The 72,089-nt window shown below is 40.3% G+C and overlaps 1 protein-coding gene across 1 annotated transcript; it reads right to left on the bottom strand.

Annotated features, from left to right (window-relative positions):
- Positions 1 to 19,412: 19,412 nt before the first annotated feature.
- Positions 19,413 to 64,694, bottom strand: map2k3 (MAP kinase activator XMEK3; the record flags this gene model as incomplete). Its single annotated transcript, NM_001090374.1, is given in 12 exon segments — positions 19,413 to 21,066; positions 22,081 to 22,126; positions 28,213 to 28,352; positions 30,506 to 30,583; positions 30,733 to 30,860; positions 35,172 to 35,223; positions 36,283 to 36,399; positions 37,636 to 37,755; positions 39,302 to 39,415; positions 47,012 to 47,060; positions 57,756 to 57,825; positions 64,468 to 64,694. Coding segments are annotated over 12 exon segments (1,008 nt in total). The 3' UTR covers positions 19,413 to 20,988.
- Between the last annotated feature and the right edge of the window lie 7,395 nt (positions 64,695 to 72,089).

Genomic DNA, 72,089 nt, shown 5'->3' with positions numbered 1-72,089 from the left:
GGGAAAGAGAAGCAACAACAATGTGATTGTTGACATCAGTGAAAGACAGTGACTGGCTGTAGCACTGGTGTAGTCCATGTATGTGGTCAACATGAAAGTTCTGTTGAAAGCTTATGACTTTAGGAAGGACCTGTCAGCTGTCTTAACCCATAACCATAAATAGTTGTGCAAGTTTCGCCCATGGTAGGAGATTGTGTACAAGTGATTCATATCTTCTATCGTTAACTCTGTTATTTCACTATAATCTTCTATTTGTGATATGTGCTGTTATTTCTAAAATGTGTTAATTGCTTCACACTGAAATCTGAATCTCCATCACACACGGATTAATATTGTGCAAACTATCCTTCAACAGCAGCGCACCTTCAAAAGATGGAAATATTAATGGAATAGACACATTTCCCAAAACAGGCACAAAGCCAATATACTATCATGACTGATGGAGCTAACTGGATTCCAATGCCTTTAGCAAACCCTAAACAAGGGATCCCCAACCTTTTGAACCCGTGAGCAACATTTAGAAGTAAAAGGAATTGGGGAGCAACACTAGCATGAAAAATGTTCTTGGGGTGCTAAATAAGGGCTGTGATTGGCCATTTGGTAGCCCCTATGTGGATTGTCAACCTACATTGAGGCTCTGTTTGGCAGTGCACCTGTTTTTTATACAACCAAAACTTGCCTGGAATTCAAAAATAAGCACCTGCTTTGAGGCCACTGGGAGCAACATCCAAGGAGTTGGGGAGCAACAAGTTGCTCATGGGCTACTGGTTGGGGATCACTGCCCTAAGCTATCAAGTCACAACCTTTCAGAGAGAGCTCAGCCACATTGCTAACAGAATATACACAATACAAATTAACCTTAAAGGGTTTCTGTCATGATTTTTTATGGTGTAGTTTCTATGTCTAAATTACACTGCAAATAATTTACTCTACCATGTAAAATTTCATTTGTAACCCAACAAGTGTATTTTTTTTTTAGTTGTAATAATGGTGTGCAGGTCCCATCTCAGGTCATTTTGCCTGGTCATGTGCTTTCAGAAAGAGCCAGTACTGCACTATGGAACTGCTTTCTGACAGGCTATTGTTTCTCCTACTCAATGTAACTGAAGGAGTCACAGTGGGGCATGGATATTTACTATTGAGTGCTGTTCTTATATCTACCAGGCAGCTGTTATCTGGTTACCTTCCCATTGTTCAGCGGATGATGGGCTGCTGAAGGGGGGGGTTGATATCACTTCAACTTGCAGTGCAGCAGTAAAGAGTGACTGAATTTTATCAGTGCAAAAGTCACTTGATTTGGTGCACCTGGGAATCTGACAATATGTCTAGCCCCATGTCAGATTTCAGAATTAAATATAAAAAAAATCAATTTGCTCTTTTGAAAAATGGATTTCAGTGCAGAAGTCTGCTGGAGCAGCACTATTAACTGATGCATTTTGAAAAAACATATTTTCCATGGCAGTATCCCTTTAATTATAGAGGCTGTACTAGCAATTCCTTACAATACCCCACAGCCTCTATAATCAGGTTCGCAAAGTATTGAATATCAACCCCACATTTGGATTACTTGCCATCAGTTTTAAGGTATGACCACATGTTATTGCACAGGAACTAGTAAATCCCCTGGAGGACTCTCCAGTTGTAGTGGTGTGGGATCATACAGACTGGGCACAGCATAGGACAGGGAATTACAGATGAATCAATAGCTAGGTTTCATGCAATACAATGGCTGGAAGAACATACAAGTAGCCTTGAGGAGCAGATGGATTGAAGTAGGAGAGGATTGGTCAGGAACACCTTCAGGCTGGAAACATTAAATGTACATAATAAAAGAAAAGGGAAGCAGTGCTGGGAAAGGCAATATACTTGTCTGTATACAGGTGGGCTAGAAAAGGCTGCCCAAAAACAGGGCATGGTAGTAGATAATAGGCCTGTACAAATAAGCAGAAGGAATATTGAATTTTTAAAGGTGCTAAACTGTGATGATTGCATAATGAACAAAGTTCGGCTAACAGATAGTAGAGTTAATATTTAGAGAAAAGCTGGTGATCATTGGATTTTGGGTAGCTGTGGGAACCTTGTTCTGTATTAAACATATACATGTTTCATAGCAATGAAATATGTACTTACAGAAATGATGTTAAGTGTAACATTTTTCTCTATCACTGTCAAACAGGGCTGAACTTGGAGTAAATTGTGCAGAAGAGCTTAAAGTGTAGCACAATCAATTGCATAAGGAATGTACAAGAAAGCCAGCATGTACATAGGCAGAGTACGGAAGGTAGAGCAGTATTTATTCAACATTTGTATGTTGCAATCCTACTTCCCTGCTTGCATACATTTCCTTAAAGCTGGCCATACATAGTGGTGAGGTTGCCAAACTAGTGGATCTCTCCCCAATTTGCCCACCTTGAGGTGGGCGATATTGGGCTGATCCAATCGTGGGCCCTAGGGCCCAATGATCAGATCACAATGAGCAGAATACAGGCAGTCTGATCGAGGACCGAATCCAGGCCCGGATTTGTGGCGAGGCCACAAAGGCCCGGGCCTAGGGCAGCAGAATATTAGGGGAGGCATGATGCCCAGCCGCCTCCCAGGGAGCACACCGGAGGGGGGGTAAGCGGGCGGGTGCTAAGACCGCATGCCCAGACCACACCAGGATTGTGCGGCCTCGGCGAGCTTGCCCACTAAATCCAGTGCTGACCGCATCAACGAACCAATGCTGTCCTCGTTACGACGGGATTTTTAAACCTGCCCGCTTGACATCTGCCCGACTTTTAGCCAGATATTGATCGGGGAAGCCCCCATATACTGCTACTTAGTAGCTTAACAGTACTATAAACCCCCAATGTTCATTCAACTGTGCACAAAATAATGTTTAGCATGTTGGGAGAAAAGCATGGGCATCATAATTTTGTTATTCATTTATTTACCTGTAGGTTCAACAGGATAGAGAATTAATCTTAATGGAGAAGACACAGTGGCGGAGCTACCAGGGATGCAAAGGGTGCAATTGCACCAGGGTCCATACCCCCTCGGGGCTCGCCGGCGTTTCGCATGCTTGCAAATCCACCGCAATCTCCGCTTCCGGAGGAGAGTGCTGCATAGCCTGCATGCAGGCCCCGCTCTGGGTAGTTCCATTACTGAGAAGACAGGCAGGCTAGGAACTGAGGTGAATGTAGAATGCTGGTTCAACTACTGTATGTTTTTTACAACACTATAGTGCTTCTTAGTGTAGAACATTTTCTATTCAATGGAATAGGAAGCAACTGCTAGCAGAGAAAGGTTGTTTGACTGCCACAAGACCCAGGCAAAATTGTCCATACTTTTTTTAAAAAAAAATAAGCCATTGTGATGGAATTCTGTTTGTTGTGCCCCTAGAGATAAAGTAACCTACAGGAAATAACTGGTCTGAGAGTAAGAGCAATTTCAGCATAGTGTATTGTTAAATTCTGTTTCTAAGGAATAGCCTGAAAAGGTTTCAGGGCAAATTCAGTAAATCTGTTTAACTGCATACTTAACATTTGCAGTGGCTTTAATATGTTTAATTAATTATAAATACAGCATTTGAGTGTGAGCCTAGATGACAGCTTGGAAGCATATATTTCATATAGTTCCATTTATAATTGATAAGAATGAACAACCAGAGAGAAGATGGGTTTACAGATGTTTGCATTTCAAAAACTACTTAACGTGAGAGTGCCTTTGTAAATAAATGAAAAACAATGATTAATAGTGTAAAAAATACATCTCGTTACGCCCCACCACCGCTATGTCATGGACCCGCCTCCCCGCCCAGAGTTAGTTGGGAGGAATGGTGGCAACTCTATTTCCAGACAATTTTGGTTACTAACAAGCTTCCTAGGTTTTGCTCCCTGCTCAGGTCTTGTAAAGCAATTCTAACACAAGAGCGTGGTAATGGGAGGTATTAAGGAAGATTATGACCAGAAAGCCTGAGAAAAATGAACTGGTACAGAAATTAAAAAATGAAAGCAAAAAGGAAATAAATATATATATACGGTTCGCAAAATGTTCATCAGATATATATATGCAAAGGAGGCATTGTATATTTTCAAAATGTCCTCAACTAGGGTCATCACATGAATCTGCGGGATAGATGGCATTAAAGATAGGTGGGACAAAATACATATTTCAATTGATTTACTATTCAGATTTATATTACAGAGAATCACCTGCAAATTACATTTTTACTAAATCTCTTTACAAGATTTATCAAAGCACAAACATTTCTGTACCAGACAATAATTCAGTGGAAACTATCAAATTGATTTTACACTATGAAAACAAACTATGATAATTGATTATGCAGTGATCCCGGGAAGAGGACTTTCAATAGGACTTTTGAGCAGATTAGCTGTTTGGGAAAGGCCAGTTGTCTTAATGTCACATTATGAAATTCATCAAAGGCAATTGACAGGATAACACATCCAGATAAGATTTCTTGCAACTAGTTTTTTCAACCCTTTTTGCAGAATGTATTCATAATACATATGCTATAACACCCATACACCCACAACTTACACTGAAAGAAAGTCCATAACTCCCTTACACCAGCACCTTACACTAAAAGAAAACCCAAATCTCATCAACCCTATCCCTACACCCACATCTTACCCTAAAATAAAGTCCATAACTCCCCAACCTTACACACACACCTTTCACTAAAAGAAAGTCCATAACTCCCCAACCCTACCCCTATACATTTCACTAAAATAAAGTCAATGATTCCTCAATTCTACATGTGCACTTTACACTAAAAGAAAGTCCATAGCTCTCCTACCGTACACCCACACCTTACAATAAAAGAAAGTCCATAACCCCCCTACCCTATACCCACACCATACAGTAATAGAAAGTCCATAATACTACAATAAAAGAAAGTCCATAACTCCCCTACCCTACCCGTTTCACTAAAATAAAGTCAATAACTCCTCAATTCTACATGTGCACATGTACACTAAAAGAAAGTCCATAGCTCTCCTACCCTACACTCTTTAACCCCACCCTAGACTAATAGAAAGTCCATAACTCCCCTACCCTACACCCTACCTTACAATAAAAGAAAGTCCATAGCTCCCCAACCCTACAATAAAAGAAAGTCCATAACTCCCCTACCCTAGAATAAAAGAAAGTCCATAACTCCCTTACCCTACACTCACACCTTACACTAATAGAAAGTCCATAGCTCCCCTACCCTACACCCACACCTCACACTAAAAGAAAGCCCATAACTCCCCTACCCTACACCTTAAACTAAAAGAAATCCATATCTCATCAACCCTACTTTCACACCTTACACTAAAAAAAATCCATTAATCCCCAAACCTACACTGTGCATTAAAGAAAGTCCATAACCCCCCCAAACACTACACATGCACATTACACTCCCCAATCCTACACCCACACTTGCACTCCCCAACCCTACACCCACACTTATACTGTGGACTCTAAAGTAGATTTAATTTGAACAAATATTCTACATTCCAGTCCAAATCAATTATTTCAGGTGATATGTAATAGATATACAAAAAAAGCTGTCCAAAACAAATGACTATACATTTGCAATATCCTGAATAAGATCCAGCAAAGCCTGATATAACCGAATACAATGAATTATAATTTCTAAACCTATTCTTAGATCCTGTCATCCCTTAAGTTCAAACAATTATGCAAAGATGTTCCTGGAACTACTGTTTTTAGGATGCTGTTTTTAGGATGCTGTCAAGGTGATTGATATGGGTTTCCCTCAACTCTGTAATACCTCAAGATCCTAACCTAAGGATGCCTAAGGGTCAAACTCTTGTCTGCTTGGTGTTTATTTTTGTTAATGATCCTAAAATGTCATCTAAGTTTGGATGCAAACACTACAATGCAAGTTATCTTACAGTAATAAAACAGAAGGGTACAGGATATATATATAATATATGGTTCAAATATGCTTTAAGTCTATCTGACAGAAAGTGTCTGCACATTGTAAGAGGACTATAAGTCTAGTAACAAACTTATCAACCCCGAATTCTACTTATGCTTGGTATAAATCACCTTTAATATATAACAGTGTCTAATATGCTCTCAATAGATTGCAGGCGGCAATAACTGCCCTTTGGAAGCTGTAAATATTGCTCTATAGGGACCACTATGGCCCCATCTGGGCAGAGGTCCCCAACTTTTACCTTTGAGTCAAATTTAATTGTACAAAGAGTTGGGGAGCAACACAAGCAAGAAAAAAAAGTTCATGGAGATGCAAATTAAGGGCTGTTATTGGCTATTTGGTAGGACATATGTGGACTGGCAGCCTACAGGAGGTAGGGTTGCCACCCGGCCGGTATTTTACCGGCCTAGCCGGTAAAACACCTGCCAAGGCCGGGGCCGGTATTACAAATTTACCGGCAATGTAGCTGTTTGTTCTCCTAAATATGAAATTTCGAAATACAGTTTCCAACGGCAGACCTTTCTTTAGGTAAAAGGTTTAGGTAGCAACAACTGTGCAGGTTCATAACAGCAGCAAACAAAACAAAGAGACCTTACTGTGTCCAACAAATAGCTATGCAGGTCACAGTTAAAGTCTTTTCCAAAAATGTATGTAAAGTAAATCAAAATGATGGATTACATTATACCAAGGCACTTTTATGTGCAGGCTGTGGCTGAAAAGCCCTAATCAAAAAGCACAATGGCTACAGAAACTGCATCTGATATGGCAGTATTGATTTTGATGTCCAAGTATATCTTTTTGTCTTAGGATGCCACAATGTACAATTTATTGTGTAGCTCTTTGCCTTGACAGATGGTAATCAGAAGACAAAAGTTTGCTTCAGATAAAAAGATTTGTCATAGAACTGATTATGCAGAACGCTACATGACTACAAAAGTGATTTTATTATCCAGGGGAGATAATTACCTAAACATCTTTTCCTTTTGTTTCTAAGGTGCACTTTGAAAAAGTAAGTGATTGCCTTAAAGAACATCACTATTCAGCACCATGTTTTCAACAAATGACTTACATAAGGCAAAGTATGAGCAATACATTTACATTTTAGGAGCTTTCAGTAGTGTGTTACATAGCTACATAGTTAAATCGGGTTGATAAAAGGCAAAGTCCATCAAGTTCAACCCCTTCAAATAAAAACCCAGCATCCATATATACACCCTTCCATACCCTTACATAAATGTTATATACCCATATCAATACTAACTATAGAGTTTAGTATCACAATAGCTTTTGATATTATGTCTGTCCAAGAAATCATCCAAGCCATTCTTAAAGGCATTAACTGAATCAGCATCACAACATCACCCGGCAGTGCATTCCACAACCTCACTGTCCTGACTGTGAAGAACCCCCTACGTTGTTTCAAATGAAAGTTCTTTTCTTCTAGTCTGAAGGGGTGGCCTCTGGTTCGGTGGTTCTTTTTATGGATAAAAAGGTCCCTTGTTATTTGTCTATAATGTCCTCTAATGTACTTGTAAAGTGTAATCATGTCCCCTCGCAAGCACCTTTTTTCCAGAGAAAACAACCCCAACCTTGACAGTCTACCCTCATAATTTAAGACTTCCATCCCTCTACCCAGGTTAGTTGCACATATCTGAACTCTCTCCAGCTCATTTATATCCCTCTTAAGGACTGGTGTCTAAAACTGCACTGCATACTCCAGATAAGGCCTTACCAGGGACCTATAAAGAGGCATAATTATGTTTTCATCCCTTGAGTTAATGCCCTTTTTTATGCAAGACAGAACTTTATTTGCTTTAGTGGCCAAAGAATGACACTGCCCAGACACTGGTTATCCACAAAAATTCAAAGATCCTTCTCAGTTAAGGAATATAAGTGTATAACTTGCATTTATATTATTTTTGCCAAAGTGCAAAACCTTGCATTTTTCAACATTGAACCTCATTTTCCAGTTTGCTGCCCAGTTTTCCAACTTAGACAAATCACTCTGCAAAGTGGCAGCATCCTGCATGTAACCTATAGTTCTGCACAATTTAGTATCATCTGCAGAAATAGAAACAGTACTTTCAATGCCCACCTTCAGGTCATTAATAATTAATAATTAAAACAAGTTGAAAAGTAAAGGACCTAGTACAGAGCCACGTGGTACTCCACTAACAGCAATGGTCCAATTAGAAAATGTTGCATTTACCACCACTCTTTGTAGTCTAAATCACATCCATTGCCATCCCAGAATTGAGGTCCCTGCTCACCTTCTCAAAAAAAAAATTAAGTTAGTTTGGAAAGATCTATTACGCATAAAACCATGCTGGCACAACCTCATAGTATTATGATTTGCTATAAAATCCAGTATATTATCCTTTATTAACCCTTCAAAAAGCTTTCTTACCACAGGCGCCAGACTAACTGGCCTATAGTTTTGAGGCTGAGAACAGGATCCCTTTTTGAATAGCTGCACCACATTAGCAATTCTCCAGTCTCTCGGCACCATGCCAGACCTCAATAACTTCTGAAATATTAAGTAAAGAGGTTTTGGCAATCACAGAACTAAGCTCGCTAAGTACCCTGAGATGAATACCATCCGGCCCCGGACCTTTGTTAATCTTAACATGTTCTAGTCTCTTTTGAATTTCCTCATGTGTGAACCATGTATCATTAGTTGTATTACTAGAATTGGGACTATTAAGAAGGAAACCTTCATTAAATGGTTCCTCATTTGTGTAGACAGAGTAAAAATATGAGTTCAGAATCTCAGCTTTTTTTTGTTCTCATCAACCAGCTGACCCCCCTCTGATATTAAGGGTCCCACCCCCTTCCTGGTTTATTTTTTTACTAATTACATATTTAAAAAATAATTATAGATTCTTTTTACTGTTTGCTGCAATATCCTTTTCCACATTGATTTTAGCTTGCCTGATCGACTTAGTTGCCTTTTTGTATGATTTATTGGCCTCCTTGTACCTTATAAATGATTCGGCTGTCCAAGCTAACTTGAAAGCCTTAAAAGCAACACTTTTATTGAACCAAAAAGGTTTTGCTTTGCAATGACGTTCCTTGCTTACAAGGGGAATATACTGACATGTATATTTATTAAGCATCATTTTAAAGACTTCCCATTTTTGTTTTGTGTTTAACCATGTGAAAAGCATTTCCCTCTTAATATGTTGCAGAGATGCCCTTATACTGTCAAAGTTTGCACGTCTGAAATTTTGTGTTTTAGTTACTCCCTTATAGAATTGCCTCTGCAACAGAATTTCAAAGGAGACCATGTTATGATCACTATTCCTAAATGCTCATCCACACAAATTCTAGAGATGAGTTCAGTATTATTTGTTATTACAAGATCCAAAAGAGAGTTATTTCTAGTAGGTTCTTGAACGAGCTGGAATAAAAAATTGTCATTCAGCATATTTACAAACCTTTTTGTAAAGCTTTTTCTGTCTTGGTAACCCCATTACCGTTGTTGAACTATACCCCACGCTTGATGCGCTTCGCAGTGTCTCCTTTGAGACGCCACGAAACGTGTCAAGCGTGGGGTATAATTCATCGCTGCGGGTGCCATAAATGGTTTTACCATACCAAATAAAAAGAAGATTTTATGAATCCAGCTGCCTGGTGCTCTGTGTATTTTGCAGAGTTGTTGTACAAGTTCGTCCAGTTTCAGGGGCGTGATTACGAGTCTGCACAGGGAGCCGGTCCGTGGCACAGAAGTGGGTGAGTTCTCTCTTTCCCTAAGGTTAAAACATCCAAATGGTTGTTACATAGCACAGCACATTTCCACAGCCCTTTTAGAACAAATATATATAATTTATATCAGTTTCTGCCGCAGTGGGGACTCTCGCCTTGCCTTGTGGCAGAAATGACCCAGAGCATTATACTGGTGATGGGGAGTAACTGCTAGAAGCTGTACTAATCAAACATTTATCATCCAATATTATTAATATTACGTCCATAAATAAAAGCACCTCAGCAGGTGCACACTGTGGCTCTTGTTGGAGACCAACAGGCGCAAAAGGCCTTGGGTGAGTGTTTCAGATACTTGCTCAAAAACATCAGCACTCACAGCCAGATGGGCAGCAGGTTATGGTGGCCATAGACGCAAACATAATATTGTATAAAGATTTTTTCGTACGATAGTCGGTGCGTGTATGGTGGGGCGATGAGCCAACTGATATTGGCAGAAGACTTGTATATTGGTTGGCTGGTCGATCGGACTGGCAAGAACATTTTGATTGGGCACCTTTAATGGCAACTGAACATCGCCCATTGTTAGTGTTGAATTGTCTGATACAGGTAGAAATCTATTGTTTCTACCTGTACATCTGACTATTCAGCTCTACACGTGTGTGTTGAAACGAATGATCTTTCCTGGAAAGATCTTTTCCCAAAATCCTACATGAAAGATTTGGCTGAATACTGAACCAAATCTGAACCCTAATTTGCATATGCAAATTAGAAAAATTAAAGGTTAAATAGAAACCACGTGGTTAAAAATGGTTAAACTTCCTTGTTTGTGTAATGAAAAGTCACATGATTTTTTGGATTCAGTTATGGTTCGGCCAGGCGCTTGGATTCGCTTAAATCCAAATCCTGCTGAAAAAGTCCTGTCCAAATCCCGAACTGAACCCTGGATTCAGTGCATACTTAAGTAAATGGTTGTGTTTTATAATAATAATATATACGTGTCCGATAAGAGAATATACAGACAATGCTGAACTACTGGAGTACTATCAACCCATCATCAAGCCAGGAAATGCTGTATATCCACATCCAGAAAAATCTGCAGACACAGAAAACAGAAATCCAGACAAGAAAAATAAATATTTATCCGTGCACTTGAGTGTTTGTGGCCTTCAGTGAGAAATCTGCCAACATATTTATTTTATCTTGATGGAATTTGTGACATTTCAGCCTGCATATTTCTTTCTTTTTTTTTTTTTTTGCAAAAAGGTAATAAACTCTTTTTTTTTTCTAAAATCAAGAACGTGTGAAATAAGGAATCTGCAGAGAATGCCAGAAAGGACGGAGATCAGATTATATGTTTTCACATGGAACTTAGATAAATAAAAAATACTTGGCTAAATATTCTTAAATAGAAATCAGATGTTGACACCTTTACAGTTACGGTTTACATGAAAAAATCTACAAAAAAAAGTCCAAAAAGAACACTAAGCCTTAGAAGCAAAATGCACCTGTTAAGTCACGAGATGGCACATTCATGCCGTCAGAGGACATGAGAAGCACCACTGCTGTGGGGAGAATGGACAGGATGTGCAACCAGGCCCCAACCATTAGAAATATCTCCCGCTTCACGCACCACTGAAAAATTCCCTTCGCCCTGCAATAGGCTTATCATAGCTCCAGTGGGCCCCAAGGGGGTGTGGGCCAGAGTGTGATCGCATTTGTTCGGCTTAAAGGGCATGTAAAGGCAAAAAAATAAAATCCCATTTTTACTTTATTTAATGAAAAAGAAACCTATCTCCAATATACTTTAAAGGGGACCCGTCACCCAAATAAAATGATTCCAAATCCTATTTTATCATGTTAGTCAAGCAAAATGAACTTTAATTACACTGTATAAATTATTTGAATATTGTTTCCATCAGTCTGGGAACTCATAATAATAGCAACTAGGAAGGAGCCATTTTGTGGACACTGTTATTAAGTTATTAAGACAAGCCTTGTATCATCTCAGAATCTTGTTTGTGCACCAGGGGACAGGGACCCAATGTCCATCCCCATGCACTGGTTAAATTAAATCGTTAAGAGAGCTGGGGGAATGCAGGGAGAGCAGTGACATCTAGGAAGTGCTGAATGGAAAGTGAAAGTAATTGTTTGCCCCGCCTCTATGCCTAGGCATAGAGGTGGGGTAGGCAATATTTGATTGACAGCTGATATTTTTAAATGAGTTTACAACAGCTATGAATGCTTTAATAAAAAAAAGAAATTGGATTTCATATTTAATTTAAAAAGGATTTTTATTATACAGATTTTTATGTCTGGGTGACGGGTCCACTTTAATTAAAAAATGTGTACCATTTTTTATATGAAACCTGACTGTATGCAGTGAAATTCCCCCTTCATTTTCTGCTGTGGATAGGAATTTTCAGATGGCCCCTAACTGCTCTGCAGAGAAACAATCATACTTATGAACAGCAGAGGGAGCCCCCGCCTTACTTCCCAGCCATGCAGAACTCAAGCAGCTTTGTTTGCTTCTCTGTAGAGCAGTCGGCGACTGTGTAGAGATTTGTATTGGATTTAATTTTTCCCTTTACTGTTTCCAACCCCAGCTGCAGGGACAAAGATCATGGAGCCAAACTGAGATTCTAATTGGAGGATTATTTTGCTGCAGCCACTGGTTCTGCAGAGTTGGAGAAAGTTTGTATTAAACAATACAAAAACTATAAAATCCACATTAGATTACATGACAACACAGGACCCAGTGTAGTCTGTATATTCTGATTATTAATCAGTCTTGCTGTATCAGCTTCTGGCAGATATTATTGGACTTGTGCTGTTTTGATAATTTATGACGATCCCTACGCAGCCCAGACAACACTGAGCATGTGTTGTTTAACAAAATTACAAGAGGGTGACCCCCTGTGGCCAACTTTGAAAGCATAAATCATTTGTTTAATTAGGCTTGTGTTGCAGTAAGTTCATGTTTATGTTTAGTATACAAAATACAGCATTTCTAGCCTTATTCTATTTTAGACTTTACTTCCCCTTTAACAGCTGCAGGAGTGCATAGGAGCTAATCCTCATCTGGGGATGCACCATGTACCTGCCAACAAGTCAACCAACAAACCACCACTATAACCTCCCCTTCCACCAAAATGGACAGGAACTTCATTATAATATAATCATGAGTGTGTTTTCTTCAACAAGAAACCAAAGTTGAGGGATTCTAATAGAAATAAGTCTCAAGCTACTTTCTGAATTTAAATTCTTAAAGGAACAGTAAAGCCAAAAAATGAAAATATATTGTACTGTTGCACTGCACTGGTAAAACTGATATGTTTGCTTAAGAAACACTACTATAGTTTATATAAACTAGCTGTTGTGTAGCCATGGGGGCAGCCATTAAAGCTGGAAAAATTACAAAAGGCACAGGATACACAGCCAGGGCCGGATTTCACAAGTGGCGCTCAAGGCTGCGTTGGTCCCAGCACTGGATGCCTCGCGCACGCCACACACTTCCCCCCGAGGCTGTATGGTCCTAGCGCCGGCCTCGGGGGGAAGTGTATGGTCCTAGCTGGTGTTATCAAGACATTGTTTATTGATCTACCTTTTGGGCACCCCTACCTTAAACTCAATGAGCTGTTAGCTCAAACTCACAGAGGTGTGAATGTGTGATCCAGTCACAATGGTTCTATGATCCTCATTTAGGTAGGTGTTAATTAAGGGTTTAAATGCAACGTGTATCTATTGGGCTTTCAAAGAAAAAAAATAGCAACAAAAAAGATCATTTTTTGGTTTTGCAAGATTGACATGTTCTAGGTATGACATTCAAAGTCACTAGTGTTATTTGTTGAGCTCAATCTTCTCCTTGAGAGGAGAGACACTGCAAAACATTAATTCTGTGAAGACACACAAAGCTACTAGTAGCAGCTACTTGTTGTTGCTACAAAATGCCAAAAAATACCCTGCCATAGACAAAACTGGCAATTGCCTCTACTAAAATGTCTTAGCAAAGCCAGCTAACACTACTGTCTATTTTTTAGCCGTTATAAGTAGTTGCTACTAGTAGCTTTGTGTGTCTATAAATACTCTTGACACACTTCAGCCAAATTAGCTGAATGAGAAATGATGCACGTTGTAGGTAGCCAGCGTCTGGGGTAATAATGTTTAGCTTATCTATTGACAGGACTTGCTTTTGCTATTATTGGGGTATGGCCAGAGCCAAAATAACAGCAGAAAATGTGCAAAAGGAAGTGACATTATTATTATTTATCACATTCTCCTTAAAGGAGAAGGAAAGGTTAAAACTAAGTAAGCCTTATCAGAAAGGTCCATCTAAATATACCAGTAAACCCCCAAAGTAATGTTGCTCTGAGTCCCCTGTCAAAAGAAACACTGCATTTCTTTCCTTCTATTGTGTACTCATGGGCTTCTGTATCAGACTTCCTGCCTTCATCTTAAACCTCATTGCCCTGGGCAAGAGCATGCTCAGTTTGCTCCTCTCCCCCCCCCCCTTCTCTACTGTAATCTGAGCCCAGAGCAGGGAGAGACTCGGTCAGGAAGTGATGTCACACCACATTAATACTGCAGCTCCTATCCTAAACAAACTGAGAGTTTCTAAAGCTTTTTACTCAGGTATGGTAAAGCATTCTACAGAATAAATATAGCATTCTAGCTTGCACTTTTGCAGCTAATCTATTGGCAATAAAATGCCTCTGTAGCTTTCCTTCTCCTTTAAATAAACCCCATAGGCTGGTTTTGCTTCCAATAAGGATTAATTATATCTTAGTTTGGATCAGGTACAAGCTACTGTTTTATTATTACAGAGAAAAAGGAAATCATTTTTAAAAATCTGGATTATTTGGATCAAATGAAGCCTATGGGTCTTTCCGTAATTCTTAGTTTACTGGATACTGGATCAAAGGAGGGCACTGCAATAATAGAGCAAAATATGCAGAACTGTTATATGAGGTGCAAACAACCCAAAGGTACCCCCACATTCAGTTACCCAAAACATTATATCCCATATGTTGGGTTTGCACACTCAAAAAATACAAACAAAAGGTGGTATCAAAAGGATCTCTTTACATTATATATAGAATAGCAGAACACTGAACATCAATCAAAATTATATCTTATCAAAGCCAAATATACACAACAATATTGTCAGCTGTAGATACATACCACCCAATTATATGTTTGAAGCAAAAAAGAACAAGGAGTGGATACACTTGGCAGCAATGGGGTAGAATTTAAAATAGCGTCCGCTTCGCTCACATTGCAACACTTCGCCAGGCGTAGATTCGCCAGGACAACGCTAATTCACTAAAATCCGAACTTGCGTCCAGGGCACCGAATGCTGGCGAAGTAGCGCTAGCGTTACTGCGGCAAGCGAAGCGAAGTTGCGCTAGCGTTGCCTAATTTGCAAATGGCAGGAACTTAAAGTTCAATGGACGTATACGTTGCAGCCAATACATTACACTACACAAGCCAGGGAAACCTTAATAAAATTAAATAGAGTTGTTATATTGCCCTACACATGAGCCCAGTGTATAGTTTATGTGCCATTTGTTAGGGGGGAAGCCGGGTACCCTTGAAAAAATTTACATTCTTTTGCAGCCTATCACCCTGAAAAATTAAAAGTCGCCAGAGTTTTTTGGGACTTGAAACTTTTTTTTAAGGTACTCCGATCAAGTTACGGCTGAGCCCGTTAGTAAAAAAGTAATGAAAGGATGCCACGCTGGCGAATTTTCACTACGCCCTTTAGTAAATCTGCCCCATTGAGAATACCCCAACATTTTGGCACAGTAGCCTTTGTCAGGGGGGATTCTCTCTCTCTCTCTCTCTAACAGGTTTCTGGATAACAGGTCCCATACCTCTTATATTATAAACCATAGGCCTGTTAGTCTGAACTCAGTGCTAGGAAAGCTTTTTGAGGGGTAATAAGGAATAAAGTGAATTTCAATGTATTCTACTCTGCAGCTTCTATTAATAATTTTAAGAGTGGCTTGCATGACTTCTTGAACAAGCATAATATCCCAGGCTATTGTGATCTTAAGATCTACAGCTTACTAATATAGATATTGGCATATATAGTCAATATATGTGAGTATACAGATAAATATAAGTATATGCAGTGCCGACAATTGGGGCAGGCAGAAGAGGGCACAAAGCTTGGGGGTGCCAGGAATGTACCTTCCCTGATGCCAAGCCCTAGTCTGGCAAGTGCTGAGCGAGTTCTGCTTTCCAAAGTCAAAGCATGCGGATGTGCATCTGTTCACAAATGTACACTCTCGTTTGCAAGGGTATGGACACGGGGGGATGTGGGAAGATGCAGCCAGCCGGGTTGCCTGGCCCTGAGTATTTGTATAAATGTGCACAGGAGTACTTATAGGGGCAAATTCACTAATTTCGCCAGCGCTCCGCAAATTCACTAAAATCCGAAGTTGCGCTCAGGGGTAGCGTAAGGTTGCGAAGTTGCGCTAGCGTTGATTCGCTATGTAAAGCGAAGTTACGCTAGCGAAGGCTAATTTGCATACGGCGCGAAATTCAAATTTCAATGGAGGAATACGTATCAGCACTACAAATGCCAAGAAAACCTTCAAATCATCAAGTAAAATTTTTATTTTGCCCTACACATGTGCCCACTGTCTAGGTAAGTTGCCATGAGTCAGGAATTGTAGGGGGGAAGGAGGGGAGCCCCAAAAATGTTTTCGATCTTATTCAGCCTATCACCCATCATGTAGAAAACATGCCAGCGTTTTTTGGGACTTAGAAAAAAAATTTACTTTTTTTTTTAAACAATCCCTATCTACTCTATTGCGCTTCGCCAGGTCTGAGGTGGCGAAGGAAGTCTAGCGTAAAAGGTAGCGTTCAGTACACTGCGCAAGTTAGTGAATTTGCGTAGTTACGTCGCTAGCGAAAATTCGCCTGGCGTAAGGGTGCGAAGTAACACTAGCGAAACTACGCCAGCGTTCGTTAGTGAATTTGCGCAGTAACGAAAATGCCAAACGCTAGCGAATTAACGCTATCATTCGGCGTTTCATGAATTTGCCCCATAGAGTGCTTGAACCTGATGGATGTTGGTGTTTTTATTTTTCAACCCAACTTGACTATGTAAATTATTATAGCACTAATATTTAGTTCTTGTTTAGTAAGGACTCGGAATTGTTCACCAGTAAAGTGAAGGGATTTTGCAAGTAAGTGATTATTATTATGGTCTGAAGAAAATATAGTTCCCATGAAGGAAGAAACAAATCCGGGACAGCTTAAACATAATGAATGATAGGATATTTAGCAAACTCCAAAAAAGGAATTAGTAAAAAATGCATCACAAATATTTTTATAAGGGAAAGCTGGGGGCGGGAGCATTTCCTTCCAATATAAAACAGATAGCACTCGGAGCTGTGCTTCATAACAGTCGTGTAAAGTTCCCAATTCCTACGAAGCAAATCGCAAAATCAGGAACTGAACATCCTATGTACGGCATCCATGGAATTCAGAATTTGGCAAATTATTAGAATGCTGGACCATTTCACTTTTTTACACAGATCTGGTAGGAAGACTGTGTATCAGGAATGTCTGGCCTGGAGTCCTCCAGCTGTTTTTTAACCAAAACTCCCAGCCCACTCCCATGTAGATATCTTTCCCGTTTGTTGTTAAATGATGTTGAGATTCGTGTGTGTGTCTGTGGTTTGCTATCAGCAGTGCTGCAGCCTGAATATCCCGGTGTATGAAGAGGGGTTGTTCACCTTTGTGTTAACTTTTAGGGGGATATTTATTAAAGTCCAAATGCCAAAAATTCAAGTTTTTTTTACTATAAAATTAGTATTTTTAGTGGGAAATTAACTCAAGTTTTTCGAGATTTATTATACCCCGAGGACGGAAAAAGCCAGAATCCAAAAAGTCAATGGGAGAGGTCCCTATCCTATTTGTAAGTTTATGTGGTCTGTGCTGGAATTAGACCGAAACTCTCAGACTATTTCTAGCAAAAATCCAAAAAAATCTGGCTTTTAGGGAAAAAGCCTGAAAAAATCGTACGATTCTGGAAAAAACTCAGAAAAAAACATACCATTCAGGTTTTCGCTCAATTTGATCAAGTTTGTCCTCGATCTGATTAAATCATGCTTTTTTAATAAGAAATAAGGTCACATTGTAGATTCTAGTTTGGTCGGATTTTGATGAATAACCCCATTAGTGTGATGCAGAGAGTGATATTCGACGACAATATTTTCATTTCTTATTATTTGTGGTTTTTGAGTGATTTAACTTTTTATTCAGTAGTTCTCCTGTTTGCATATTTCAGTCATCAGGTTGCTAAGGTACAAAAGAGTCAAAAGAAAAAAGGTAATAATTTTAAAAACATTTTATAACGAAATACTAAGGGACAGATTTATCAAGGGTCGAAGTGAATTTGAGGAAATTTTCGAAGTTAAAAAATTCGAAATTTGAAGTAATTTTTTGAATACTTTGACCATTGAATGGGATACTACGACTTCGAATTTACTTTGATTCGAAGTAAAAATCATTAGACTATTCGATAATCGAAGTACTGTCTCTTTAAAAAAAACTTTGACTTCAATACTTTGCCAACTTAAACCTGCTGAAGTGCTATGTTAGCCTATGGGGACCTTCCAGAGCAATTTTCTAAGTTTTTTATATTCAAAGGAAAATCGTATGATCATACAATAAAAATCGTTTGAATTTTTACGATTCGTACTACGATCGGAATACGATCGTACAATGAATAAAATCCTCCGACTTCGAATGTCAGAGGATTCTATTCGATGGTCGAATTTCGAAGTATTTTCCTCTTCGAAATTCGACCCTTGATAAGTCTGCCCCCTAATGTAAACTTAAAGGTGAACCACCCCTTTAAAGATCTACCTTAGCACATTTTTCTAATACAACACTCTGGAATTACTGCATGAGAATTCTCATTTGATATGTGTATTGCATTTATCTCCAGAAAAATAAGGGGGTTAATACACATAAGTGGTAGCCTATTGGGTTTATTTAATGTTTACATAATTTTCTAGTAGACTTAAGGTATGAAGATCCAAATTATGGAAAGATCAGTTATCCGGAAATCCCCAGGTCCCGAGCATTCTGGATAACAGGTCCCATACCTGTACATTGGTCAAATCACTCCTTAATAGTCCAGTTTCGCCACTAAAAACTCTTATAAACTCCAATAGGTGAAAAAAAATTGTTGCACCACCTTGCGTATCAAAAAAAAATAAAAATACACCAATGCATTTTGGCAATGTTTTTGCAGTTTTGTGATCTTTTTGGCAAGTAAAACAGGTCAGATTTGCCTATTTCTTAATTATTCCAAGAAAATAATAATTGTGTAATGAACGGCTCCCGACAGATGGCTAGAATATGTCACTAGGATGCTCTCCTTGATCAAACTCACTTATGAAGTCCGGTTTCTTATAAAAACGGTACACATTTTTTAATTAAAGTATATTGGAGATAGGTTTCTTTTTCATTTAAGAAAGTAAAAATGGTATTTTAATTTTTTGCCTTTACATGCCATTTAATTTTGGCATCAAGTATCAGGAAGGTTGGTACTTTGGTTTACATGAAATGTACGAGAAATCTGGTGGGCCACAGGGAGTTTCTCACTTTTATCTATACAATACTAAGTCCCCTTTCTACTTCTTGATGATAAGGGTATAGATACATTTTGGACTGCAATAGAACAGAGAGTTAACACAAGTAAGAAATCACACAAAATAAAACCAAACACACTTGGTTTGACATTAAAAAATATAATTGGTATGCAAGACATGTCACTGGATTGGAAATATACTCCTAGTTTTCTCTGTTTTTCTCATTAAGGACATATATAGTATTATAACCTATATCTACTGTTGACCCCGTAAAAGTCATACAACATACAATGGCCACGTTTAAAACTAAACCGAAAATAGATGCCCTGAATAAACTCACCTCTGCACAATACAAACATTTCTATTTGTCATGGATACCATGACTGGTTTACCTTTTGCAATGACCTGCAGGTGCCTCACGCAGCAAAAAAAAAAATGGTTATAAATTAATTTAAAAAAAAAAGTGTGTGTAATTCATTAGAAACTGAAATTTATCAGATGTTTTTATGGATTCACCCTCATGGAGATGTAGAAGGGGGGGGGGGAGCTAATCAGTTGCAGACCCTTTCATGGGAAAAAATTTAGAAAAAAACCCAGAAAAAATATATAGGATTTCTAAATGCTGTAAATACAAAGTAAAAAGAGTAAAGCACAAGCAAAATCCTCCAACAGGAAAAATGAGAAAGATGGGGGCAAATTACAAAGAGGAAGACCTCTGGGAAGAGTTCGACTTCAATTGAAACCTCAACGGTTACTGGTAACAGTGAAAGTCTGTGTTGACAAATAAAATGATCGGCCCCAAAGTAGCAAGGTGTATGAAATAAGAAGGGAGAGATAGAAGGGCCTGCTGTATGTAACTACAAACTGTCAATTGGACTGCTCACCACAGGAGAGGTCATTTGTTTTAATTATCTTCTCTTTCAGGTGTAACATCATTATAGAACCTCGCGATTATTCTACAGAAAAAAAAAAATATTTCAACTTTTTAAGATTGTTATTAAGGCTTCAGATAACACTAGTAGACTATGTTTGGATTTCTGCCGAGAGAGGACAACTGCCTGTCCTTCAGTAAGCAACAACGAGCCAACGCTACTTATTTATGTGCGACCGGGTCATAATCTCAGCATATATACCTATTCTCTTTCCAAAGAAAAATTTTAGAAACCCAAAAAAAACTTAAATAATAGCGGACACAAAAGATTTCACCCTCTCACCAGCAAACCCCTATAAATATTTGCCACGGTTCTCCCCTTATATCACACACACACGTCCTTTCATAAAAATCAAAGCTAATCAGAATACAGATGCATATCTCCAAAACAACAGTAGGAAGGGGAAAAAAAATTAAGAAACCATTAAAGAGGAACTACAATAGCACCTAGAACCAATACAAAAGGTCTAAAAGAATAGGAAACCTAAATATAAACCCTATAGGGCAGCAGTCAAAGTTACACCCTTTGGTAAGAGGCATCTATAGTAACACCTGTACAGCCATAAGGGCACTTATGGCAGCATAGGGGTTAGACATCTTTCCATGCTGAAAAAAAAACGTTCCGGAGCGAAGAGTGGCCATTAGAAAGAAATATCGAGTCCAGTTTTCCCAGTCCCATGAGGCATTTCTACTGGTGCTTGATTAAGTAGGGCAGCCACTTTAAGCCATTCCATGACCTGTCAGAGGAAAAGTCCATGAGAAGGTGAGACCGGCCTTATGGCAGACACTTAATCTCCCAAGATACGTTTAACGAAAGATGCCACATCAGTGTTCATGGATTCATGCAGCACGAAGAAAGGGTGTTGCTGTAGTAAAAACAAACACAATGAAGATTATTACCTACAAAGCGATATCACCGCCTAAATGCTCTTTACTATAAGTATTCCCTATTTTACCGTGATTTTCTTTTCAAGTCATTGGAAACAAACATTTGTCAATCTGTGATTTTTGGAGCAGTAGCAGGGGGCTCAGCCTAAATGGAAGCTATTTTGAAGAATTGGAGAGAATATCAGGTTTCTTTCCTAGATACACCAGCTTGAAGGTCAATTAGGGTGAGAATTAGGGTGAAAATTGGGGTGAAAATGTATTTAGCCACAGTTCCAGAATAGCTAGGATAGGTGGCCCCTGAACAAAAAGTTGGACGCTCTAAGGGGGTTATTTATTAAAGTCGGAATGCCAAAACTCAAAAAATGCAAGGTTTTTTTTTACTACAAGATCCAAATTTTTAGTGGGAGAAAACGTTATTAAACCCGAGGCTGCTAAAAGTCAAAATTTGAAATACTCCAAGCTGTCGGAGACCTGTAGAAGTCAACGGCAAAGGTCCCATTTCAAATTTGAAGATATCATGGTCCGCGCTGAGTTTTGGCCAAATATCCAAAGCGATTTTACGAAAAATTCAAGCAAAAAATAAAAAAAAACACTCCGAACCGAATTTATCAAGTTTTTTCAATGATACATAAGGTCAAATTGTTGATTCTAGTTTGGTCGGACTTTTTTAAATAATAAAGTAATAAAAAAATCTGGGAAAAAAAATCGTATTTTGATAAATAACTCCCAATAGGGTGCCGTCAACTGAAAAAGTCTGACAACCTTTGATGTATTTCAGCAAACTCAGTTTAGAATCTGGGTAAATCGTTTTGATGTTTTTACGCACTACGTATTAGAACACATAGGGACTAGGCTTGCTGCAAAATGTTCATATTTTTATACTGCTTTCAAGTTAAGTCTAGTAATACTGGTAAGTATTTAATTCTACCTCCAGCCTGAGATTGGTTAAATAAAATGTTCCATTGATGATGTGTATGATATGAGTGACGTACCATAAGCTCTGAATATGTTGGACGCTCTTTGGAATTTTTCTTCAAGCTACAGAAGAAGCAAAGAAAAAAAAATATCAATATAAAATATCTGATAGAATTTGATTCTTATTCTTTACCATGAGCATCGGAATGTACAGGTTTATTTGCGGTATTTCTTTAACACACCTTAAAATTACAAGAAAATTTCTTAGAAGAAACTTAAGCTGACCAATATGCCAATAAATAAAGTTTTTATCAACCACAAATAAAATCTACAAAAACCTTATTACACTCCATAATCTCAAGTCCCTACATCATACCTCTCAACATTTTGGAAGTAAAAAGAGGGACAAAAAATTTTTTGTCATGTAGCGCGGCAATTTTTTTTTTTACTACACCCATTGTTGTGGCCACACCCTGTAATTACCATGTTCATTTTACAAAGTTTGGCAGATTATAAAAGTTTAAAAATATTTCTCCTGTTAAAATTACGTATTTTCTTATCTCAAAATTGTTTCAAAGTATCTTAGTTGCACCTGACCTGTTAGCTGTACTGGCCTATCTGCCAAAAGCCAATTAAGTTAGAAATTTTGGACACAATAAAGAGCTTTACACTTTGAATTGGTGCCTGCTGGAAGTCTGCGTTCATTGAGTGCCTGCTCCTTTTTACATTTCGGTTCGTCTGCCCCCTATGCTGAGGGCTCAGGGCAGTGCACCTGGGCCACTTCCCTTACGTGGTGAGTAATTAGTTTACCACATTGAAGTACCCATACTACAGATGACTTCTTGTAAGTTAGAAATTTTGTTTCTTTTTCTGGCTGTTCAGTGCAGAGAAAAGAGGGACTTTCCAGTACAAATGAGGGACTGCAGGCTGAGCTGTTAAAAAAGGGACTGTCCCTCCAAAAAAGGGACAGTTGGGAGGTATGCCCTACATCCTGCAGCAGGACAAAAGAAATCGATAAGTGGAGGAGCCCTAGCTGATATTGTCATAAGGTGGAGCTTCAAATTCATGTTGTCCTACCTCCATAGCTATCCAAGATTAACCTGAGATCTCTGCCTGTCTTTCTCAGAAGCTGCCCTGGGAAAAGTCTGCCAACTTGTCCCCTCCCAAGGCCAAGTTGGCTACATATTGGTCCTTCATAACAAAATGCCAAATAGATATTTAGGCAACATCTTCGTCACACATATTTCATCTGACAAGAAGCACATTAAAACATTGCTGAAGCCATCTACCGACAGGTCTGCGTGGGCTTCCATTATCATTAGAATGATAGGAATCAACGGAACAGCCCTCTTTGGTCCACCATTAACGGCCAACTCAGGCAAATACCCACTTGTTTGGTAATTCTGCTCTGCAGCTCCTACCTTGAAACAAGATGTCTAGTCAACATATTTTGGTTTGCCTTTTACACAAAATGTGTTTTTTTAATGTACATTAATTCATTGCTTCTCAGTCTGGGTGGGGTACAAAGACTAGCCAGATGTGAGGGGCACTGTGTCACCATGGGCTAAAATCACACAAGGTAGAGTCCTGCATCGGGTCAAGTACCCATAGGCTGTCTGCAGGTACCCTGCTTCGGTACTCGGGCCGATTTCAGGCTACATTCCACCACCACCTGTTGTTAAAGGAGAATTCAACCCTAACCTTTAAAACCCCCTAAACTCCCCCCCCAGCCTACCTGGTGCCCGGGGCAAATGCCCCTAACTTTTTGCTTATCCCTCCGTGCAGATTCTGTGCTCGAGAGTTCATGGCAGCCATCTTCTTTTCTTCGATAAACTTCGGAAGCAGAGCAGAGTTCCAGCACATGCGCAGTTAAGAATAATCTTCCGGTCCCAAACAACTCCGCATGCGCCAACAAATTTCGAAAATATTTGTGAATTTTGGTGCATGTGCAGTTGTTCCGGAAGATTACTCCAACTGCGCATGCGCTGGAACTCCGCTCTGCTTTCGAAGTTTACTGAAGAAAAGAAGATGGCTGCCGCGAACTCCCGAGGACAGAATCTGCATGGAGGGGTAAGTAAAAGGTTCGGGGCATTTGACCCGGGTACCAGGTGGGCTGGGGAGGAGGGTCTAGGTAGGGTTGGGGGGTTTTATGGTTTGGGTTGAATTCTCCTTTAAATAAAAGGAATTCCCTCTGACCTGGTTAATATGCCCTCTGGAGTGATGTCACTTCCATTTTTCGTGGGTTCCAGGTCGGGGCACCGGTAGCAGGAAGAGGGGGATTTATACAGGGACAGCATGTCGGGGTTTGGCTCTCACCTAGCTGGTCCGTATTGGGCATGGGTCTGCCCAACTGGAATAGGGATAGGGACTCTAAAACGAGGCTTTGCCTTGGCTTGTGGCTCACACATTTAGGGAGCCATTATAACATTTCAGCTATTTCGGTGTATATTTAATGATGAATAGTCTGTATGAGCTTTCCTGTACAAATGTGAATTATGACATCACTGTTATCAAATGTTGCCCTATTTACTGGATGCCTAAGGAATCGCTTGGCAGAAGGTGAGAATGTTCCCCAAAGTTTAAACCACCGAAAAGTGGATTTTAGCACAAAACATCTTTATTGAATACACAAAACAAGTGCTGTGATCTATTTTCCAGTTTGAATAAACAACTGGACACACGCAGGGGTGAGTGTCAAAGCGTGGGACTTCTGTTGCATGGCAAGTGGTGGCCTCCGATTGTGTTAACGACCTGCCCACCCTCAGTCAGGATGTTTTCTGTCGTTGCTTCTCCTGCAATGATCCCAGGGAAACTTTCCAGACAGACAACTGCAGAGCTGGTTGCATCAGACAAAACCAGTAAAACGTGAATCCATACAATGACTCAAGAAATGTCACCCCACTGGGAATTATTTAAAAAAAAAAAAAAAAAAAAAAATCAAACTTGAATAATATTCTCCTTCCTGGTCCTTTTTATAGCTGTAAACTGAGTGATCACCCTTACTGTAATAATAACTGAATAACTGTGCCAGAATCATTGTGCTGGCTTGGAAGGGATACCGGAAACCTGTTACCCAGAAAGCTCTGAATTACGGAAAGGCAGTCTCCCATAGACTCCATTTTATCCAAATTTTTAAAAATGATTTCCTTTTTCACTGTTGTAATAAAATAGTAGCTTGTACTTTATCCAAACTAAGATATAATTAATCCTTATTGGAAGCAAAACCAGCCTATTGGGTTTATTTAAAGTTTACATGGTTTTCTAACAGACTTGAGGTATGAAGATCCAAATTACGGAAAGATCCATTATCTGGGAAACCCCAGGTCCCGAGCATTCTGGATAATAGGTCCCATACCTGTAATATTATTAACACACTGGGCCCCGGGCTTTGAGCTCCTTGCTGCAGACAGGGGGATATTCCTATGAAATCTAGGTCACCACATTTAGCCCCTGTAGTCCCTTCCCGCTTAGCTAAAAGGGACCACTAGAAGCTACTGAACACAGAAGTGTGGCACTAATTGGAAGAGGTCCATGGTTAACAACTGTAAACCTTGGGTTGCCTTACAAATGGCACCCCCATTGATTTTCACTGCCCTTGAACCCCAACTACTGGCTCGAGAGCAACAAGTTCCTCACCAACATGTTTGTTTGGATTCCTGGCTTGGAGGAAAGTTTACTTGCATAGAAACCAGATGTACTGACAAACAGAGCCTCCTGTAGGCTGCCATTCCACATAGGGGCTACCAATAGCCAATCACAGCCCTTATTTGGCACCTCTGGGAAAGTTTTTTTCGTGCTTGTGTTGCTCCCAAACTCTTTTTACATTTGAATGTCTCTCGCAGGTATAAAAAGGTTGGGGACCCCTGTTATCAAAAACTAATTAGGATATAATGACCTATATTTTACCATAAATAGGTAGCAAAATCTATTCCTATAGGTCAGTGCTGTCCAACTTCTGTGGTACCAAGGGCCAAAATTTTACTGGCCTATGTGGTGGAGGGCCAATAATAGAAGTCAGTGTTGGCCACTCCCCCTTTTAAACCACACCCACTGTAAACCACACCCATATTACCACAAGAACTTTTAAGATCATATCCACATTAACGGTGGTAGCACACCAAAAAACCCAATGGTTGGTGCTCACTGCAGGGAAATCCCTCATCACTCATATGTGAAAAATTGAAGTTATGTTAAAAACATACCCTTAAATCCATATGCCTCATCCTCCACTGTGGATAATACAACAACCCCCCCCCCCCAACACATGATTTAACACCTTAGGGGCCCTTAACAACAATTTCCAAATGCTAACAAACCCCAAGAACAAACCCCTAACAGGCTTACATTCCACAGGTAGCGTAGGGCAAGCAGAGAATGGCACACACAAGCAGCACTGGGCAAGCAGAGAATGGCACACCCAAGCAGCACTGGGCAAGCAGAGAATGGCACACCCAAGCAGCACTGGGCAAGCAGAGAATGGCACACACAAGCAGCCTTGAGTAAGCAGAGAATGGCACACACAAGCAGCACTGGGCAAGCAGAGATTGGCACACACAAGAAGCACTGGGCAAGCAGAGAATGGCTTACACAAGCAGCACTGGGCAAGCAGAGAATGGCACACACAAGCAGCACTGGGCAAGCAGAGATTGGCACACACAAGAAGCACTGGGCAAGCAGAGAATGGCTTACACAAGCAGCACTGGGCAAGCAGAGAATGGCACACACAAGCAGCACTGGGCAAGCAGAGAATGGCACACACAAGAAGCACTGGGCAAGCAGAGATTGGCACACACAAGCAGCATTGGGCAATCAGAGAATGGCACACACAGGGAGGGAAGGCAGAACAGGAGACAGGGAAACCTATCATTCTAATATGTACTATATACAGTGATACAGTGCTGGTGCCCCATTAGCATTTTGAGTAAGGTGTGAACAATATGGGCAGTTTCAGTTTGGGTCTCAGGTGTGAACAGTACAGGCCTTTAGGATATAAACAATAAAGGTGTCACAAGTGTGAACAATACAGGAGGATCACAGGTGTAAACAATACAGGGGATTAGTCCAAATTTATGGTTTAAACAATGCAGGGGCTAGTTAATCTCTGTATTGATACCTTTTAAATTTTACATATGGTAAACAGACACAGCATGTGGGGGGGCCACAGAAGGGGGGTCGCGGGGTGCTTGCCGCCAGTTGGACAGCCCTGCTATAGGTTATATTGTTGTGTATTCATATACAGGAGAACAGCACATGTCCATGAACAGAATAAATGGTTAGATCCCATAAATACTACAATCACCAAGAAAATAGCATCCTCTGGTGGCCATATTATCATAGGAAAATGCCTGCTTGATTTGCTGGATTATCTCTTTTCTTTGAAAGTAAAGCTATGGGATCCGTTATCCCGAAACCCATCTTCCAGAATGCTCCGAATTACAGAAAGGCTTTAGACTCCATTATCATAAAATATTCAAAATTTTTCAAAAATGATTTCCTATTAATAGTTGTAATAATAAAACAGTACCTTGTACTTGATCCCAACTAAGATATAATTAATCCTTATATGAAACAGAACCAGCCTATTGGGTTTATTTAATATTTACATGATTTTCTAGTAGAGTTATAGTATGGAGATCCAAATTATGCAAAGATCCATTATCTGGAAAACCCCAGGTCCCGATAACAGGTTCCATACCTGTACCTTTAAAAGTGAACTTCCTTCATGTTACTCAGTAAGAAAAGCTCTGCATACAGTCATTTTAATTGACTATAATCACTAGCCTTCTACTCTGCAATAGAGCAAGCTGCGGTCATCTTGCTGCTGATCCCCTGTACCACCCTGGCAGGCACATGTATAGCATAGAACTTCTTTGTGATTACTGTTCTGTCCATTCGTCCAGCTTTATTTGCCCAAAGGGATGCCAAGTGGCATGTATCAAGATGGCAGTACACTCTTGCCTGGTGTATGTTTTAAAGAAAGGTAAGTGTTGGCCAGGGGTAGACCACTGATTTGAGGTTTAGGTCTTCTTTATTGAAAAACTAATCCAAAAAAATCTTTGCACAATGAAAGTAATTCTAAGCATTTTGCCTTTAAGATTTAGCATTATTGGGCAATGGGGTTTAGACAAGTTTAACAAACTTTAGTAAAATGTAAAAGTTTGCAGGCCCTCCCATTCCAGTTTATATAGATGTATTTGCCTGGTACTTACCACTTTGAGGTAAAGTCAACAAATTCAGCAGAAAACTTGTCTGCAGGCAGCTGTGGGGACGGCTCTTCAACCACCTGTTTTAGCTGTTGGAAGGGGGTCCCCCAGGAGTCATATGGAAACCGCAAAATGGCCATTTCAATCTATGGAACAGGAGAGGTCAGACATACACACCGCTTGACAACTGGCCATAGTTTCTCATTGATAACAAATCATATAGAATTATATTGAAACAGAGACTTTCTTTTCAGTTCTGTGCAGGTAAATGAAGAACAAGTCTGACGTTCTTTATGCAGGTGGCTTGCTTGCTTGCTAAAGCCTGGAGTCTGCTGCCATCTGCTGGTGTTGGGCATTAACGGGGAAACGTATTGAACATTGTAAATGAGAAAAAACTGCATAAACGAGAACATACTACATACATACAGTACATGCTTTGTAGTACAAACTTTGTAACTAAAAGTGTCTTTTTTAAGAAAGTTACAGTTCAGTTGTGCAAGAATATTTTTTCAGGGGGTTATATATTGAGAGTGCTGGGGCTAACTTGTTTAGTATGTAAATTAAGCCATGCTCACGTGCACCCAATAAGAAAGGTGAGGAGCGGCATTTCTGCTTGTTTAGTTTTAAAAGAAAACTTTATATTTTGGGGAGGTGGCTCTCTCCTTAAATGCTCGCTCTCTCAACCCCTGCCTAATGGTGTTTTTGGAAGAGATCATGCTAAATAAAGAGAAAAGCAGGTACATGGTCTGTCTCCCCCCAAAGGTAACACTTTATTTGCGTCAGCTTATGCATGCTTTGTACAAACTTTGTAACTAAAAGTGTCTATTTTAAGAAAGTTACAGTTCAGTTGTGCAAGAATATTTTTTCAGGGGCAGGGGGTTATATATTGAGAGCGCTGGGGCTAACTTGTTTAGTGTGTATATATATATATATATATATATATATATATATATATATATATATATATATAGTCATATTGTTAAACCGGCACTCACCGTCGATTAATCAGTTCCCGGGTGCTTCTTCAAAGGAAAGTATATAGCGTATTTAAGAGCACTCAGGGGTATTGTGAAAAAAGGCTTTTATTGGAGTATTACAATCTACCCCACATCAACGCGTTTCGGTTCTCTCTGAACCGTCGTCAGGTCTTTGCCTAAGACCTTTCTCAACACCATACACACTACATTTAAAAAAACAGTCTTGAGAAAGGTCTTAGGCAAAGACCGAAACGTTGACCTGTTTTTATAAGAAAAGATTTTTTAACCCTTCAAAGGTTCCTGGTGTGCACCTCGCTCCTTCGATATTTTTGTATACTGCTAATGAGAGTAGCACCTGGGTCATTTTCTATCGTGAGGTGTGCTGAACCCATTTGGACTAAGTTTATATATATATATATATATATATATATATATATATATATATATATATATATATATATATATATAATCCTCCGATGAAGAAGCTGCACTCACAGGTCTTACAAAAATATAAACGGTTCAAGAAGCACTAACGTTTCGGCTGTATCTCAGCCTTTGTCAAAGAGGTACAGAGATACAGCCGAAACGTTAGTGCTTCTTGAACAAACCGTTTATATTTTCGTAAAACCTGTGAATGAACTTGATGGACGTGTGTCTTTTTTCAACCTAACTTACTATGTTACTATATATAGTAACATAGTAAAAAAAAAAATAGAAAGCTCAGAATTACGGAAAGGCCATCTCCAATAGAATCCATTTTATCCAAATAATAATCAAGTTTTTAAAAAAAAAAGTTTTTAAAAATGATTTCCTTTCTCTCTGTAATGATAAAACCGTTCCTTGTACTTGATTCAAACTAAGATATAGCAGTGCTGTTATGCTATGCGAGCTTTCAAATGGGGGTCACTGACCCCATCTAAAAAACAAATGCTCTGTAAAGCTTATTCATATTCCAGTCTCTTATTCAAACCAATGCATGATTACTAAGGTAGTTTGTACCCTAACAACCAGATTGCAAACATTGCAAACTGGAGAGCCGCTGAATAAAAAGCAAAATGCCTCAAAAACTCCAAATAATGAAAAATAAAAAAAACAATTGCAAATTGTCTCAGAATATCACTCTCCACATCATACTAAAAGTTAATTTAAAGGTGAACAACCCCCCAAACCCTGCAACCCATGTCTATATACCCTGGAGAGACCCCTGCAATGGTGCTGCAGATGAAAAATAATAGGACCTTGAGCCTGTGTTGCTGTGAATGGGAATTAGCTGGCACACAACAGAAATTCTGCCTTAAATTCGACAAAATAATCCTACATACCATTGTAATTCCAAGGCTCCAAATGTCTGATTTCACACTGTATCCTTTCTGGTTCAGTTCTGGGTTTATTCTTTCAGGCTGCAAAAAATAAATTCAGGAAAATATTTTAAGGGGCACATCAGAAAGCAAATCCACATACGACTCAAAGCATGGGGAAAGATGCCCTCTATATCTTCTATATAAAGACTGGGCACAGAGCTTTGCTGATAGAGCTCAACTTCACTTACAGCCATATAGGGTTTGCAGCCGGCATCCATGGTCTTGGCTACAGAGTCAACAAGATAGCCACTGATTCCAAAGTCACACATCTTCACCTGGCCTTCTTTGTTTATCAGTACGTTGGAGGGTTTCACATCTGCAAGCAAATAACGCAAGCTTGTGTTTAGATAGAGGTCAATCGACGACATTCAAAAGAATATTTGATTAGGCACAGAGCATAGATACAACTTCCAGAAATGTCAGTCTTTTTATAGAATAAAATATGCTGGGTAAACACCTGATAAGATTCCAACAGACCTAGTGGCACGTGCACTAACAACATCATTGCAATGGGCAGAAAGGTAGTTACAAGCCCAGCTGGGCCTATAGTCAATATGTTCAATTAATAATAGACCAATCGCACTCCACTCAGAGATGACTCGATGAGGCTCATTTATAAATACTGGGCACATTTGCACCTTGGCAGTAACCCATAGCAACAATCAGTGGCTGGCTTTTTTCAGCAAGCTATGGGTTACTGCCCAGGTGCAAATTTGCCGCATGTTCATAAATGAGACCCACAGTTTCTGTTATTGAAGATGGTTAGGGTGGTGGCACACGCGGGAGATTAGTCGCCAAACCTTCTCTACTGCGGGCAACAAATCTCCGCAAATGCCTTCCCGCAGGCAAGAATACGAATCGCTGGTGCATGACTTCGTTTTCCGAAGTCGCCTCACAAGAATACTTCAGACGGCTTCGGAAAACCAAAGCGATACATATGCATTCCTGCCGGCAAGTCGGAGATTAGTTGCCTGCAGTAGCTAAGATTTGACGCTTGAAGACTAATCTCCCCGTGTGCCACCACCCTTAAAGGAAAACTATACCCCCCAAAGAATGTAGGTCTCTATAAAAAGATATTGCATAAAACAGCTCATATGTAAAATCCTGATTCATGTAAATAAACCATTTTCATAATAATATACTTTTCTAGTAGTATGTGCCATTGGGTAATCATAAATAGAAAATTGCCATTTTAAAAAATAAGGGCCGCCCCCTGGGATCGTAGGATTCACTGTACTCACAACCATACCAACAAACCATACATGTTAGGTCACATGAGCCAATTAACAGACAGAGTTGTGTCTTTTGCTTCCACACTTCTTCCTGTTACAGTTAGAGTTGTAGTATTTCTGGTCAGGTGATCTCTGAGGCAGCACAGAGACCATCACGAAAGGGTGGCTCAAGGCAAGAGATGTAAAAGGGCAATATTTACTTAAATATATATTCCAGTTTGGTAAGATTCTTTAAAATGCCACTTAATATGATATGAACTATCTGTTGCTTAAAGGGGAACAAAACCTAGTCGGCGCTAACCCCCCTCCCCCCTCCCCCTGGCCTACCCCTCCCGCTGGGCAAATGCCCCTAACTTGTTACTTACCCTTCTGCGCAGGTCCAGTCCAGGGAGTTCACAGGCGACATCTTCTTCCACGCGATCTTCTTCCTCCTTTGACCGGCGCATGCGCAGTAGGATCGTTTCGCCGGTACGATCTACTGCGCATGCGCGTGACTTTTGGCGCATGCGCAGTAGATCCATACCGGCGAAATGCTCCTACTGCGCATGCGCCAAAACGCCGGTCAAAGGAGGAAGAAGATCGCGTGGAAGAAGATGTCGCCTGTGAACTCCCTGGACTGGACCAGCGCAGAAGGGTAAGTAACAAGTTAGGGGCATTTGCCCAGCGGGAGGGGTAGGCCAGGGGGGAGGAGGGGCAATACACGGGAGGGGGGAGGGGGGTTAGCGCCGACGAGGTTTCCTTCCCCTTTAAGTGTTCATTTTGGGGGTATAGTTTTCCTTTAATATAGTTCATCCTATACACTTCCTTTAATCAGTGCCAGCACTTTTTAGACTATTGGGGGAATGTTATAAATGTCGGTAGTGGAAAAAATATTCGCAACGCGAAAAGTTATGCCTCTGTGCAAACAAATTTGCCTTTGTGCGAATTTAATATAGCTTTTTGCAAACCCGGAAACTGCTTAGCGACCACTTCCGACAGTGGAAGAAGGTTTGCGAATTTTATAGTTAGCACCAGTGTGCAGTGAATGTAATAAAAGTGGTTATGTTTGCTCCAAAAGATTAAGACACCTGCCACCACTTCTTAAAAGTGGGCAATGCACAATTAAAATTCCCAATGTAATAATAGTTTAAGAAGGAGTATTACATTGTATGTATGTATATTTTTATTTGTAGAGCGCTCCTTGCGGGCAAAGCACTATACAGCAATTGTGAATTTAGACTTTTTATTCTTATTTCTGCTAATTATTTTGCTCTTTGCGACTTTTATTACATTCCCCCATATAGGTACCATGTGTTGCCAGTAAACGGGCAGCACGGATCAAACGGCAATCTGGAATCTAAAGCATTAGCCTGGTGTAACTTTTATACCAATACCGTTGGTTCTACATTTCCCGTCCCATAAAGGGTAAAACTATTCCACAACCTTATAATTGCTAGGGATGCACTGAATCCACTATTTTGGATTCCGCCAAACCCCCGAATCCTTTGTGAAAGATTCAGCCAAATACCGAACCAAATCCTAATTAGCATATGCAAATTAGGGGTGGGAAGGGTAAAACATTTTTTACTTCCTTGTTTTGTGAAAAAAGTCACGCGATTTCCCTCCCCGCCTCTAATTTGCATATGCAAATTAGGATTCGGTTTGGCCAAATCCGAATCCTGCTGAAAAAGGCCGAATCCTGGCCGAATCCCGAACAGAATCCTGGATTCGGTGCATCCCTAATAACTGCAGAATTAAGTTAAAGAATTTCACCTTTATATAGCTTAGGAGGAACACTTTGCATAAATAGACAGCACCCAGCAGGAACTTTCTTAAAAAGCCTTTATTTCAAGGGCTTTATTCAGACGAAATACAGCACGAAATACAGCAACGTTTCAGGCTTCCATTAGCCTTTCCTCAAGCTTGAGGCTTTTTAAGAAAATTCCTGCTGGGTGCTGTCTATTTATGCAAAGTGTTCCTGTAATTTCGGCTGTTGGTGGCAGCCTGGGACGTGCACCAAAAGACTGTTGATGAAGGGTGAGTGCTGAACTTTTATCCTGTATAGCTTAGGAGGGACAAGTTGTTCCGAATCATTGCTTGTTAGAGGGGCAGTTCGCTTTCAAATTGACATTTAGCATGATGTAGACAGCGATATTCTGAGAAAGTTTGTAATTGGTCTTAATGTTTTTATTATTTTAAGAATATATATTTTTTTAATTATTTAGATTTTTGTTGCAACTCTCCAGTTTGGAATTTCAGCAGTGATTTGGCTTTAGGGTCCAATTTACCCTAGCAACCAGACAGGGGTTTGAACGAGAGACTGGAAGATGAAAAGGGGAGGGCCTAAATAGAAAGATAAATAATAGAAAGAAAAATTAAGAATAAAAAAGTAGCTTTAGAGAGCAAAAGTGACGACCAACTAAAAGTTAACGTAAAGGAACAGTAACACCAGACAATGAAAGTCTTTTAAAGTAAATAGAACGAACTATTGTACTGCACTAGGTAAAACTGGTGTGTTTGCTTCAGAAGCGCTACAATATTTTATATAAATAAGTTGTTGTTTTATTTTTGGTGTTACTGTTCCTTTAAAGGTGACCTACCCCTTTAAAAGTGAAATTAATTTTATGTCTCTAGTGCCCTGGTGTTTTCAGATAGCTATTAGTATAGTGGCGACACCCTTTCCAGTAAGCACTGGAAAAGTGATAACCTTAGCAGATTTCCTGCAGAGCTTTGACTTCTTGTTCTGCAGGAATCTCCTGGCCTCCTGTTGTACGGTTATTACCATAAATCAGGAAAACACAGTGTCATTCTGCATAAAGGGATGAATCGTGCAATAAAAATGATAGCACGCGGATTTGAAGTATCTGATGTTCTGTAAAGAAACAGGGCGTAAAACCAAACTGAACACATCTAGTAAAGTAATGAATAAGACTGGGGGAACCAGTTTTCCATTGCATCTGTCACTTCCTTATCCTCAGCCTGTAACCCGCATCAGCTCTCCATGTCCGAAAGCAAGTTGCATTTCCGGACTTCTGATAACTGCCAAAGCCTCCTATAAATGACAACTGTTTTACATTAATAATAAAAACATGTCCATAAAGCCAACGCAACTCAATTGCCTGCAGCACAGTTCTGTAAATAGGAGCAAAAAGCTTTTCAAAAGTGCTGATCTTACTACTCTAAAGCTGATCCTATGTCTAGAATCCCAGCCATAAAGCAAAGCAGATCCGCGGTTTCTTTTTGCCATCAAGTAACACAATAAGTTTATTCCCATTCACCTGCCAATAATATAGTTTACAACTCATTTTCCTAGACACATTACACATTGTAAGAAGGACAAGTATATGCCGAATGATCATGAGTGCATCCCTTTATGTCATTTGTATAATGAATGCTTAAAAACACTAGACACTCACCTCTGTGGATTACTGACAGTTTACTATGCAGATGTTCTAATGCTTTAACAATCTGGAGGGAGGAACAGAACACAGAATAAGTAAGGACAGGACCCTATTCTAATTCCATCCTACAGTGAAGGAAATTCACTGAAGTACGAAAGCTTTAATCAAATATTTATAAAGTTCCTGCAATTAGGAAATGCTTCAATGACCGCCGATTAATTCCCTGAGAGGTGCAATGTTGTTTTCCCTCCGGTTGAAGGTATAGGGCTCATTCACACCACAACCCATCGGGTTCAGGCACAATTCAGTTTATAATTATAATGCAGTCGTGTGATTTGTTCTGGCTAGTCAGAGTTAATCTTAAAAAGCAGATGAAAATATAACTTCTAAAAAGGTGTATTTAATCAAACTCTCTTTTTTGGTAATTGTTTTTTTCTCTTTTGAGCCCCTACCTAAAGAGTCACATACTTGGTGTTTTGATGTGGCTCCAGGGCACTTTCATTTCTAGTTATAAGCAGCTGTCTCAAACAGGGTACCAGGTATGGTGAGCCTAACTAGTAGGCTACAAGATACATGGGTACCCAGAGAATACCCGCAAAGTGGTTGGTTTCGGGCAAAAAGCCCCGGTTCCTTGGCCGAGCGGGCAATCCGAGGGTAACTCAGCTGGGTACCCAACAAAGGTGCAGGCTTTATTCCTCCCAGCCTTGTGGTTCTTCCAGTTTTTAAATTATTTGGGAAGATTCGGCACCAGAATGATGTCCCCCGGGTTGAAAGGTTAGTTGGCCTATTGTGGGTTGGGTAGCGGGAATATGTGGGACAAATTGCTGGTCGGGTACGGGTTTTTTAAAAAATGGACCCCCTACTACAAGGGAATCACTCTGATTGGATGCTTGGATGGATATTTCAGACAACAGCAATATCCAACCTCACATGGACCAATAGCTCCAAAAATGAAAATATTATGCTTCACATGCATTCTAATTACAGTTTATTTAACACTGCTGCTACATATGACTCTTGCCATGCTCTAACAGATGTTCTTAGTCACAGTTTCGATACCTTCCTAGGCATTCAAGCAATCCTGGAATGTTGCCCTGTGCAAGTTTAGCTTCAGCTTGCTACTTACCGAAACTGCTATTTTTCCTAGTATGTCCTCGGGGATGGTCAGGCCTTTGTCAATCACATTCTTGTAGAATTTATCCAGTGATGTGTCCATCAACTCCATGCAAATCCAGACATCCCCCTAGAAAATATATCATTTAACAAGAGCACTGGAACTGTGGCAATGGACTACTGCTAAGCCCTATCACTATCGGAGCAGATTAAGTTGCCCAACCCTATAAAGCCATTGGGGCATTTTGACCGAAGCTCTCTTCCAGCAGAAAGAGGCTGTAAAAACAACCCAATCTTCTGTGACCACTCCTTGTGTGTTTTAACAGTGAGCTCCATGATCGATGCACATGACAGACAGACCTCCATGCGCAAACACTGTATATGCCATTAGCTAAGATGTAGCCTGATCTGGTGAGGACCATAAGGTAGCAGGGAGAAAGACAGGGATGTGCCAGGAGGTAAGAACACCTCATATCACAGTCAACATTGTGCACGTTTAAAGCTCTACACTGTACTACTGCAGTGCAGCCTTGCACAGAACACCAATTTGCAGGGATCCCCAACCTTTTTTTACCCCTGAGCCACATTTATATGTTAAAAAAAAAAGCTGGAGAGCAAAACTAATAAGCAAAACATTCTTGGGGTGCCAATAATGGGCGATGCTTGATTATTGGTAGCCCCTATATGGACTAGCAGCCTACAGGAGGTTTTGTTTAGCAGTACACCTGGTTTTTATACAACCAAAACTTGCCTGGAATTCAAAAATAATCACCTGCTTTGAGGCCACTGGGAACAACATCCAACGGAAACATGTTGCTTACAAGCCACTGGTTGGGGATTATTGGCTGACACCGTGCATCATTGCCAAGCATACCAGCAATTTGTGGGGATTAAACTCAATAATACTTTCACCGCCTGGCCTCAGAATGAGTCCATGAGTCCACTTACAATTTAGTACTCTGTAATTAAGAGTCTGTTGTAGCATCTATGATTATGCCACAAGCAAAACAAACCAGATATTAACATACAATGACAGATCTCCCAGATACCTTTAATAAGTGGGTGAAGTGAGAGCTCAAAAGGACAGGGCTGACTTTGCACCTGAGGAAGGGGTTGTTCCCCCAAAGCTTGTGCTTTGAATTTCTGCAATAAAATGTGATTAAGGCAAAAGTTTCGGAACAAAGCTGGTGTGCTTCATCCCTTTACACATTTTGGCCAGGTGCAAACACGGGTGACTGCCCTGGGTCCTTTAAACTGGAGCAGTCATAGACAGACAGCATTTCAGATAGGATCAGCAGCACTTTTCATCCCCAAACTGTGGCCCTTTCATTAAGTACAACTCCATATATACATATGCTGCTAATACCTCTCTAAACAGGGCCCCATAAAACGTGACAGTAAAATGGCAGTCCACTGTTCGCATAGAGATATCCAAGTCCATCAGCAGCCTTTTCTGTTCCTGGCTGTTCACAGTAGCTCTGATGCGCTGCAGAGAGATGGGGAGAGAGGGTCAGTCTGGGCAATTAGAGAACAAAAGCATTATGCATATAAATACTGGTTACTAGCCCATCTTTTTTAATTTAGCTGCCATAAAATCTAACACAGCGGCCTTCTTTTGCAAACTGTGCAAGTCTAGTACAAAGTTGGACAGATGTGCCATATGTGCCATGTGCCACACAATAAGCATGCTTAGATTCTAAACTGAGATAATGATTACATTAATTAAATATAATCATTGATTACATTACATAAAATAGAGGACCATATTACAGTAAGTTTTTGGCACATGAACCCTTCTGATCACCAAAACACGGTGACAAATGTGCTAGGAGCTAGGAGGTCCCTTGCTTTTCAACTTGTTTATTAATGACCTGGAGGTGGGCATTGAAAGTACTGTTTCTATTTTTGCAGATGATACTAAATTGTGCAGAACTATAGGTTCCATGCAGGATGCTGCCATTTTGCAGAGTGATTTGTCTTAGTTGGAAAACTGGGCAGCAAACTGGAAAATGAGGTTCAATGTTGATAAATGCAAGGTTATGCACTTTGGCAAAAATAATGCAAGTTATACACTAAATGGCAGTGTGTAGGGAGTTTCCTTAAATGAGAAGGATCTAGGGGTCTTTGTAGATAACACGTTGTCTAATTCTGGGCAGTGTCATTCTGTGGCTACTAAAGCAAATCAAGTTCTGTCTTGCATAAAAAAGGGCATTAACTCAAGGGATGAAAACATAATTATGTCTCTTTATAGGTCCCTGGTGAGGCCTCATCTGGAGTATGCAGTGCAGTTTTGGACTCCAGTCCTTAAGAGGGATATAAATGAGCTGGAGAGAGTGCAGAGAGGTGCAATTAAACTGGTTAGAGGAATGGAAGACAAATTATGAGGGGAGACTGTCAAGGTTGGGGTTGTTTTCTCTTGAAAAAAGGTACTTGCGAGTGGACATGATTACACTTTACAAGTACAATAGAGGACATTATAGACAAATAGCAGGGGACCTTTTTACCCATAAAGTTGATCACCGTACCAGAGGCCTCCCCTTCAGACTAGAAGAAAAGAACTTTCATTTGAAGCAACGTAGGAGGTTCTTTACGGTCAGGACAGTGAGGTTGTGGAATGCACTGCCGGGTGATGGCTGATTCAGTTAATGCCTTTAAGAATGGCTTGGATGATTTTTTGGACAGACATAATATCAAAGGCTATTGTGATACTAAACTCTATAGTTAGTATAGGTATGGGTATATAGAATTTAATTAAAAGTAGGGATGGGTGTATGTATGGATGCTGGGTTTTCATTTGGAGGGGTTGGACTTGATGGACTTTGTCTTTTTTCAACCCAATTTAACTATGTAACTATGTAACTATCTCCCAGAAATGGGCAATAATGTATTTTCCTATGAAAGCTGTTGCGACTTGCCACCCCCACCACCACTATTCCCATCCGTGAAAAGTGAACTGCAGAAATCCATGCTGTTTTGATCATCAGAACAAATAGCAGCAGTCAGAACTCACGGTCAGCCCACCCGTCTCTCACCTTTACTGCCATTATCTGCTCACTGGGAACATGGCGCATCTTCTCCACGACTCCATAGGCTCCACGGCCCAGCTCTTCTATTGGTTCCAAGTCATCGGCCTTAACTTCAAAGTTCTAAAGAGACAGGACAGGATTGAGAAATGGATAGAATGAATTGGTACATGAAAATAAATGGTTACAGGGTAGATATTATTTATATGTTGTCCACAGAAGCCCATCCCTGGCAGCTACTACAGTTGTGCCACTCTGACAAAAATACCTCAAAATATCTGCTTTCTTGGAACTGAGCAGTTTTCTTGTTATATGATGAATCACTCCATGGGCCGAATGGGTGGATACCATACATGTGGCCTTGTATGACTAGGTCTCTATTGTTTCATTTGTGCTCTCTGCGATACAAGAGCCAATTTTCCAGTTTACTAAAATTGAATCATCAGTTTTGAGGAACCCCACTTTATTCCCCTGGTAAAATCTGGGTCACTGGTGTGTGGGGCAAGTTTCAAAATTTGCCTCATGGCAAGAGCAGTGCAGCCAGCTGCCAATGGTTTACAAAAGATGGTCTAACAAGATCCAAGACCCGAGGTCACCCATTCCGATTAGAAAAAAAGGGTTCCGCCTAAATATTCGGAGCTGTGAAGCTATGGAATTCTCTACCGGAATCAGTTGTACAGGCTGATACATTAGATAGCTTTAAGAAGGGGTTGGACGATGTTTAAGAAAGTGAGGGAATACAGGGTTATGGAAGATGTTTCATATTTCAAGTTGATTGAAATATGATTGCCATCTTGGAGTAAGAAAGGAATTTTTTCCCCCTCTTAGGCAAATTGGAGAGGCTTCAAATTGGGTTTTTGTCTAACTAACAGTTACTAACTAGCAGTTAGGCAGGTTATATATAGACTAAAGAGGTTGAACTATGTTACGAATATAGGGAGCTGCGTTGAACAGCTTTGAAGGCATGGATCATTACGGTTATAGAGCTACCAAACCTCTGGTACATTAAATATAGTACAGGTATTGGATCTGAAACCCATTATCCAGAAAGCTCTGAATTCCGGAAAGGCCATCTACCATAGACTGAATTTTATCCAAATAATCCAAATGTTTAAAAGCGATTTGCTTTTTCGCTATAATAATAATAAAACAGTTTATTGAACTTGATCCCAACTAAGATATAATTAATCCTTATTTGGAAACAAAACCCGTCTATTGGGTTTATTTAGTGTTTACATTACTTTCTAGTAGATACAAATTATGGAAAGATCCTTTATCCGGAAAGTCCCAGGTCCCGAGCATTCTGGATAACAGGCCCCATACCTGTATATGCAATGCAGCATTTCAAGTGATTTTAAGGCTTTAGTTCTTTTTCAGACATGATTAAGCAGTGGAATAGTAACACGGCACAGCTCTACCTACAGAAAACAGCATGATGTGCTACAATGTATGCAGCAGTGTATTCTATTAACGGCCCATTCCTAGCACAAGTAGTCTGGCTGAACATCCCACAACTCAGTTCTAGAGATGGGCCGAAAATTCAAGAAACGGTTACAAATTAGCCAAATGCAATGAAGTCTTTTTTTCCCCCACTCAACCTACTTGAGACCGATACATTGCTTTGGGGATGGCTGGGGATCCTGGGATGTATAGCTCAGCACGAGCTGTCGGACTGACTGCATGCTATACTTCCCTGCTTTACCTTTAGTTTGAAAGCCTGGGATCAATGGGGACAAGAAGAAGAACTGGTACAACCGGTTCTTAAATTTCATGACTTTCTTCCCTTTCTCCAGAATAATGTTATCCAGCAGAACTCCAGTCATGAGAGCATGGGGTGGGGGGTGGGGATGCGAATGTTACAGAAGCAATAATGTATGCAATAAAAACATGTTTTAAAGGGCAACTGTCGTACGGACTGCCTGGGCTGAAGTACAGTGAATATGCAGTTCATCAACACACGCCAGAAACATTACTCGATATATTTACTGCTACTAGGGGTGCTGTTTATTTCAGAGAGACGCGGCTAATTCAAGTAGCATGGCACAAATGTTAATTTTCAGAGAAGCATTATTTAATGTACACTGAAATATCTCCTCTAATAAGATTGGGCAGATCTTTATTGCGCAACACTGTTTTATTCTATTTAAAGTCGTGGTTCACCTTTAAAGGAGAAGGAAAGGCTAAAGCTGGCCATAAGCACAAAGATCCGATTGTACGAATCATCGTAAGATCGGACTTCCCCATCTCCCAACCTGCTACATGGACTTCTGTATCACACTTCCTGTTTTCAGATTAAACCTCCAGGATTTGGGCTTGAGCATGCTCAGTTTGCTCCTCTTCCCCTCCCTCCTCCCCTCCCTGCTGTAATCTAAGCCCAGAGCTATGAGTGAGCAGGAAGAGACTCAAGCAGGAAGTGATGTCACAGCAAGCTAATATGACAGCTGCTATCCTAAACAAACAGAGAGAGCTTCTAGAGCTGTTTAATAAATTCTGCAGAATAAATACAGTGTTATAGCTTGCACTATTGTGGCGATAAACTGCTTCTGTGGCTTTCCTTCTCCTTTAAGTTGACTTTTAGTATATTATAGAATGACCAATTCTAAACAACTTTTCAATTGACCTTCATTTTTTTCTTTTTTATAGTTTTTTTAATTATTTGCCTTCTTTTTCTGACTCTTTCCAGCTTTCAAATGGGGGTCACTGACCCCATCTAAAAAAAACAAATGCTCTGTAAGGTTACATATTTATTGTTACTGCTACTTTTTATTGCTCATTTCAGACCCTCTCCTATTCATATTCCAGTCTCTTATGCAAATCAGTGCACAGTTGTTAGGGTAATTTGGGCCCTAGCAACCAGATTGCTGAAATTGCAAACTACAGAGCTGCTGAATAAAAAGCTAAATAGCTAAATAACTCAAAAACCACAAATAATAAAAAATGAAAACCGATTGCAAATTGTCTCAATATGAATCCTCTCTACATCATACTAAATGTTAAATCAGAGGTGAACAACCCCTTTAACCTTGGTTAAGGTTGATTTGGACTAGCCGGCAGCAACTGAATGACAACTCCCATCATCCTCTGCTGACCACATCCTGTGGATTATTGCTTCATTCACAGAATTTCACAAAGAGGAAGAAGCAAACCGCAAAAGCTAACAATAGCCAAACATTCTTGCAAGCAGCAAGTATAAAGGCAGCGAGCTTACTAAGGATGGTCAGGCTGCCAAGCCTTGGTGGCACATCTTCTCCTAATTACCTACCTACCAGGTCTCCTTATACATGGACATTATATTTAAATGTATCATTATATCCACTGTCAGCCATCCAATCCCCTGAGTAATGCCAGAGGTCACCAGTGCTGGCAGTGAGAACTTGTCAGGATAAGGTCACAGGAAATCCCTACAATAGGAGAACCCTTGAATCCATAAAATAAGGGCAGACAAAAAAAAACCTGTAAGCATGCAAGCACATACGCATCTGTCAGATATGTCATTAACACTGTCTTAGCCAGTGGATTAAATCTCCCTCAAAATAGAGGTAACTGATATACAGGTATACTGTGGTGAGGCCCTGCCATGAGAACACGTTGTCACACTGTATTTTAAGTGTCTCGGTGCAAGGTAAATCATGCCACACATTTCCATTAATACACAGAAGCTCAGGAAACAGTTTTAAAAGTTTCCACCAGGCAGAGCCGGCCGGCTTGTGCTTCCGTAAACTCAGCAGGTTTCCTTCATATGAAGGAATTTTCTTGGATTAAGATTAAATGGTTTCCAAATGATTCTTGGCTGCCGAGCCCGGTAACAGTCTGCAAGCAGCCCGTTTAATGAACCAAAATGTAAACTTAGAACCTGCCGAAGTACTACCTGCAGGATTAACACCGCACGCTCCAACTGTCCTTTCTGAACCCAAACTGCCTGGAGTGGTGCCGTTCCAAATACAATCACTTCTCACACTCACCTTTTCCAAAATGCTCTTAACTTGTCTGGGACACAAACTACACCATCTCTTGGAGGGCTCCAGGCTCTTGGAAAAGTCGGAGTATTTATTTCTAATCATTCCTGCTCTTAGAAAATCTGATTTATCAGGAACCGCCAGTTAGCAAATATAATAATCTAAAATAACATAGTACAGATAGTTGAAGCTGAAAAATGACCCTCCATCAAGATGAAACATTTGGCACCTTGGTTTTTAGGAACTAAAACTTCTCTACCTTGACCAAGCTTTACACTTTACTCACCTATTATGGTTTAGATGAATGTATTGTTAACTCTTTGTATTTGTCAAATAGAAATATAATAAGGAACTGTGTGTTTTATATTTGCCTAGTTTGAAAATTAGCCTTGGCTAAATCAACCACTTCTTGTATGTATGAATGTATGTATAACTTTATATGTCAAGCGCTGTTAAGGAGCCACAGCACTGTACAGTGCATAAAAGTACGATATACATAAAATTATACATGGTGGAGACAAATCACATAATACATTTTTACAGAATCATAGGACAAATATCTTAAGTGCTATGTGGTAAGAGACGTAGTGGGAAGGAGGTCCCTGCCCCATAGAGTTTACAGTCTAAGTGGACGGGAGGTTAACATACAGGTACAAATTGGAGATGAAAAAGTGCACAAAGTAAGGCATGTCCACAAACATACTTATTGTCTCCCATAGCTCTCCCACTAGATTTCCCTAACAAGAAAGCAGAAAAGGGGCAAAGTCTGTCAGTCTATTGGGGCAAGCAATGGCATAATTGAATCAGGCAATAAGAGACCTATTCAAAGCAGTAACAATAAAGCAGGCTTATTTTATTGTGCATACAGAGAGAGAGTGACACCATAAACCTATGCATGCTGGTAATTTCATGCTAATGCCAGATTCCATGGCACTGAGAAAGTGGCACTGAAAAGGTTTAAACTAAGAAGTCTGCACTTTAGGAAAAGCTTTTTTCAGTCTTGTTAACTATTATCTGCACCACCATAGCGCACTAGTCTAAACTGCAGTACAGAAAACCAATAATAAAACATAGGTATTACTTACTATTTTTTAGTGCAGTGCTAATGTTTTTGTTTACTTATACCTTGTGCCAATGTGCCCATTATGCTTGGAATGTCACTTCATAGCATGCAAAACAGAGACACAGAGTATCCTTGTAGCTAACATGTGCCTTGACAAGGCATTATTTATAGGGTTAATTCACATTGTTCCCATGCTTTATTCTGAACTAAAATCCCATGCAACTGAATGCAGGCCCATGTGCTACCGCTTGCTTCTCTTTTTGTCAGAAGAGTAAATTGCACCATCCATTAACTGGCACAAACTTTCATGCCACAATCCTACACTGGGTCGAGCACTAGCAGAATACCCACAAAACGGTCAGAATATCCCTGATTCCCTGACCATGTGGGTAATCTGCGGGTAACCCACCTGGGTACTCGGCAAATGTGCATGATTGTTCCCTCCCTAGTGCTGTAGGAGGAATTGCCGCTGGAGTGATGTCACTGTCGGTCTACGATGAGGTCACCTCCAGGTTTGCAGAGCCCTGGTCAAAAGGTCATTTTAACTTTATAGGGTCCGGGTCGTATAGCGGTTCTTTGTAGGGGGATGTGTTGGGTAGCAGTTGCGTGTTGGGTTAGGGGTCAGTGAGTCTGGGTAGGACACGGATCATTCCAATTGGACCCATGCAGGACTCTACTACAATTATCCAGCTCCACGTGTTTGAGGCAGATGCAGTTTTACTGGAATTTTAGAAAGTGAGTAGTAAACATGGTACACTACACCACAATTTTGCACACCATTAGCAAATAGGGCCCCATTGGGTGTGCAGTTGGGAAACACACCCAATGAATAATGTTCCCACATGTGCATAAGGAGCTTTAAAAGAGCGAGATTGGACCAAATTGTACAGAAAACATAATGTTAAAACATTATTTAGCACACAAAAGGGGAGCAATTATGCACAATGCACTGTCTTTGTGATTGAGCCTGAATACGCTTGGTTTACTCAGCAAAACAAGATAATGAAACATCTATTTGCTCTCAAATGTCCCAATGGCCCAGAATAACAGGGTATTGAAAGCAAGCACTTATGACTTGCCCCATCTTTTTTCGCAGAATTTACAGCCTTCCCCAGTAGGTTGCTACTTTGTGCATTAGGCGCGCTCAGGGTCATCTCAGTTTATTCTGTGCTCTTGGTACTTGCTTTTCTTTGGTGCGCTAGTCATTTTATATTGCAGCGGTAATGTAAGATCGTTCTAGAGAGCTAATGCTAATTATTTATACATCATTTAGACAGTGCACTCTGTGTGCCACAAATTTTAAAGAAATATTGCCGTTCAATTTAATTTTTATACAGGCATTTACAAGGCTGTGTGCATAATTCTCTAACACAGATGAAGGCTTCACATAAATATATGTTTAAATAAACTAGAGTTTTGTTACTTTCATAATGTATAAGTACTAATGTATGGGACTGCTTTAGTGATTTTAAAGGGAATCTGTCATGGTTATTATTTCTAAATTACACATACATTGCAAATAATTCACTCTGCCATTTAAAATTTTATTCTTTAAGCTGCAATATGGCTTTTAGCTGCAATATGGGTGTGGAGGCAGCTATCACAGTGCATTGTGCCTGATTCTGAGCTTTTAAAAGGAGCCAACACTTCAGGGGAGTGGCTTTGAGACAGCTGTTTTCTCTCCCCTTCTCATTGTACTTTAATACGACCCAAGTCGTGACCCAAGCAGGGTTGAGTGCTATTCTCATGTCAAATTAAAGAAATTGGTGCGCAATGCCAATAATCGTACCATTATTAATCAAAAGAAAAAGTATCCAAAAATAATAATCAATAAAGGGAGAGAATACTCACAGTTCACCCCAGTCCATTGGCGCAAGAATCCAAAACATCAAAAAGTTGTGAGTTCTCTCCAAAAGTAAAGCAAATAATTTATTAGGACATACATATGGGTCTGTCCTGTTTCTGGATCCAGTGATCCCATAGGTTCATTGCTTTCTGATTTGCCCGATCACTTCTGGTAGGTTATTAAAATAATGTACTGCTGTCTTGGAAATACCCTTCATGTCTTTTAACAAAACATGCCCACTAGGGGTCGCTGACACTGTGGAGGATACACAAAGGCTTTTATTCTTAGAGACCAGGCAACACCATGTATGTGCCATTTGGAAGTACCAAGCCTTCCTATTAAATTATGAAGATCCCTAGCAGTAAGTAACTGAAAATAACATCAAAATGGTGAGAATGCAGAGAGACAAAGCAGACTAGTACTGTTCAGCCATAACATCTGTTTCGCTGTAAAACTGACTGGCAGCACAGTGTCTGGGTCCTAAGTTCAATTCAAGCCAGAGCACGATCTGCAATGAGCTTGTAAGTTTTTCCCAAAAACACAGGAGGTTAACGGACTGCCCAAAATAAAATTTGCAGTTCCTTTAATTTGCCTGTTGTGGGATCTTTCAGTATCCGCTGCTTTCTCCATGGTCAAATACCTCCACCTTGAGCTGTAGGTCTTGGGACATGTGCACTCTTGCCCCATGTATTGGCTGGTGAGATTATATACTTTGGTTCCCAAACAGGAATATTCTTTTTTAACCTTAGATTGTAAACTCCACTGGGGTAGGGACTGATGTAACTGATGTATAATCTCTGTAAAGCACTGCACAACATGAATAAAGGTTAATCATTTATTTGACGCTTTCTTACCTTTTCTCCTATGAGGATGCAGGCTTTAGAATCCAAGTCCCGTGGTGGCCTGTACGAAAAAGCAAGCAGACAGCAGACATTATTATAAAGCAATAAATCACTGTGTCAGACCCACTCATCCTCTCAGTTAGTCTGTTCCAGCTGTGAAGAAACAATACATTTTTCACAGGGTTGTGCATCTGACTCTATAGAATCCTGATCCCTTTGCAGTGTGGGCAGACGGCTTGCTGAATAGAGCAAAGGGAATGGGGATATTACACACGCTGGCTAAACCTTTTGTATGAACTTCCGCCCGCTCAATACTAGTCCTAGTGACAGCTGCAAGGCTAAATATTTTGACCCCCCCCATATAGATTTCTTTTACTGGTTTGATAGTGGTTTGCCCTCCATGAATGCAAAGATGGATCAATATTCTTAAACCCTAAATAGAAATGAAATAGAAAAATCTAGTGAAAAGAAACACAAAGTCGTTTAAAGCTCTTAAATCTGTCAGACTGGGAAATAGGAATAGTGGCAGTCAAGCTGCTGCACAACTACAACTGTACAGATCTCCTTTGACAGATGCTCAGAATGTTCGTTGTATAGCTGCTGCTGCATCCAAGTTCTTACCTACCCAGTTCAGTTAATCTTTTTAATGCCAAGTATTTGTGTAAGCAAGCATTCTTTTATCACGACAATCTGGACACTGGGGGGGGGGGGGGGGGGAGAAGCAGTTTAATGAAATTACGAGGACAAGATTTCATAGGATTTCATGCTGCAACTAAGCAACCAATATGGCAGCAAACAAATACTATTTAGCACAAATACAGAGCTGCCGGCATAGATCATTTGGTTTGATTAGGGCATCAATATAGTTATAATTTGCCTGACTGCCCCAATGCCATTATCCTTGCCTCTCCTGCTGAATCAACGTAAATAACACAAGTGATGCGACTGTCACCCTGAACAAGGTGGTTATTAAAGTCATCAATTGGTGCAACGTCATTTTAAGTGACGCAAATCCACACTCTGACCACAACTTCCCCAGTGGTGTTTGTTTTGATTCATCTGGCGCAAATCTGTGGAGGCCTGCAATTATAGTGAAATTGTGGCAAACCCCACTGTATTGTGAGTAAAGGGCATGGCTAGTTGCAAAAAAAAAAAAAATGCAAATTGCACTGCACCTGCTTTCGGAAATTACCCTTGGGCTAGGGACATATAGGGGCCAAAATCAGCTAGCTTAAATACACTGGCTGATTTCAGCCCTACTGCGGACTGTAGCCTCCTCTCCATCCCACATTCACAAGTGTTGAAACAAAAGCGACGCAAACAGATTTTGGCGGATTTCGTCTCAAAATAGAATTTCTTCACCAAAATACAAATCCGCTTCCAATTAAACACTTGTGAATGTGGAAGCAAAAGGAGGCAACTACCTGCAATTGGGATGGAATAAGCCAGTGGCCCATGTGTGGCCCTAGCATTAATAGCGGACTGGTCCCAAACCAGCGACTTATTGCAAAGAGTATCATTTTGGGCCCACCCACTGACAATAAGGTTCACAAAAAAGAGATTCAATATCAGCCAGTGTATGGCCACATATAGCTTCCTGTACAGAATAACATATGCCCACATTTTACGTTGTGTTTAACTTTTTATTTTACTTTGTTAGGAAAGATCTAATTCTAAGACATTTTTGGAATTGGTCTTTTTATAATTGTTTTTTTTTTTTTTATAATTATTATTTTGTTTTGCTTGGAATTTCATCTGCTGTTTAGTTGCTAGCGTTTAATTACAACAGCAACCATGCAGCAGTTTGAAAGTCAGAATGGATGGTGGTTAGAGCAGTCCCCTTCTGGAGGCAAAATATTTGTTTTACACAATTGTGGGACTCAACTTTAGCTATGTTTCAAATATTCTGCATACTTTAATAAGACTCAGCAGCCCTGGTCTGTAACACAGAATCACTGCCAGACTAGGAGTGTGTATATAACAAACAAGTGGGCTTAGTACAGCTAAATGACTACTCAATATTAAATACAATTCGTTCATTGTGAGTCAGGAGGCAGCTTCTTCCGGGAAAGCAGTAGTGAGCTTCCGGCAAGCCCTGGTCTCTCTACTGGTTCTATTCAGGCAGCAACTGGAATTCCAAGAATGCAGTAGGCCAGGAATCTCCCAGCTGCTTGAGTCAGCATTGCAGCACCTCCATTATTCTCTAAAGGGATCTACAGATATGTTTTATTATGCCACATAAAGTTTATCTCCTGAATGCTGGAGAAAAGGAGTGTACTCTATACATGTAGCTGTCACCCCTGCATGGCAGTTGGCATTCTGACTTCTACAAACTAAATCAGAGCAGCCCTATGTCTCCTGTTTAACAGAACAACCAGGCCTGTATTCTAAAATGACATATGGTGCTCTTGGGTCAGACCAAAAGCCTACACAGGTATACATTAAAAAAAAAAAAAAAAAAAAAAAAGAGAAGAATGGAAAAGCCCTTCTGTATATTTATTATTGATTTCACTGAAATGGGTTACTAAAGACTGATGCAAGAAATATTCATTTTATCCTCTTATGGAATAGTTCTGCTGTATCCTTCTGACAGCCATCAGGTTGGTCTACAATCAGGGCCGGATTTACATAGTGGGCGCCCCTAGGCCCACTACCGTTCGTCGCCCCTGTCCCCTCCAGGGGGACCGGAGCAATGGGGATCGGCACATGGGAAATTTAAAAAATTATTGTATCTCCAGTGCATCCCCAGTGTTTTTGAACTAATATGGGTGTGGTTGGGCAGCATGCCGCCCCCCTAAAATCCTGCTGCCCTAGGCCTGGGCCTAGGTGGCCTTTCCACAAACCCGGGCCTATCTACAATGGGACAGGGAAGTTCTGGACTGTATATTATAATAATGTTCCCATTCTTAGTATGACAAAGAGTTAAAACAGTTATGGTATGTTCCTAACCTTCGGCCTTTATGAATATAGATATATATTGTTAAAATACGGGGAAATTCATCTGTTGCATTGGAAATATTTGGATAAGAATGTTTTTGAACTAAGCAGTCATTCAAACCACCTTCAAAAGCATGCTAAAAGTGAATTCAATTGCGAACCGACATTTCAAATTGCCTGTTTTAATAACATACTCGTGGCATACCCTACCCTCGTATCCACATCAATGGAAGAGAATTTTAGGGCTTTTTTGTTGCGTTTTGCAAAATTGTCCTAAAGGGGATGTCCACCTAAAACCTTTTAACAACTTCTAAATATACATTCATTCCAAATTTTTAGTATATTTAGAGACAGGGTCGGACTGGGCCCCCGTCTCTTGTGGGCCCAGCCGGCCCATATCCGCACCCTGCGCCTCCTCTTGTCTTTCTGCCGCAAACAACCAGTCACGGCAAAAACAGTGAGCATGCGCACACGCACAGCGGAGCCGGAGGGGGGCCCTGAGGAAACAGCCCCGTTGGCCCCCGGGCCCCCCAATCTGACCCTATTTAGAAATAAGACACACAGGGTACTTTTTTTGCTGCCAATCCTGCTCCCTTGTTGGCAAAAAGGAAAAAAAAAACCTTTTCACTGCAAACCGTAGAACAATTTAGCCAAATAAACCTTCTTTCTTCTGTATTTCCATGTGACTCCATGTGAATTGTTTAACCGCAGTTGTTTCCTCAGTTCACAATGACAAGGTATTTTCAGCCACTTTGTTGCCAATGCTAGAAAGCTTCCCATGTAGCACTGCCCTAAAAGTTATTTGTAGTGTCTGTATGCCCGTTTGAGTCCACTGCTTTCCAGATTTAGACTCTTCAAACAATGTAAAGGACCAAAAGAAATAGCTACATTGTTTCAAGAGTTTTAACTAATGATCAGCTTTTCTGTGATTATAATTGCTTACCTCAGACCTAGGCTTGCGCTATTCTTCACTGAAAAATGCCCTGAATCAAGGTATTATTCTAGTGAGAGCAATGCCACCATCTTCTCGCTAGTCCCAGTGATCCCATGCGGCTGCCCTGGGTTGTGCATGTGCAGTAGAGTGAAATTGCAACTAAATCAGAAAAGCCATACTTCTACTCTACTGTGCTTGCGCATAAGCCAGAGTGACAAGTTGGGACAGGCAACAAGATGGCAGCAGGGTCTAAGGTATCAGTTTATAATCAGTGGCCTCATTTATAAACTTCACGCAGGGCAGAACGTTTCGCACAGTGAATATACAGTTAGGCCCATAAATCTTTGGACACAGACAACTTTTTCTAATTTTGGTTCTGTACATTATTACAATGAATTTTAAATAAAAAAAACTCAGATGCAGTTGAACTGCAGACTTTCAGTTTTAATTCAGTGGGTTGAAAAAAAAGATTGCATAAAAATGTGAGGAACTAAAGCCTTTTTTTAACACAATCACTTCATTATAGTGGCTCAAAAGTAATTGGACCATTGACTTAAAGGCTATTTCATGGGCAGGTGTGGGCAATTCCTTCGTTATGTCATTATCAATTAAGATAAAAGTTTCACGAAAGTTGAGAACAGACAGGACGCTGAAGCAGAGTTACTGCTGGTGTGCTAATTTATTATCCACACAACATGTTTCGGGCAACATATGCCCTTTTTCAAGTGTTTTTTTTTCAAGAAAAAAACATGGGGAATACAACCATTTGCAAATTAATATGCGCTGTGCAAACTTTATAAATGACCTTGACTGTGTTCTTTCCTACATTTTTTAGGGCCTGACATATGGGAGGGCCTCATCGCCCAGTGGGAAATCTCCTCTCCCATGGGCAATGAAGGGTACGACAATACCTCCTCCTTCAAATTAATTGGAATCGATGCATGTAAAACGTGGCAATCCCAGGTAATCTTTCAAAAATGCATCCTTCTTCATTTTCAGGCACTTAAAAAAGAAGGGACAGGTATTGTGGGGCACTTCATTACCCATGGGAGGGAAGATTTCCCACTGTCAAATAAAACAACCTGGCAGGACCCGTAAAGGGGTAGTTCAATTTTAAGTTAACTTTTAGTATGTTATAGAATGGCCAGTTCTAAGCAACTTTTCAGTTGGTCTGTATTATTTTTTTTTTTCGTTTTGTTTTTTTAATTACTTTCTCTTCTGACTCTTTCCAACTTCAAAAACAGATGCTCTGTAAGGCTACAAATGTATTGTTAAAGCTACTTTTTATTATTTGTCTTCTATTCAGGCCACTCCTATTCATATTCCAGTCTCGTGTTTAAATCAGTGCATGGTTGCTAGGGTAATGTGGACCCTAACAACCAGATGGCTGAAATTGCAAACTGAAGAGCTGCTGAAAATAAAGCTAAATAACTCAAAAACCACAAATGATAAAAAATGAAAACCAATTGCAAATCGTCTCAGAATATCAATCTCTACATCATACTAAAAGTTAACCCAAAGGTGAACAGCCCCTATAATTCATGTATATTAGAAAATTGCTTTAAAATGACATTTCCTTTCATACTAAAAAGACAGCTTTTGGGCGGAGATCCCCTTTAAGTTCCTTAGCAATCTACATTGCAGAGCACTCTGAAATGTTTCAGGCTAACAAAAAAAAAAAAAAAGCTGTGAATTACAGATTGACACAGAAACTAAGATACCTGGGCGAGGTTCTTTCTGTTTGAACTTCTCACTCTTTGAGTCACCTGAGTGTAAGGGCATTATCAGGAGTGCAAGGAACAAGTGCTCCCAGTTGATGACTGGGATGACACGTGCTAGTAAATAAAGAGTCTTGCTATAGACTTTTTTTCTGGTGTCATTTGCTTACCTAATGAATTAAATAGGGCAGGGGCAGCTTTGCCATCCGTATGGATTTTTTAAAGACATATTTAATAAAAAAAAAAAAAAAAGAAAAAAATAACATTTAAGGGTAACTCAATCAATCTCTGAATTTTTGAAGCAAACTATTTCCTGTTTGTTTTGTGGTCAGCTCTTGCCTGTAGTTTGCTAAGCAGCTATACAATATTACATGCACGTTTAATATTGTATGGATCCATAAATCTGTGTGTATGTATACTGTATGTATATTATAAAGATACGATTTCACTACAAAAACAGACTACATTGTGTGATGAAAACTGAGCCACAGAAGGAAGAGGGGAGTTGGGGTCAGTGGAGGGCCAGGGGTCAGCCATATCAGGCGAGACATATGAACAGGGGTTCCTTACACTGTTTGTGTGCAAATTTTTGTTCCATAACAAAAGGTTACTGGGAGTAAAAATGATCACAAAGAACCTACCACTTTAACAGCAAGGAATAGAATGAAATCTGAAGGGTAAATCTGCAAACTCCACAGGAACCCTTAACCCCATCAATGGCAAAGCCAAGTGGAATGTGTTCATTGCACACTCACAAAGATTCTGATGGAGAGCTGGCTCGATTGTAATTATGCTAACGCAATGCCATCTGCATACAAATTACTGTGAAGCCATTATTGCCAAAACAAAAATCAAAAAAGTCCCACTCACAGTCAGTTGGGTCAGTGGCCAACAGTGAGGCCCATGTAAGGCCATGGAAACATGGAAGTGGTAGATGGATGCTTTACACTTCCCAGTAATAAGTGTGGCCCTTAAAGGGGAACCCCCGGCTTCCAAACCAAAAATTGATACAGAGGCCCACATAACACAGAAACCCCTAATATACCCATCACCGTTTTTTCTTCAAAAAATGTAGATAAATGCAATTTTCTATGATGCAATCCAGCTGGTTAACAGTTCTCTTTCTGCATCATTTGAAATCTTGGCAGGGAAGGAGGTTACAAATTGTAACAACTTCTCCACAGTTTACAGACAGCATTCAGGAACTACATAACCCACAATGCATTGCACCATGATGTTCCTTTCCTTATTGAAATCATGTGCAGGGAATTGTGGGGTTTAAAGGATGCAGTCTAAGGACAGCTGGCTATTGAAACAAAGTAGCAGTAGTCAGCAAAGTAGTCAGACAGATCAGCAGAAGAGCAGGGGGCTAGGCTTAGGGAACTGTCAGAAACCATTAAAAGTCTGCATATTTTTAAATTGACGTATAGTGCAAAGTTGCTTGAAATTATGTTTACTTTTCAAAAAGCTTAAGTTATGTTTTTGTGGAGTTCCCCTTAAAGTAGCCAGATCTGTTCAATATGGCCATCTACAGGCATTGCTAAGAAGAAAATACTATACAATTTATCATATAGCTCATAATGGGCAGCATCCAGGGTCCTGGGGTCTTGATGGACCTTGAAGGAACAAATTATGACAGTGATATATAGGACTGTGATACTGCATTGTACACTAGGTGTGGTCCTGATTTCTCCCGTGCAGGCACAAGCTCAAATGTCTTGGTACAATGTTAGTCTAAACCTATCAAGTTTAAAGGAGGCATTTGGCCCAACTCCATAATTTAACTGCCGATTGATTTCTATGGGCTACTGGAGTATGACAATGCTTTGCCTTGTACTGCATGGACAATTAGAACTGTGCAGAAATACAAGGTGGATTCAGCCTAATACACACATACAACACCTCCAGCCCCTTGGGCTGCATTCCAACCAATGTTATGTGCAAATGGTGACGGGTTAATGTACTAGTTAATGCTATTCTGATTGGGGACGTGTGGGATATCAAAAGACACAAAATAATTTGCATATAATTGGTTCTTCTCCAGCAGCAGAGGCATCTCATTTGTGCCACACCACCAATTCTTAAATAATATATTTAATATCCCATGGGGCTACAATGTGTCAGATCATTTATTTTTAGTATTTATAGTATTTATATATGCAATTGGGGTGCAGCCATAAAGCAAAGTAAGGAGAAAATGTATCAAGACCCAAGGTGTTAAGTGCCCATGTCAGCTCGAAGGGAGTCACTTAAAGTGGTTGTTCACCTTTTAGTATGATGCAGAGATAATTTGCAATTGTTTTTATTTTTTTTTATAATTTGTGGTTTTTGAGTTATTTAGATTTTTATTCAGCAGCTCTCCAACTTGATCATGTTGTCCTCCAGTTCCTGGGACTATGGACCATTATTGAGCCCTCAAGTCACAAAGTGCTATTGTCTGGCCAACATTTACAATACAATGCCCAAGGACAATGCCTCTGATGGAATCTAAATACTCTTGTCCTTTCTTTGTAAAGATGAAAAGGGTGGTTCACCTTTATTTTATCTACTGGCAAATATAAATCAATGAATAACACTTTGTGGGGGGTCTAGATTTTTCCTCCTGTCTATTCTAAAATTGTAAGTTGATATGGTTGCACAGAGATAAGGTTTGGCATAAGCCTAAAGGAATGGGTCACCAAATCATTTAAAGGAGAAGGAAAGCTACGTGGGCATTTTATTGGCAATAGATTAGCTGCAATAGTGCAAGCTAGAATGCTATATTTATTCTGTAGAATGTTTTATCATACCTGAGGAAAACGCTCTAGAAACTCTCTGTTTGTTTAGGATAGGAGCTGCAGTATTAACAAGGTGTGACATCACTTCCTGCCTGAGTCTCTCCCTGCTCTGGGCTCAGATTACAGCAGAGAAGGGAGGGGGGGGAGGAGCAAACTGAGCATGCTCTTGCCCAGGGCAATGAGGTTTAAGATGAAGGCAGGAAGTCTGATACAGAAGCCCATGTGTACACAATAGAAGGAAAGAAATGCAGTGTTTCTTTTGACAGGGGACTCAGAGCAGCACTACTTTGAGGGTTTACTGGTATATTTAGATGGACCTTTCTGATAAGGCTTACTTAGTTTTAACCTTTCCTTCTCCTTTAAGCTGTTTCACTGCTCATCCAAGCAGCTTCTTCTAATAGATACCATGACCTGTATGGATGAAAACCTTCATAGACATAAGCCATGAGACCTTTCACCTGAGTATCTGACCAAAGGCCCCCATACACGGGCCGATAAAAGCTGTCGACCAAGTCGGCAGCTTATTGGCCCGTGTGTGTGGCAATCCGATGGGCGTTCCCAATTGATATCTGGCCAAAAGTCGGGCAAATGTCGATTGGGCAGGGTAAAAAATCCCGTCGGATCGCGGGCACATCTGTTCGTTGATGCGGTCCCGCGATCCGACCGCCTGTATTGCCTCCATTCCCTCCATGCCCTAGGGCCCATGATCAGATCAGCCCGATATCGCCCACCTCAATGTGGGCATATCAGGGAGAGATCCACTTATTTTACAACATTGCCAAATGAGCGGAACTCCCTCTGTATGGCCACCTTAAGAATATCTTCCAAGCTAAAGGCATCAATCTGAATGGAGGACTACAGCCACCAGGGCCTAAGTTCCAGTGCCTTCCTTGCTGACCTAATATCTATTAACCACCCCTCATAAGCAGATAATCTGTGCCCCTTACTGCATGAGCAACATTACAACTGGATGTCCATGTCTCTGCAGGAAGTAAAGCTCCCCATAGACGCGACGATTCTTCTTGCCGAACGACCGATTTTAGGGAAGCCCGACCAATCCTTCGAAATTATCGTGCGGTTAGTGGTATTCGAACAATCGTACATCTTACGATTTTTCGGCCGACATCTGTCGGGAAATTGATTGGCCAGGTCAAAAAATCTTTGTCGGTCCCAGTGCAATCTATCTATGTTTGCAGGGTCAAGTAGGCAGCTCCCCTTTGTTTTCCTGGCAAATTGGTCTTTTTAGTTGATGGTAAATTCATACGATCGTCCGATCGTTCTGAGAAGATCGTGGTCTCACGAACAGGATCTGATCTTTTAAAAATCTCAACATCTATGGCCAGCTTAAGCCCATGGACAACCCAATGCTGGCAGACTCAAAGCTACTGGATGTCCATGAAAGAAATTGATCTCAGTCAATCTTTGCTTATTATTTGGCTTCAGCACTGCAGACTTGTGGGAGCCTGCATCTAAGTGTTTTCAAGTCAAGACTCCCTGTGCTTGCACAACACAAAGAAAATGTTTTTAGTTTGTTTGAGTTTACAGAGCCCATGGCCATGTGGTACAACCATCCAATCTGCCATAAAGAGATACAAGGACTGATTTATGAACTAAGTTGCTCAGGTTTAACATGACCCAATTAGGTCTTTCATTTTCTGTTTGCTGATTGGTTGACAATGGCAAATGTACTAGTGAAATGATCATCATCGGCTCACCATCATCAAAACATAATAGTTACACTCGCTTGTGTGTGTGCGACTGACAACAATCGTCATTTTGCATCCTTTTGGGGGGGGGGGGGTGATTTGCGTTGACTAAAGTTCTCGCCATTTTTTTTATATCTGTCATTCAAAACATTATGGTCAGGCTGGACAACCAGACATTATTTTAATGCCAAAGAGGTCCGTTACATAAATAAAGCCTTTTCATGAAAAATATATTTTTCTAGTAGTATGTGACACCGAATAATCCTGTATTGTAACACTACCACTATAAGTACTAAAGTCCATCCCTCTGGCTGGTGTGAGGTAGTGAATGCAAAGGCAGGCATACATACATACATACATACATGCTAGAATATATCAGCCAATGAATGAACTCATCTGTGTCCTTTTCTCTCATGTCTCCTGTTTCATTTAGAACTTCCATTATATCCTGTCATGTGATCAAACAGTCCATCATAACATGGTGGCTCAGGGTAAAAGATGGCAAACTGCTGATGCGTATATGTCATTTTGTTAAGATTCTATTATGGGTCACTTATTATTATATCAATTTTCTGTTGGTTAAGCGTTCATTCTGACGGTATAATGTTTAATTTACCATGTGAACCTTTAGACAAAAAACACTAAGGAAATCTTGATACACACACACACACACAACATCCTTACGTTGGAGAGCTGACTTGTGGCTGGTCAAATGCTTCCCTTGGAATTTTCAGCCCTCGATTTCTCTTCTTGCCTAAAATCAAAAACAAAATATGTTAAGACGAAGAACACAATCTCGCTGAATTTATAATAACGTGCTTGTGCTAAAAATAAGCCCATGCTGAGCTCCGGTGTAACTGATGCATATGCACAGTACCAAAACACTTTACCCACTCACGATGGTATAGAGAATAATGTATCAGCTCTGTAAAACATAAGAAGTATAAAAGGCATAAGGCTGCAGACAGGCTACGGGTTATAGAACTCCAAGGTGGCTTCTAATATTCTTATACAGGCATGAGATCCGTTATCCGGAAACGCATTATCTAGAAAGCTCCTTGTCCTCCTTATTGGAAGCAGAACCAGCCAATTGGTTTTTTTTAAAGGGATTCTGTCATGATTTTTATGGTGTAGTTGTATTTCTAAATTATTTCTAAAATAGTTGTATTTCTAAATACTGCAACACTCTACCATATAAAATTTCTTTCCTAACCAAACAAGTGTATTTTTTTTTAGTTGTAATATTGGTGTGTAGGTACCATCTCAGGTCATTTTGCCTGGTTCTGTGCTTTCAGAAAGAGCCAGCACTTTAGGATGGAACTGCTTCACGTGTATAAAAATCGTCACTCGATTGGTTTTGCAAATATTTCGCCATTTCATGATTTTTTTGGAGTTTCGTGAATTTCCCATGAAACAAAACGAGACAGATTCGCCTATCACTAGCCCTGGGTGTTTTGATTTGCAGTTGCAATGCCCTAGACCTTGAAAGGTTTTAACAACCACCCCTTATTAAAAAAAGAAAAAAAATTGTACAGCCAATTAGTGACATTATGTAGAAAAAAAAAAAAAAATCAACAAGACCTGTATTGGCCATTTTGTGCATGGGGAAGGGATGTTTAACTTTATGGTATCGAATATTTTACTTAGAAATAATATTATATGATATAAATTACTATTATTGCTTATTATTTGATTGCTTCTAAAATTATAGAAACATTTAAAAGCATTGCCAACAACAGCTTGTGGCTAGGACTCTTTATTATATAAGAAGCGTGCAGAAAGGCAGTACAATGTGCCACACCTACCATAAATGACATGCTTAATCATCATGGCTATAACAGTGCAATGGGGTTATGAGCAACATTGAGCAACCATCAATTATGATAGCTTATAGAATGGGTGCAGACTCTGAGAACCAAATGTTACCAATTACATCACTAGGATGCATCTGTGCAGTTGGTCAGTTTTTAAAAAAAGAACAGAGGCACTGCTGCGGACGAAGAGTCCAAACCAGGGACTCTCTCTAGGAAATTAGAAGAGACAAGTACAGAAACAACTTCAGTAGAATATAATACACATACTTTATTACTATAGCCTATTGAATGAAGACATTCCCTATACAGGTAGGGGACCTGTTATCCAGAATGCTTGGGACCTGGGATTTTCCAGATAATGGATCTTTCCTTAATTAGGATCTTCATACCTTAAGTCTACTAGAAAATCATGTAAACATTAAATAAACCCAAAAGGCTGGCCCTGCTTCCAATAAGGATTCATTATATCTTAGTTTGGATCAAGTACAAGGTACTCTTTTATTATTACATTACAAATAATTTTTAAATATTTGGATTGGATAAAATGGAGTCTATGGGAGATGGCCATTCCGTAATTTGGAACTTTCTGGATAATGGGTTTCCTGATAACGGATCCCATACCCGTATCTCGTTTTACAAATCTTGTCTGTAGACAATTCATGTGCCTACAGAAATACGTATGGTAATATCATATTGGCCACATTACATTCTTTTTTTTTTCACTCTGTAGGAGGCAGTTCAGAAGACAAACCCCTGCTGATATCACAATAGGATTATTCCGATTGGTTGCACCTAAAATAATTATGATCAAATCAGCACTTAGTGTAAAAGTGTACCCAGAGGGCAGCTCATAAAGGCCTATTTCTTAGGTTTCATAGGACAATCAGCTGTTCATATAAAGTAGGGATGCACCGAATCCAGGATTCGGTTCGGGATTCAGCCTTTTTCAGTAGGATTTGGCCGAATCCTTCTTCTTGGCCGAACCGAATCCTTATTTGCATATGCAAATTAGGGGTAGGGAGGGAAATCAGGTGACTTTTTGTCACAAAACAAGGAAGTAAAAAAATATTCTCCTTCCTACCCCTAATTTGCATATGCAAATTAGAATCTGGATTCGTTTCGGTATTCGGCCAAATCTTTCGTGAAGGATTCGGGGGTTCGGCCAAATCCAAAATAGTGGATTCGGTGCATCCCTAATATAAAGGTATGGTATCTATTATTCAGAATTACTTGGGACCTGGGATCTATTAAAAAAGATATTTAAACTTTAATTATGCCTAATAGGATTTTTTCTCTCCAATAAGGATTAATTATATATCAACAGGTATTAAGTACAATGTATTGTTTTATAATTGCAAAGAAAAAGGAAATAATTACATAATTACATTAATAACATTTTTTTTTAATTATTTGATTTAAATGAAATCTATGGGAGATTGCATTCCCTTAATCCGAAGCTTTCTTGATTTGAATGCAAGCACTGATGTATTTTACAGCAACCTGTTACAATGAGAAAACCATAAGATATGCCATGAGCCTTACAACAAAATACTTGTAGCATGGGCAATTAATCCCCAAAAGTATGATTTCATAAGAACGTGCCCCGTTCTTGAGTTCTGAAATGTTTACAACCCAGTATAACCACAGCAGCCTGCCACCACAACTCCCTTTGGCCTGGTGATTTCTCAGGAACTTAAGGCATTCAAAATTGGTTCCACGAGTGCAGCAAAAATGTTGCAGAGACAGAGAAGGAGACCATGAAATGTTTTACGGGTACAGATAATCTTGGATCACCAGGATATGTATCCTGAAGCACAAACAAACTTTAGACTCGGAGATCATGTTATTTATAGAACAGAAGATAATCCAGCAAAAATATTTCCCAGCTATATTTTTTGCATTTTGGAGACCCAAGACCCACTGCCATGTCTCCGGCATGCTTTGGAGGGTATTTCAAGGGAAAGCTATGGCATCTGCCATTGCCACTTCCTATTCTGGAAGGATTTTCGGACCATGTGTGGATCATCCCGACAGGTTAGAAGATTTCCATCGGCTAACAGTAATATCTCTGCATGTATTGCCTATCGGTCTATATCAATGGTGACTATCACAATTGTCAGACATAACTTTCGTAGAACGGCTGTCACAGCCGGAACATTGTCTGATTTTTCTTTTACTACTTTATTTAATCAGAATGGTTAGTGTCAGGTCGGAAGAGTGCGATGCACGATCGTTCGTCAGATACAAGGCTAAAATATGTATGTTTATGGCAAGCTTAAGGCAATACTTCTCAATACAGCTCAGGAGTTGAACAGTATTAATGTAATATCAAGTGGACACAAATGGGCTGAAAAGCAATAAAAATTAACCTGCATGTAACCTGTAGGCTGCCAGCTAACAAGTCTCATGCTTGGTTTCCAAATTGTGAGGCTTATTCGATGGTGGGCCAGCCAGAATTTAATTAGAGCAAGATATGGAATGATATCATGTAAAAAAATGGATCATACCAGGGTCACTGTTTTGACAATTTTCTTATATATTACAAATTCCTGCCTAATTTCAAATACTGTACATGATCAGCAGCAGGGCCATATTCAGAGACTTCCCCACCACCTTTTTTTAGGATACTTACTGTGCTCCATGGGCCTAAAGTTGGCCATACACGATAAGATCCGCTCATTTGGTCAGGTTGCCAAACTAGTGGATCTTAACACAATATGGCCGCCAAAGGCAGAGCAATATCGGGTTAATCTGTTGATTCGGCCCTAGTGCCAAACGTCGGGATTGTAACGAAGGAAATGGGCTCTGATGGGTCGTAGGGCTGCATCAATTAGCCAATGCAGTCCTCGATTGCAGGAAAAATCAAACCTGCCTGATCGATATCAGGACGGTTTTTGGCCTATTGCTCGAGGAGTCAAGTCGGAAGCCCCCACACACAGGCAAGTAAGCTGCCGAAGGACAGATATCGGCAGCTTTAGGCTTAGTTGTCTCACGAGGAAACTTCGAGCAACTTCGGAAAACGAAGTGCCGCATGTGTCATAACGCAAGCGACTCTCATTACAGCCGGTGCAGGAGAAGAGGAAGCGGTTCAAGGAGATTAGTCGCCTTAAAGAAGAGGCGATTAGTCGCCAGTCGCTAAATCTCCCCGAATCGCCTGGTGTGGACTAAGCCTTAATCTGCTTGTATATGACCACTTTAAGGCTCTGTGCCCACAAACAACTATACTTTCCTGTGTGGTGCAGGTTCTTTTTAGGCAAACCAATTTATCCCACTTTGTCATGCTGGTATGGACATAAAACTAACTCAGGCTGCATGCCCACTGATACCAAACCCAACTCATTTTCCTTTAAATAGGACTCTAGTGGAAAATATGTGCAAAACTGCGCTATGATAACTGCAGCCCAATACCATATGTACTTTATTAGCCTAAGGGCATGGACACACATGCGGATTTACACCACATTTTTGGCACGGTCCACACCAAGGTCAAACTCTGTGTAAATACGCTTATCGGTATCTGTTTCCAGTACATACGTGCCGGTCAGCTTTTTTTTTAAAAAACCATGGCGAGGACCACTGCGAAAATCCGCATGTGTGTCCATGCCCTTATTCTGTAAAGAAGGCTGGAAAAAGTACACCTGTGCTGCTGGTCAGATTCCAGGATAGCACCACAGACTGTATTTTCTATAAGTGTGCTAAATGGGAATAGGGAGAAGTATACTAAATACCAGAGTCATGCAAGAGTGCCAATAAACACAAAGGTATGTTTGGTTGCTATGGGATACTGCACAGTTTTGCCCTCAGTTAAAGTCAGAACTTGCACCAGCAGTAAAATGTAACAGCCGCAATCTGTATCTTTTCCACTGAGTGCAAATTAAACAGGGGTGTCAGGTTTAAAGAATCCCTGGGCTGAGCACTTGAAATCAGATCAAAGATTCCAGTTTCCTACGCCTCAGCCATTGATGTAGAAGACGCTATTGTTAGTATGGGAAAAAAAATGCAAAATATATATATATATATACACACACACACATACATACATATATACACACACATTTACAAAAGGACCCGCAATCCCTTTGGAAATTTCTACATGTTGATTTGATCCTGCACCCATAAATATTGGCACAATCTGGAATTAAGAGTGCAATTGCTGAAATAGCAAATATATATATCTATATATATATATCTATATATCTATATATATATATATATCTATATATATATATATATATATATCTCTATCTATCTATCTATCTATCTATCTATATATATATATATCTATATATATATATACACACACACAGAAGGCTAAGCCAGTGCAAAGTATGTTATACTGTACTATTCGGTAACAGGTACACAGCATTGACAAACAAAACTACTGGGACAATGTGTTGCCAGCAACAGTGAGGTTAAAGGGTACGTTTAAGAACATGGGCACGTTTTCTAAACTAATTTTATATATTCTACAGTTCGATCAAGACAGTGGATTAATTTTCACAGTGAAATGTTAACCTGTGCGAGGCCTTAGATGTTTAACCTGCAGGCTGCTGTGAAACAAGTCCCAGCATGCCTAGACAGCGTATGGCTGCTGGGGGTGCTGGGAGATGTAGTGCTACAGCAACTAAAGGGACGTAGATCAATCCTTCCTTTCAGAGAGGCTGATTTAATGTGCAAGCGTACAAGAACATACAGTGTGTATACTCAGTACAGCTCTGCAGTGCAGCGGCGTCAGCTAGGCTAAAGAGTGCAGTAGTCCTGCTGTTTAAGATCTGTGCCAATCAATAATGAGCCTGACTGTGCAAAAGGCAAAGAAAGGGAACCCAGTAATCCCATCTGAAGAATGCACAGCTGAAATGCAAGCCCTGCCTTACACAAACTATTTCTGCAGAAGCCCCAGCACTCCAATCCTGCTATTAAAACCCATCTGCCCGCAGTGTGCCAATGCACTGAAATCATTCATGCAAAGCAATTAAAACTCTACAAGGATCCATTTGCAAAATGCACTTTCCAAGCTGCAGCAATGCAACTCTGTCCGGAGCAAGTTTGCAAAGACAAATATGCATTGAAAGAGGACATCAAAATATATGTATATATTATAGCTAAGTGTTTATTTAAATCACTGCAACCCTGCAGAAAAGCAGCCCTCCCTCCGCATTAATGTCCCTCATTCTGCAATATGCAAGAACCAATGCACCGATTGCAATGCATGCCAACGCTCTTGTGCATGAAGTTTGCACAATCCATGCTGCAGAATTGCTAAACTGAAAATAGAAAAAGGGGTAGGATCGATAACAAGAATCTAAAGCAATAAGAGACATAAAACGTTGCATGGAAAATTAGTAACAAAATAAAAGGGGGGGGGGGTTTAAGAGAGAGGCCTAAGAAGTGTTCCTGGTTTAATCAGACATATTGTCTTGCAGGAACTCTGCAGCAAAGGGCACACAGCAAACAGGAAATGCAACTCAACTGGGGAAAGCTCAAACTTCTCAGTGCATGTGTGTGGGATCAAATGCATGCATGCACTCTCCCCTACATGCAGTGGTTTTTGCATTTAAAGGACAGATTTGCAGTGATCTTACCTCTCGCCTGAGACATTCTCTCTCTCTGTCTCTCGGTCTCTCTCCTGTGCTGGGCTGGGGGAGGGGTGCACAAAAGACTTTGCCTCTCCCCTCTCTGTCTCACTAGTTGTACAACAAAGATGCAAACTGCAGGCTCCGAGTCTAGTTCGTGCAGGATCGGGCTGCTGCTGCTGCAGGACTCCTCGTTCGGCTGGATCTGTGGAATTGCACAAGTGCAAGCGGCAAATGCAAACTGGACAAATCGCCCTCCTCTTCTCAATGTCGCTCTTCTTTATTTTTTATTTCCTCACTCTCCCTGATATCCCCCCTTGCAGTTGCAGCCGAGACCCCGGGCTCTGCACCTACATGATGGGCCAGGGCTACCAGCAGAAAAGATCCAAACTTGGAACAGCGAGAGCTCAGCGCGCATGCGCTTTTCTGACGGCCGCCCCGAGGAATGATGGGAAGTGTAGTTCCAGACAGGAGGAGTGGGAGGTGGAGGAAGGAGTCATTACCTGATTAGTCACTTGTCCGTGTGTAGCTTTTTAATCACCTCTGCCCTGCAGTGTTCCCACTGGCTGAGGAGAACATGATTAGGCTGAGGGCAGTGCATACAAAGGAAGCAGCAGAAGGGTTATGTCTCACCAGCCAGATAAAACCGGTCTGAGGGGTTTCGATGGGCTGGCTTAATTTGGGGGCGGGGCTAAGTAGTAGAAAGGTACAAACAGGGGGGGCTCAGAACTAACTTGTGATTTTGTCCCCGGCAGAACCGCATTTTTCCCAAGAAACAAGTAAATAATGGAGAATGATAGAGAGACACTGGGATCACATGCTGCGCCCATAAAACGTGATTGTTTCTTTCCAAGCAGTCACCTCCCATCCTGCACCTTGTTCCCTAGACTGTAAGCTCTTTGGGGCAAGGTCCTCTTCCTGCTGTGTCTCATACCAGGGGTGGGCCGTGGACTAGAGTCCTGCGCGGGTCCTTTTTTTGGGACCTGTACCAAGGGTCGGACTGGGGGCCCAGGGCCCACCGGGACTAATGTCCTGGGCCCCCTCCGACCCCTTGCCTCCCCTAAGGGTCGGAGGGGGATGAAGGCACCGCTCGGCGTGCCTGCATGAAGGCGCCGCTCCTAAAACAACGGGTGATGCGCAGCACCTAAAAAAACTTGTTTTTTTTCCCCCGAATCTTATCGGGAGAGGGGACTGGCCCAGCGGGGGCCCATTAAGGGTTGGGGCCCACTGGGTTTTTTCCCGGTGTACGGGCCAGTCCGCCTGAACCCGCATTCTTACCAGCTTGGAACTGCAACCCGGACCCGCGACCCAATGACCATCAAGAATCAGGAAGTGCTGTCATTGTACACCGGAAGTGACATCATCGAAAATAGACCTGATCAGAACAAAAGGAGTAAAACAGGAAGTGCTGTCATTGTGACGTCATTGGAAGTAGCTGTGACCAGAAAAAAGGAGTAAATATCGCAATTGAGAAGACCCGCAAACCTGCAGAACCGCTGACCCGCGTCTTTACTCGCACCCAGAACTTTTCCCCTCAACCCGCAAGGTACCGCAGGTTATTGCGGGCAACCCGCGGGTACCCGACTTGTTGCAGGACTCTACCGCGGACAGTCTTGAACTGGGCCAGTGAGCCTAACGACCAATTAACGCAGCGCCCAAATTGGACACCGGCACTCCAGAATTGTACGCCGACCCCTCCCGACAACACCAGTTAGGGTTGCCACTTGGCCGGCCGGGTAAAAATGATGGCTTATCCCAATGTTATTAATAGGGAAAAATGATAAATATATAGGAAGGCCGGTATTTTTTTTCCAGAAAAGGTTGCTACCCTATCCCCATTCCTTTCAAAAAAAATTTGACTCTACACTGGTCCCCAGGCCAAAAAAGGTTGGGGACCGCTGTCTCATACCACATGTCACCTAGTGGCAGATTTATCAAGGGTCGAAGTGAATTTGAGCGAATTTTCGAAGTAAAAAAGTAATTTTTTGGATACTTCGACCATCGATTAGGATACTACGACATCGAATTTACTTCGACTTTGATTCGAAGTAAAAATCGTTCGAATATTCGACCATTCGATAATCGAAGTACTTTCTCTAAAAAAACTACGACTTCAATACTTCGCCAAATTAAACATGCCGAAGTGCTATGTTAGCCTATGGGGACATTCTCTAGACCATTTTTCCAAGTTTTCACAAATCGAAGTAAAATCGTTCGATCGAAAGATTTTACTTAGATCGTTCGATGGCCAAATTCGGTGAAAAATACTTCAACTTTGAAGTCGAAGTATTTCAATTCGATGGTCGTATTTCGAAGTATTTTTTACTTCGAAATTCGACCCTTGATAAATCTGCCCCCTAATCTCTGTTTATATTTACTTACTATAACACTTGTCTCAGTGTGTACTCCTACTGTATGCATGTACAGCGCTGTGTATCTTTGTAGCACTTTATAAATAATTATACATACATACAAGCATACCTTCCAACTTCCAATTTTTTTAACCGCATCTTTTATGGCCACACCCCCTAAATACCACATCCATTTTACAAAATTTGGCAAATTATGGATAGTTTGAACACATTTCTGGGAGCTTTAGGGCAAGGCCAGATATGGCGATTTTACGTTGTGTTTTTACAAAGCCACCCTTTTAACCTTGCCCACATAATTATCCTTGACTGTTGCCTCTGTCCATCCACTATATAACCCACCCACCCAATCACTTTCACGCTGATGCACGCTGCGTCTGCATCCGACAGTCGTGTCGCGTCGGATCAACTCTGCGACTTCATCTGACATTTCTTTCTCTTACCTTATTTCCGTCACATTTGATTTGTCGCATGCGTTTTGTCGTAGTGCGTCGGATTGCGCTGAAAACGTCTAGTTCTACCATAAAATGTGTAGAACAGGGCTCGGCTGAGGTCCCAAAACAAGCATCAGACCAGTTTTTGTAAACTAGATTAAATATTCTAAAAAGTGAGTGCGCTCTCCCCTCTTTTATAGATAACAGGTTCGCGTATACTCTCAATATATATATATATATATATATATTTATATTGCACCACAAACAACAGTTCATAAAAGCACTCACGGCCACGGTCCTCAATAGTATATTAAAGATTTTTACTCGTGCATGGTGATCAATGCGTTTCGGCTCTCAACGAAGCGTCGTCAATATACCTCCGTAAAAGAATAACTAAAATCATTATCTTTATCATTTATTTATATAGTGCCAGCAAGTTACACAGCACTTACAGAGTAAAAATTGGATCAGATGGACCGGATCCCAAAAAACTCCCAATCTAAAGGGTTAAATCGTATGCCACTGCCTGATCTTGCTTTTTGGAGCTGTGGATTGCGGAACTTTTTTAATTTTATGTATTCTTTGTCATTTAAACCTTGTCATCTCTAACAGATTTCTTTTCACCCCATAAATCTTTCTATATCAACTCCCAGCAATAATGGAAAAGACTTTAATGTCCGAAATGGATTCAGTCTTTATATCAGAAACAACACAGGGTCTATCTCCAGATACGTATTCTGCAACTTCGTATCAAGAAAGCCCACACTTGTATATTTGTCCTTATAGATATCAGCAATTATCTTGACACCAACTGCCAGACAAGGGGAGTGGAGTGCTAGCTGTGGGGCTCCAGTCACAACTGAAGACATTATCCGCTTTACATTTTTTGAACACTACATAGTAGGTGATAAATTATTAATTCTTTTTTATTGCTGATGTGCAGAGAACACATTTATCCTATACCACATATCAGGATGTGGCGCTCCTGCTGTCAGAAGCAAGCCATAGTTATATGCATAGTTCTATGCAGTCAGCTTGTGGTTTAAAGGACTTTAAACTTTTAGTATGATGTAGGGAGTGATATTCTGAGACAATTGGCAATAGGTTTTTCTTTTTTAATAATTTGTGTTTTTTTTATTTAGTTATTTAGCTTCTTATTCATCAGCTTTCCAGTTTGCAATTTCAGCAATCTGGTTGCTAGGGTCCAAATTCCCCTACCAACCATGCACTGATTTGAATAAGAGAATGAAATATGAATAGGAGAGCCCTCAATCGGAAGATGAGTAATATAAAGGTGCAATGACAATACATTTGTTTTTAAATGGGGGTCAGTCCATTGGCGAGTATGTAATACTAATTTATATAGATCTTGTTCTAAATATTGTAATGATGTACTAGTTTATTGTGCTTCTTTGAAGTATTTCATGTCATTCTTTAAAGGAATTGTTTAGTATAAAAATAAAAAGGAACAGTTCAGTGTAAAAATAAAAACTGGGTAAATAGGCTGTGCAAAATAAAAAATGTTTCTAATATAGTTAGACAAAAATGTAATGTATAAAGGCTGAAGTGACTGGATGTCTAACATAACAGCCAGAACACTACTTCCTGCTTTTCAGTTCTCTTGGTTTGCACTGATTGATTACCAGGCAGTAACCTAGCCACATGGATCATAACAGTTTGCTTTTGAATCTGAGCTGAATGCCGAGGATCAATTGCAAACTCACTGAACAGTTATGTCCCATGTGGCCCCCCTTAGAGTCGCTGACTAACTCAGAGTTAGAGAGCTGAAAAGCTGGAAGTAGTGTTCTGGCTATTATGTTACACATCCAGCCTTATTACATTACAATTTTGGCTAACTAACTATATTAGAAACATTTTTTATTTTGCACAGCCTATCTATTTACCCAGTTTTTGTTTTTACACTTAACTGTTCCTTTAAGCAGTAATTGTCAGCACTGTATTGGTAATAGGTGTGTGGGTGAAGGCATGTAGACGCCCCCCCCCCCCTCCACACCCTAACTTGTGTATCATTCAAATGTACAAGTAATGGATTGGCATGACATGCATGGCGCAACAGTGCTCTGCCCTTAGGTAGTCTGTAAGGGCAGGGCTTGCCTATGCCTCATGACTCTACACTCATTGCAACAGATTTTCCCTCAGGTATAAAGAGCATAAAGCAGTTTTATGTTTGTTAGATTAGCAAAAATGTTCTCCATTTTGCACCCGCACTTGGGCCCCCAGAGAAAATATAAATGCCCCTTGATGTAACAAGATTTTCTTTGAAAAAAAATTCAAATCAGTGGTGTGTTGAAATGTATTTTTGTGGTGCTAATTCATTTTTGCTGTTTTAGCTTTTATCCCTGGCCTGCTGTTCCTTTATTTTACAATACGCATATGTCGATATATTTATTTTTTGGGTTACCATTAGCTTAACCAGGAGTCTTGTGTCAGTTTTGTTTGTTCCATGTGGACTATAGATATTTTATTAAAAGAAAAAAAAAACTTGTACAAGTATGGGACCTGTTATCCAGAATGCCCGGAACATTGGGTTTTCTGGATAACAGATCTTTCTGTAATTTGGATCTTCATACAGCAAGTCTACTAGAAAATCATGTAAACATTAAAAAAAACCCAACAGGCTGGCTTTGCTTCCAATAAGGATTAATTATATCTTAGTTTGGATCAAGTACAAGCTATTGTTTAATTACTACAGAGAAAAAGGAAATTATTTTTAAAAATTTGGATTATTTTATTATAATGGAGTCGGGCTTTCTGGAGAATGGGTTTCCCATACCTGTAATTTGTTAGAAAATCCACAGGTCTAGTACAATAAAAAAAAAATAGGGATGAACCGAATCCACTATTTTGGATTCGGCCGTACCCCGGAATCATTTGTGAAAGATTTGGCCGAATACCGAACCGAATCCGAACCCTAATTTTCATATGCAAATTAGGGGTGGGAAGGGGAAATTTTTTTTACTTCCTTGTTATGGGACAAAAAGTCACGCGATTTCCCTCCCCACCCCTAATTTGCAAATTAGGATTTGGATCGGCCGGGTAGAAGGATTCGGCCGAATCCGAATCCTGCTAAAAAAGGCTGAATCCTGGATTTGCTGCATCCCTAAAAAAAAATCAATATAGAACATAGTCCCCTCATTCCAGAACATCATAAGGGTTCTAAAGAATAAGCAAAACTAAACTGGATTGCATTTGATTAGTTGGACATCTTCTAATCCTACACAGATTATTATTAAATAATAATTTAGATGTAAATAAAATCAAACAGTATTTCTATGATATTTTATTCATTTTTCATACATCATAATGAATTCGTTGCAAGCCTTCAACAATCCTTAGGACATTCTGTGAGTGATGACTGCTTCCCAGATGAACCTGTGTTACTTCTCGGAGAAAGAGAAATAAGGATGGAATGATCCAGCATCATTGATCCAGCATCGGCTTAAAAGAAAAAAAAGCATGGTGCTTGTGTGGAAGCTGCAGTCCAATGTCAACAATTAGAGTGTGCGCTGTTGGGAGGTGCAAAAGTTACATCAGCATTTTACTGAAGACTGCACTTATATCACAAGACATGCTGCAACTATGTATTGAAGAACAGGGTCGGACTGGGCCAATGGGACACCGGGACACCGGGAAAAAACCCAGTTCAGATCCGCTTCTTAATGCCACGACCTCCCTTTTTTGGGAGGTTGAGGTAAAAAAAAAGAATTGTGCGTGCGCTCAAACCCGGCGCCAGGCGTTTACGCACAAACCTGGCACGGTGCACTGGAGTGGAAAGGGCGGCCCTGGGGCAGTAGCCCAGGTGGGCCCTGAGCCCCCCAGTCTGACCCTGTTGAAAAACATTTCCTTGAATTCACTATTCAGAATTGAAGAAGAGTAACACTAAGGCAATTGGAGAATGATTTTTAAGGGGTATATCAATTTTAAAATATCAACAATGTATATAATTGTGTAATGTTTAAGGGAACTTTTACTATCCAACCCAGACTGCCAATCTGTAGGTTCTGGCAAATGCCAAAAGGGCTGCTATAAGATGCATTAGACAGTCACTATTGGTATATATATAATTAACCCTCGATATTCGACCCTTGATGCATCTGCCCCTAAATGTCAACACACACTGTAGCAGACAGCACCAACCGGAATATTTGTTTAAAAAGCCTTTATTGTGCTTTTCTTAGGCTTTGCAATCAGGACAGTTATAAAAATAAGTCAAAACAACTGGACTTGCTGTGTTTTTCATGAAGGTGTTTCACCAGTCATCCAATTGGCTTTCTCAATTCAGAATAACATTTATTTTGAACAGTTATTCTGAATTGAGAAAGCCAGTTGGATGACTGGTGAAATGTCTTCAAGAAAAACACAGCAAGTCCAGTTGATTTGACCTGGATGAATGAGAATCTTCACAATCACTATTGATGGGCTGCATTAGGCAGTTACTATTGGTGGGCTGCCAGAGGGCTGCATTAGACAGGTATTGGGGGGCTGCATTAGACAGTTACTTTTGGTGGGCTGATGGGGAGGCTCCATTAGACAGTCACTATTGGCGGGCTGGTGGAGGGCTGCATTAGACAGGTATTATTGGGGGGCTGCATTAGACAGTCCCTATTGGTGGGCTGGCAGGGTCTGCATTAGACAGTCCCTATTGGTTAGCTGTCGGGGGGCTGCATTAGACAGTCACTATTGGGGGACTGCATTAGACAGGCACTATTGGTGGGCTTGCGGCTGCATTAGACAGTCACTATTGGTGGGCTGGTGGGGAGGCTACATTAGACATTCACTATTGGTGGGCTGGTGGGGAGGCTGCATT

Source organism: Xenopus laevis, chromosome 9_10S (assembly GCF_017654675.1).
Source record: "Xenopus laevis strain J_2021 chromosome 9_10S, Xenopus_laevis_v10.1, whole genome shotgun sequence".
Lineage (NCBI taxonomy): Eukaryota > Metazoa > Chordata > Amphibia > Anura > Pipidae > Xenopus > Xenopus laevis.
Note: the sequence above shows the minus strand (reverse complement) of the source record. Positions and strands in the feature narration are given on the sequence as shown.